This window comes from Camellia sinensis, chromosome 7 (assembly GCF_055761805.1).
Source record: "Camellia sinensis isolate YWXY chromosome 7, ASM5576180v1, whole genome shotgun sequence".
Taxonomy (NCBI): Eukaryota; Viridiplantae; Streptophyta; class Magnoliopsida; order Ericales; family Theaceae; genus Camellia; species Camellia sinensis.
Window position 1 is genome coordinate 109,738,439 of NC_138967.1, and position 72,089 is coordinate 109,810,527.

A 72,089-nucleotide genomic window follows, 5' to 3' on the forward strand; every position below is an offset into this window, starting at 1 on the left:
TTGTTTCAATAAAACACTTTTGATTATTATTTTCATACATTGTTTGATCTTGTTTAAACTTTTTTCTATTTGCAAATAATAACACAATAAGAAACAATAATGTTAATGATAATGATGAGTTTTTGTAGAATAGATTGGAGTTTTAGAGTGAGGGAAAAGATGAAGAAAAAATAATTAAAATTTGAAAAAAAAAGATGAAAATAGTTGAATATGAACTATATGTGGTTTGGGTGTATCTAGGACTGTAAATGAATAGAACTGTTCGTAAACAGGCTCGAGCTCAGCTCGATTCGGCTCGACTCAGTAGGAGCTTGTTCAAACTTGGCTTGTTAAATTTTTTTTTTTTTGCATTCGAACTCGAGTTTGAGCTCGTTAAATTTTAATAAACAAGTCAAACATTCTAAAACTCGGCTCGTTAGCTAACTTGTTTAAAATTTATTATTTATATATATTAAATAATATAAAAATATGTATAAAAAATAAGATAAATATGTGATTTATATATTTAAAAAATATAAATGTAAATAGTAACTAACTATAGATAGTACATTTATATAATAGTGATAGTAGATATTGTTATTTTGGTAAAATATTGACTTATATATATAATATATATATATATATATATAGTATATGTAATTGTATAATCAAAATTTTAATTGTAACTTAGTCTCATATGCAAGTATAAATTTATAAATTTCTTGGCTCGTTAAGGCTCGTGAACAAACTCGAGCTCGAGTCAAGCCTAAGCCAACTCAGCTCAAGCTCGGTTCGTTAAATTTTTATTGAATTCGAACTTGAACTCGAGTTTGTTAAAATCTTAATAAATAAGTTCAAACATACTAAAACTCGGCTCGCCTTGGCTTGTTTGCAGTCCTAGGTATATCATAACAAAATATATATATATATATACATTTTTTAAAATTTAATGTGTATTATCTTTATTAGTAGATTTACATTAAAATATAAGATGAGCTAAATTTTAAAATTTTAATTAAGCATACTGATTATTATTTAAGTATAAATAGAATCACCCCACACTTCCCAAGTTTTTTTTTTAATATTCTAAAAAAAAAATAGAGAATTGACCCACTTTTCAAATTATTTGAGAAACTAACTTATTTTTTGAAATAGCATTTTAAAAATGCGATTTTGAAATTGAAATTGCATTTTCAACATGCAATTTCACTTTGAAATCGCATGTTGAAAATGTAAATTCAAAAAGTGAAATCCATGTCATCATAAATTGCATTTTTAACAGCGATTTTACGGTGAAATTGTATGTTAAAAATGTAATTTCAATTTAAATTGACATTTTCAAAATGAGATTTTAAAAAGCAAGTTAGTTTCCCAAATAGTTTAAAAAGTTGGTCAATGCTCTATAAAAAAAAAAATTAGAATATTTTTTTAAAAAAAATTCCACACTACCTCCAACAAATTTTTAAAAATATAATTATTTTGGGCCTCAGCATGGGCCTGAAGTTGGTCCTAGGCCAGCGTAATTATCAGACTTTTCTGTAGGGGTGAACATGGTCTTAGACCCACCCAATTTGTTCAGATCAGTCCAATTTTTTGGAGTTTAAAATAAATATTTGGACCATGAATCTAGGTTGTGCTGAGGTTTTAATCTCTTTAATTTTTGGACTGGGCTTGGGTTGAGAAATTGTAGCTTGAATCCCACCCACTAAGGGTGTGTTTGGTAACATTTACGTTTTCAGTTTATATTTACAAAAATTTTATAAACTGATTTTTGTTTATTTTTAGAAAAACATAAACTACAAACGCGTTTGATAATTAACAAAATATTTTAAAAAATTTTAAAATATAAAAAAGAGTGAGAAATGGCAAGTGGTGGCAAGTGGCGGCGGAAGATGGTGGTGGAAAGTGGAGACGATAGGTGGTGGTGGGTGGTGGTGGTGGGTGGGTAGGTGGGTGACGGTGGCGGGTGGTGAGTGGTAGTGAGTGAGTGGTGGTGGTGGTAGCGGGTGGTGGATGGTGGCGGCAGGTGGGTGGCGGATGGTGGGTAGGTGGCGGGTGGTGGGTAGTAGCGAGTGGGTGGTGGTGGTGGTGGTGGTGGTGGTGGTGGTGGGGGGGGTGGTGGGCGGTGGTGGGTGGTGGTGGCCGGTGGGTGGCGGATGGCGGGTGGTGGTGAGTGGGTGGTGGTGGCAGGTAGGTGGCTAGTGGTGGTGGTAGGTGGGTGGGTGACGGTGGCGGGTGGTGGTGGCAAGTGGGTGGCATATGCGCAGGTGATGGTGGGTAGTGACAGGTGGGTGGTGGGTGGTGATGGTCGGTGGGTGGGTGACGATGGCGAGTGGGTGGTGGTAGTGGTGGCGGTGGGTAATGGGTAGTAGTGGCAGGTGGGTGGCGGATGGCGGGTGGTGGTGGTGGGTAGGTAGGTGACGGTGGCAGGTAGTAGGTGGTAGCGAGTGGGCGGTGGTGGTGGTGGCAAGTGGGTGGCGGGTGGGTGGTAGGTGATGGTGGTGGTGGGTGGTGGTGGCGGGTGGATGGCAGGTGGCTGGTAGTGATGGGTGGCTGATGGTGGCAGGTGGTGGATGGCAGGTGGCTGGTGGTGATGGGTGGCTGATGGTGGCAGGTGGTGGATGGTAGTGGCAGATGGTGGTGGGTGGTGGGTGGTGGTGGTGGTGGTGGTGGCGGAAGACGGTGGTAGAAAATAGTGGCGGGTGGTGGTTAGTGTTGGGTGGTTAAAAAAAAAAAAAACTCAAAACTCAAAACAGAAACACATTTTTTGTGTTTTCATTTTTTGGCCAAATTTATAAACTGAGACCACTGATTTATAAATCAAAAATTTTACCAAACAAGTTTTTATTTGAGTTTTTAAAATTTTTGTAAATATAAATAAAAAATTAAAAACGTAAGTGTTACCAAACAGCACCTTAATAATTTTAATTTTTATATTATCTAGTTACATAATAAATTAAATTAAAAATAATAAAAGATAATATATATGAGATTAACACGTTCTTGATCTTATCCATTTCATAGTTGTAATGAAAGATTTTTCATTACATATTCAATAGTTTAAAAATAAACATGTAAATTTATCATTATTTACACTAATTGAGATAGATTTTTACGACCGTTAGATGATATAATTGATGTTAATAATCGAAATCAAATAATTATAAGAAAGGGTCCAATTTATTTAATAATCCTTTTAAAAAATAGCACATATATATTAAATTAAATAGGTCGGCTTGAGATGACCACATTAGACTAGATGCCGGGATCACCATTACATCGAATTTTTACTGTAATTTTAGATGATTTTATATTTTGTATGTCAAACATATCTATAAGCAACCTACAATATGCAAACAATTTTTTGAAGTCAGTCCATACAGAGTAAATCCTTGGCTTTAATTAGGACACCTGCAAATGGACGGTAGAATTGGTCTTCTAAATTAATTGGTCCACTGAGCCGAATACAGAAGTATAAAAGCTATATCTTCATAAGAAAAAAAAAAAGGAAAAAAAAATTTATGCATCATTAGTTCAAGTAGTTAACGGTAAATAATGTCAATTCAAAGTGAATAAATCACAACTGATAAGAATGTCTCATGACCAAAAGGATAGTTTCATTTTTTTATTTTTACTCGTCGGAATTTCAAAATCTCTAAACAATTTCTTACCTTTTCTTTTATATAGTTACATACATTAAGGTTGTATTTGAATTGTAAATTTGCATAAAGATTTGAAAAAAATAAAAAATAAATATGTAAGTAAAATGTGAATGATATATAACTACATTTAACATTCCTTTTCATTTTATTTTTTCAAGTCTCTGTTTAAATTCATGATCCAAACGCAACCTAATTCTAGTCATTTTCGAAATTAATTATTTTTTTGACTAACTCTATACGTGTTGACAATCTTACTGAAAATATAAAAGATTTATATATCCAATGATGTTTGGACATGTATATTTTTAGTAAGAGTTTGTAGCATTATTCTAATTTTTTTTTTTAAATGCTATATATAATCTTATTTCTTATCTCATTTTCTTTTTCTTAAATACAAAGCAGTGGGACACATTCATAAATACATATGAGACTCGCTCACTTCTGTCTTAAAATGAGAAAAAAATGCTGTAGATACACGATTATACATAGTATTTTTTTTCTTTTTGTTTTTTCATGCGAAAGACTACATTGATTATCCACTCTCACATGAGAGCTTCTACACATTTTGTATGCAAATTTTTTATGCAAGTAGTATTGCTCCTGATGAATTGAGTAAAATTTAAATGTCACGATAATACTAATAATTACGTGGCATCACCAATTAATAATAAACTTATGTATGGTATGTGATCACCCTTTTAGATTGACTTTGCTAACTCAGAAGTTGATAGATCAACAATGATAACTTGAGCTCTGGCCTCTCCCAATTTCAATGAGTAACTAACTTGTCACGATACATAATAAGTTAAATCATAAGTAATTAAATGACAATAACATCACTCAACTTTTTCTCGGTAAATTAGCCTCGAATTAGAACTTTTTGGGCCTAGCCAACACACCTCGAGGGAATTCTATTTGCATTCAAAAAATCATTAAATACGTCAAATTTCTCAATACACTTTATTAAATTATCTAAGGTTATAATTTAGTTTCAATGCTTCCTAAGTTTTTTTCCCAAATTACCCTTCAAGATATACTTAAATAATAAATTAAAAATCTTAAATCACACCACTTTAAAAAATTCTTTAGAAATTTTTTGATAATTTCATATTTATTACTCTCTATTGTTTCAATTAGGATTTTCCCCAAAAAGAAAAAAAAAAAAAAGAAAGAAAAAGTGTTGCCTATTCAATATATACATAAAATCCTATGATAGGCTCATTGATGCTTTGAGAGGAGAGTAGTCTCAAAATTAAGAGAATCTATTTTCACACATCATATTATCCTTGTGTATATCATTTCTCACTCCACGCACTTACGTTGTGTTTGGTTGGGAGATTTGGGAGAGAGATTTGGAAAGAAAAAGGGAAAAGGTATGTAAAACTAGGTAAAATATAGGTATATTTTATTCACATTTCACCTACCTTTTCTATTTTTCTTTCCAAATCCCTCCTTAAATCCCCCAACCAAACACAGCATTAGTAATTTAATTCTTAAGTATTTATCTCAATCAACACACCCTACATTCTAAATATGGGTGATGCTATGGTACATTTAGGTGTACCATACATTTAGTTATGAACTTATATGATTTTATATCATAATCTATACTATATTAGTCATAACTATCACCATATTAACTCATAACTTAGTTATATTCAATTATTTACTTATACCATATTACTTCATAACCAGGTCATTAAAAGTGACCTGCTAAACATGTCACTTTTTATAGTTATGAGCTAAAATCATATTTCTTCATAACTATAATCAAATTGATCATAACTTAGCTATAACTACGTCTCATAACCAACACCATTTTGTTCATAACTAATATCACATATTTCATAACCACATCTCATAACCAACACCATTTTAGTCATAACTAACATCACATATTTCATAATCATAATCACATATCTCATAACCAACACCACTTTGATCATAACAAATATCACATATCTCATAACTATTGATCACATATCTCATAACCACATCTCATAACCAATCCCTTTGAGTCATAACCAACATCACATATCTCATAGCCACTAGTCACATATCTCATAACCAACACCTTTTTGTCATAACTAATATCACATATCTCATAACCACTAATCACACATTTCATAACTACTACCCACATACATCATAACCACATCTCATAACCAATCCCTTTGAGTCATAACCAACATCACATATCTCATAATCACTAGTTACATATCTCGTAACCAACACCTTTTTGTCATGACCAATATCACATATTTCATAACCACTAATCACATATCTTATAATTAATACCTTTTTGCTCATAACCACATCACTTTGATCATAACCAACATCACATATCTCATAACTACTAGTCACATATCTAATAACCAACATCACATATCTCACAACCACTAGTCACATAACCAATATCTCATAACTCATAACCATTAATACATATAGCATAACCACCACTACTACAAATATAGATAAAGATCACACTTTTTTGGTGTGATGTATGTTTTTTAATCACACCTTTTAAGTTTTATTAAAGTGTGGTCTTTAGGAGTGTGATTAAAAATGGTCATTTTTAATCACACCTTTTAAGTGTCATTAAAAAATGCTTTCATCACATCTTTTAAGTGTGATTAATAATATTTAGATCACACCTTTTAAGTGTGATTAAAAACATTTAGATCACACCTTTTAAGTGTGGTTAAAAACATTTAGATCACACCTTTTAAGTGTGATTAAAAACTTTAGTTCACACCTTTTAAGTGTGATTAAAGACTTTAGATCACACCTTTTAAGTGTGGTTAAAAACATTTAGATCACACCTTTTAAGTGTGATTAAAAACTTTAGTTCACACCTTTTAAGTGTGATTAAAGACTTTAGATCACACCTTTTAAGTGTGATTAAAAACATTTAGATCACACCTTTTAAGTGTGATTAATAACTAATAAAACCTGTGATAAAAAAAAATTGACATATTTAAAGAATAATCAATATTATTTTTGCACGCGCATTTGAATAATGTAATACACACTATATACTATATTTCGAATCACAATCATATATTGAATGAAATAATATCATATATTTCATAAATGAAAGTTAAATGTTTAAAAGTATATACAAAGAAATTAATAAAAAAAAAATTAACTGTGATTACATATATTAAAAAATAAAAAATAAAAAACTTGAAAAAAGTAAATTCTTGAATTCTTTGACCATATTTTGCATATCTCCAAGAAATTTTTGACCTGAAAAATAAAAAAACAAATTAATTTAAAAACCGCCAGAAGCATATGAATAAACTTACTAATTAATTTATAAACTTACATTTAGATCACACCAAAAATAATGTAATTTATCCAGTTGTTAAACTGCCCCCAATCCTTTCCCCACAGCCACCAAAAATGACATAATTATTTTGATTCTCCACATAAATATCAGTAAAACAGCACCACAAAAGAAGACAATATGCAACAAAGCAGAAAGGATCACATAAATGATAAAATGGAGTATTATATGGACAATCAAAATCATATGATATCAACATATAACTCACTAAAAACTATAAAACAAATAAGGATCAATAAAGCTTATTGGTCTTAAAAGCAGAAACCAATTTGTACACCCATCGATGGAAACATCACCGTGAAAGGTTTTCCTCAAGATCAATAGTACACCCATCAAATTTCCAAATATAACTGCATGCTTAAAAAATAATTCTATGTAGACAAGATATTTTAACAGAACTGGTAAAAATGCATACTTCTCTGTTAGTACCAAACTACCTATTCATATGGGTTCAACTCTGACACAAACTGAGATGCACATGAGATCCAGAACCAATATCATCTAATGCATACCTGGGGCAAACAAAAAAATGGAGATAACAGTTAAGAGACATAGCTTGAAGAAGAAAATTCTGCAGGTGAGGAAATGAGTGAAGTTTAACCAATATTAGATCCTTGTCAAGGATCTTCACCTCTCCCCCAAGATGTTCTAGCCAACACAGAACAGGGAACATATATGGTCTGGTTCCCTTAACAAACCTGAGTTAGATTAAAATTCACATCAAACGGATCAAGAAATACCTATAATTAAAATTCACATCAAAAGGATGAAGTAAACAAAAGTCAATTAAAATTCACATCAAATAGATCAAGAAATACCTATAATTAAAATTCACATCAAAAGGATGAAGTAAACAAAAGTCAAACAGAATCAGTTAAATTAATTTTATTAATTCAACATTAAAACTAATTTTTGGCTACAATCTGTATTAAAAACTCAATACTACTTGAAGGATAGAGAAATACCTTGATAGAGAGTGAATTAACCAATCGATGTCTTCAAAGTAGCAGAAATCTGCAAAAAATGAAGAAGAAGATGAAGAATCAACCTATAAAAAAACTGCATCCATGACAATGTGCAGGCCAATAGAACAAAAATGTGAACTACTTATTGTGTTATTTATAGATCTACAATATATATATATATATATATATATATGAACATATTTTCAAAATAAAAAACAAACATGTTCAAACAGAAAGAGTCATATGCACATATTTTCATTCGAATTTTAGGTTGGTAGATAAGATTAGATATATGATGCGTAATTAGTACATCAAATAATTTAAATGAAGTGAACATAAGAATATGCCTCTGTTTATTAATGGATTCCAAGTATCATTGTCAATAATAGCTCCATTGAATTGACTAATTGATAGATGAAACTTGTTTATTAAAAAGTCAAAGACGTCATCAAATATAAATCTGTGTAGGAAAAGAAAATCAGTACATGTAAATGTTAAAATGTAAAGAGAAGGGTTGATACCTGGTGGCCTTCTTTTACAAGAAGTCCCGACAAAAACACACCAATAAACTGAGTCCCTTCCATTATCAGGATTTTCATAAGATAATCATTAGATATTGAAATGCTAGAAACAACATATTCTGAATAATGATCATCATCCATCTAGAAAATACAATAAAGTCAATTAAAAAATAAGATGAAAGTTGTGATATCCAACGCTGATGAAAGTTCTCGAACAAGATTAAGGTCTATTCTCGATAAAACGAGCCCATAATTTATTCATCATTCTGAACAAATAGGATTTTGGAGTTAGTTAACTAAATCTCACATACTTACTTGGGGAAGGTAACAAATAAAAAAATGGGAATAAGCATCACAGAGTAAAACTAGACAAAACCCCTTATGCATAACAACAAATGTTAGCAGAGCCATGAATGATATGTATAATTCTAAAATTATTAAAAATTATAGGATGGCTAAAGAAGAACTTGACATAAACAAGGGGATTTATATTACAAATTGCTGAAGGTCACTAGAAACATTGACTACAAACTTGAGCATTATTTGTGTTCACTCATAAGTAATAACTGATCCTTCCTAGTTTATCCATTAAAATCATAGCAATAACTGATCCTACATAAGTAACCAAAAAAAAACTGATAAAGAAATAGTTAACTAGAGTTTTAAAATGCATGAGATACTTGAGAGTAAAGACACATTACCTGATAAATTTGCAATTCCGACACATATGTTTGCAATGTCTGAAGGTACTCCTACACTTCTAAAGACGGCAGAAGAGAAATAGAACACAGCATTTATACCGGATAATTGTTGCAAAGCAAAAAGGGTAGACCCAATAAAAACAACTGGAAAAGAAGTGATTAATATATCATTTAAAAAGGAAACAAATAAACATCATGCTGAACAAATGATAATTATAAAATAAAATAAAATAAATTTTTAAAAAAATGATAGTGTAATTAATGAGCATATGTACCTTTAAAGTGGCGGCCATAGAATAATTATGAAAATTTTACAGCATCTGCTTCATCCCCTCTGTCCGATTTTGACAACTCTGACACTGCAGATTTGAAATGTGATCCTCCTAAAAGCTTCTCAAATTCAATCTCAGCTTCAGCAATTCTTCCTCTCTGAGCTAAGCCAAGCAGCAATTTTAAGTGAAAATCAATGAAGAAAGGGACAATGAAATATTTTTGAGCTCTAAGAAAAAGTAATAATGCACCAAAGTGGAATCATGGTAATTGATTAGCAATTTGATTCAAAATTGTAACTGATTGGAGAAAGGAAAGAAGCATCTTCAAGGGGAAATGAACAATTGCACCGAGCAGATCAAAGGTCAAGAGTGGAAAGCAAGAAACTCACAGGGATTGAAAACATTAAAGACAGAAATTAATTAAGTTCTGGATCTATTCTGAATATTTCAATTGTGCTAAAGATTCAAAACCCAATTTTCATTTACCAAAATGGAACAAATTCAAAGGATTTAGTTACCTAAAACAAGTTCATAGGACTTAAAACAACAAAAAAAATAGTGGAATATGTTTACAATTGAATATCTCTAAACACTGCATTCTGCAGATATTTCAGCTCTTCATGGAATATTTGAGTCAAGTTATACATAGTTTGCAAGCACAAAAAATAATATTTCTATGGAAGGCAGTCTGAGGTAAAAAATAATTGTGCAATGTCTCAACATAGTGCTGTTTAAAGCCCACCTCAGAACCCAATCCTAATAGGATCCTAATCCGAGAATAGTTATATATTGAACAGACTACTAAACTAGTTATTCAAGTCCAGATACAGATCATGAAATTTAATCACTTGCAAATCAAATTCCATTCTACATGAAGATCAGATTAAATATATTATCTATAATAGATTTATGCACAGCAGTTGGTATCATGAATGTAAGGTATGGGCGCATAAGTCAGTAGGAACACATTATGTTGCTCACCTATAGCATAGATAACCAAATTTGGATTTGGAATGGATTTATGTCTAGATCAATACAAATCAAATTTGTCAAGAGCCTTATGCAATATGGAGTATCAATATTGCATTCAAGCACAAGAAACTAAATGTGGTGGACACACGAGAGCAACTAACCTTAAAAAGCCAATGAGGACTCTCTGCACAGAATTCCATTAAAACAGCAAGTACTGCAGCAGGAATGGCAGATACCCAAAAACACACTCGCCACCTGTGCACATGATCAAGATATTTATAGTTATTAGTCAATAATATAATCCAATCAAACAACCAACAGAACAACATGCCTTGAGCAGGTCTTGACAAATTATGTATATTCCAATATGGTTGTATGTCATGCCATGCATCTTACCAACCCACAATATCCTTCGCTGGGATACCTATGAATAGAGCCCCCATAAGTCCAAGACATGTTGCAATTTGAGTGAAGCTCCCATAAGTACCCCTTACAAAGGCTGGTGAAACCTGTTCATGAAGGCAAAGGATAATCGGGTAAATATGAGCACACCAACAATGGAACTAAGCAATGCCAACTTATGCCCACAATTAAAACAAACTAAACATCATTGCATTTACCTCTGATACATAGAGAGCTGCAACAGGTGGGCTGAGACCCATTCCAGTTCCAACAAAAAACCTCCCAAGAAGCATGCCCCCAAGAGTATTTGTGGTGGCACTGAAAGTATCAAGGTTGAATATCCTTTCGGTGAGTGTCATGCATAAAACTTTAAAAGAGCAAGGAAGCATGACTACAGACATGAATTCAGAAACTCTCCATTTTACAGGAGTTGGTTGTGCCGAGTTAACTGATAATGTATATCAGCCTTCATTTCTTAAGCATACAGCACAACATGAAGTGTGTGTATGTATAATATTTTCCAACCTTATTTTCAATAATGAAGAGGCAAAAATAATGTTGAAGTTTGAGTGAACACAAACAGGAGAAGCATCTGAAGTTACACAAAAGGTGCACCTCAAGCAAGCCAACTTGAGCAACTCAAGTTATAACTCTCACTATAGTATAACAAGTGTAACACCAACAATTAAAGCAACTATGTGAAGTGTAACACCAACAATTAAAGCAACTATGTGATTCATATCTATGGAACACACTCATTATTTTCATGGTATCATCATTAGGCATATTGTCAAACACATGGTGAGCAAAATATAAAATTGTAGTAGTCCAATCAAACACCAACAAGATAGAAATCTATCAAGAAAAAAGAAAGTAACAGATATACATATTATGAAGTTTATGATACAATCAGTCAATGAATGGGAAGTAAAAAAAAAAAATCATTCATCAAATCCATCAGGTCAAAAATTATAGAAAAATCCATATATAGAAACTCGAACAACAATCACAAAACACAAAAAGATATAAAAAAATTACAGAAATTAAGATCAGAAACTTCATATATAAAACTCTGATATAGAGTTTAGAAATCAGAGTTTACTTGGTCCCTATATATTTAGAAATCAAAGTTTCAGAGTTTTAAACTTCATATATATCAATAATTTTAACAGTTTAGAGAGTACTGACCTAGGTTTTCGATACCAGGTAAGAGAGAACTCGGAAGAGAAGTAAATCGACAACTGAGATTCTTCTTCAATGAATCGATGATGAAATCTTCCATTGATTGAAGATTGTGATGTAGAAAATGATGAAGAGAAAGAAAAAGAGATGATCGGATCAATATTGTAAATCATATATATGTGTGTATGCGGGGAGAGAAAGAGAGAGAGAGAGAGAGAGAGAGAGAGAGAGAGAAACGCACCAAAATTTGAAGAAGATTGAGCAAATCTGCCATGGATGCTTCCAATCTGTATTGGAGCTCTAGAGAGAGCAAACTCGTTCAAGAGAGAAAGAGTCGCAACTTTTTGATTGCTAGCAAACCCTGTTAGGGCTGAAGTGAGGTCCCGATTTTTTAATGGTTAAAATGATTAAAATATTTGGTCGCAAAATGTTTTTAATTGATGATGACAAAAATGAACATAATACAATCAATCAGGCTTTAGAGGATTTGACAAAAATGAACATAATTGATGATGACAAAAATGACAAAAATGGCACATTGGTCCCTCCCGAGGTGTTAGGGGTGTTCTCGGGCCTTCTCATGGATTTTTCACGATTTTAGCCCCCTATAGCCTATTTTCAAGCCTAAGTACTGGAAAAGTGCATTTTTGGACTTAGTTTGAAAAAGTGTATTTTTCTACATAGTTTTCAAACCGGGAGTCCTGTTCTATATCCTTGCATATATTATTATGACTTATGAAGATGTATTAGATATTTAATTGGTTATGTTTCTTTTTCTTTTTTCTTGATGTTGCATTTCCATTTAACATATATATATATAAGTTTTCAATAATGCTACAATAAATAAAACAATATACATAGGTTTTCAATAGGTTCACCCGCAGCCTCTACCAACAACCCATACAACAAATATAACATATCCGGATTTTCAGTAGGTTCACTCTCAACCTCTTAAGACCATTATGGATTTTCAGTAGGCTCACTCTTAACCTTATCCACGTGTGTGATTGTGCACATGCGTGTGTGTATATATATACATATCAATGTGCAAAAGATACATGCTCGTCAATTCCTGTCTAAGGCCTTTGCGAAGAGTCACCTTAAGATGAAATTTGATTACAAGATCCACAAAACCTAAGGCCAACACATTCAAAGAAAAACACAGCATAACTAATAAGTGTTCAAAGAAAAACATTCACCTAAACTTAATTATATTTAACATGAAGATTACACAAAATTTCATAATTTCACTACCTAAAGAATTATACAGTTAATTAAATTAAAAAAAATTATAGAAAAAAAATTGTATTTATCAATAATACTAATCTGATGCCACTAACAAGGAGTCTAGTACTTACCCAAAAAAAATAGGGAGTCTAGTGAGTGGTCCTTTAATTTGAAGGGACATTACAAGTGTTCATTGCTTGCATACTGATTTGGCTTTTTCTTTGGGAATAACCCAATTCATTACCTTTAAGTCATAATCATTGCCTTTATTAAAGTTAAAGAAGATAGGGAAAAAATAAAATAAATAAGAGCAATGCAAATCCCAAATCTTCCCAAAATGGTTTAGTTCACTGTTGAAAGAATTCAATTGAATCTTATAGTTTAAATGACTATTATACTAAATGCTAATGCTGAGGGAAATATGTAAATCTTTCCACATAAATATATGTATCCATGCATATGAAGTTAAATTTGTCCTTACAAATCCCTTTAAATGTGCCATTGGCATGAAATCTAAATTTGTTGTTAGATAGTGACCGCAGGTCATGCAATGCATTATGCATGTAATTAAATAAAGAATGTATCCTTCAATTATGTGTTAAGATGCAGCAAATCTATCATACTTATATCAATTTCATGTCTTATCAACAATCTTGTAGATCTTTTACTCTTTTCTTTTTTATTTATTTTTTTATATATTGTAGATCTTTGCATGTGAACATGTGATGCAATATTCAAAAGAAGTGAATGTTTTGAGGGAACAATAGTTCATCTATTTATAGACAATTTTCAGAAAGGATATCAGTTTCCAGACACTTTTCAGAAAGGATATCAGTTTAAATTGTTATTAAAATATTTTTAAAAATATTAACAGAAAAATAAAAATGATATATAAAGGTTAGTGTTTCTGATTTTGAGTGTACATGGTTAAATGGGGGGTGTAAAGAATTGCTTTTCGGGTGTAAATAGAAGCACCCCATCCATAATAAAAACAGAGCAGATAATAAAAACTCCAAAGAGATGAGAATAATAAGGTCCGGTCTCATAGTACCTGCACAATTTTGTTAGACTTGGCCTAGGCATTTAAGCAGGCCCATCTCTGCAAGAAACATTGAACTTAGTCATTGTATTGATTAGATTAAGTAGTTAATAAAGGTTTATTGAAAATCGGTTAAAATTTTGAACCAAAAGGGAAAGTCCAATGATATCATATTGTTGATTAAGAGTGGTAAGAAATATTGCAGACAAGGAAAACAAACTAATAAACAATAAGTTGTTTTTCCTAATCAATAACAGTAAACAATCAATGAAAGTATGTTATTATTGGTTTAGGCATATTATCAAATACATGGTGAGCAGAAGATAAAATTCTAGCAAAACAACAAAACAATGACAATACATAGGCTGAGCCAAATATTAAATAGAATTGGGGTAATAACAAGCATCAATCTAATACAAAAGCATAGAAATCAAGTATTGACATCTCCATAGAAGACAAAGAAACAGCAAACCAAAAAATTACATACCAGATTGTTTGGATTTGCAGCTGGTTTGTGAAAGAAAAAAGCATACAGAGTTCAGCCCAAATGCAAACTGCAGAATAAAAGAAGATACAACACTCAAACGAACATTCATTGTAAGAAATTGAACAATTTCTTTGATAAACTTGAGAGTAATTTGCAGAAAACAAATTAAACAATTTACACCTCTTAATATCTCACGACTTGAGAAACAAGCTTGGGTGAAAAGCACACCACCTAATCTGTAAGGGCACAGGTGCCTGGAATTGATGAAGAGCTTGCTGGAGAAGCACAGAATAGAGGTCAGCCAGTGTCATCATAGCTTCCCTAGCAATCTTCAATGAGGGTGATTTCGCAATTTCCTCTTTCTTAGATGAACTGTTGTTAGACTCAAGTTTTGCTTCTTTTATAGATAGTTATATATATATATATATATATATGCATACGTATATAAACACAACCAAAAGAAACCTAATTTAAAAAAAATAAAATAAAAATCAGATTGTGGTTCTTCTCAAAATAAAAACCAAATTTATAAAACAACCTTCAATTCATTGCCTTTTATTGGTAAATTTTTGTATGGGCATGATTTTTTTATTTTATTTTTTTGAACTAGTATGGGCATAAATTAACTCCCTATAATTAACAGCTCTTTCTCAACTTCTTTGCAAAACCTAATTAATTCCAAGGCAATGTTCTATCAACATTCCTTGAAAAGAAAAGAAGTGAGAATTATTGCCTTGTATCCCACAAGATTTCAAGCAATTCAAATTTGCCAACATAAGGAAGTAGATGATATATCCTTAGATTAAATTAAGTTAGGGTTAGGGTTTTGAAACTTTGAAGGGTTTTATTCCTTATTCTTCACTTTTCATTCTTTATTCTTCCATATTGAGAGAGTTTATAAACTAATTTTAGATATAGAATCAGAAATAAAAAAATCCATTGGATATGGAGATACAAAACCATAGTTGAAAATTTTGAATGGCTTTAAAATTATTTGGTAACACTAATTCAAAATCAGATTGTATACCTTGAATTATGGTGCAACAATTGAATATAGATTCCAGAAACCCTTGACAACAAAAAAAAAAAAAAAATGAAAATCGAAAAAAATACAAAGCAGATAGACAAACAGAGTTCAGTTAAGAAATTGGGACAGAGAAGCAGATGAGGAGTGAGATACAGAGAAAGAGCAGACAAACCTACTGAGCCAGAATGAAGCGACGATGGTCACAGCAATGGCAAACTGCAGAAACTCGACGGTTGACAAATGTTTGTGCAGACAAGCGATTGTGAGAGAGAGAAAGAGAGAACTACAAATCGTAAGAGAACAGCTATGCAAGGGTGAAAATCATGGAGAGAGATGAGGGGTTTTACCTACCAGCAAATAAAGAGGTGATTCTGAGTCTCCCGAAGATGGAAGATGTAGATGGAGAGAGAGAGAGAGAGAGTTGAGCGTGAAAATGAGATAGGGGGGAAAAGAAAAATCAGAGGGGGATTTGATGAAATTTGGGAATTTTGGGCACCAAGGGTTTCAGAAGGAGCCCCTTTTTTTTTTTAATGCCAAAAAAAAACAAAAAAACTATTTGTGACGGGAAGAAAAAGTTGTCGCAAAAAACGACGTCATTTTATATAATAAAATTATAGGAGACGGAATTATTTCCTTGCAAAAAATTTTGTACAATGGTGACGAAAATTTTCGTCTCTGAAATGACACCCAAATATTCCCCGAAATTTTACAAGGGCGGGAATTTTTTTGCCACGAAAAATAAAATATAGAGACGAATAAAATTTTCGTTACCTATTGTTTTATTGATTTTAAGTATTTGATAACGAAATTTAGTTTTTCTCTCTGAAAATATTATAATTGGAGACGAAATCTTACTTTTATCTCTAAAACATGTATATTTAGAGACGAAATTATTTTTCATCATGCGTTTTCGTCACTAAAGACCTTTTTTGTTGTAGTGGTAGATCGGCTGTGCGATGATGATCGGTGCGATGAGATGAACAACGAGAGGTGAGAGGGTGATTCTTCTTTTTTTGGGGGGTCACAAATAAAATTTAAACAATAAAATAATATCGTTTAATTCTTTTTATTTTTTTTTGGTGACGCGGGTTGCTGTCGTTAAAAAATTTTATTTTTTGTTAAAAAAAATTTTTTTTGTAGTTAATGAAAAAAATTTCATTTTTTTTTAGTTACTAAGATTGAAAATTTATTTGTTTCATTTTTATTTTAATTAAAAAAAATATTATTATTATTTTTTATTTGGTAGAAGTAGGGGTAATATTTTAATGAAAAATATTTTCCACTAAAATAAAAGTTTATTTTCTGTAGTCAATGAAACATATTTTTCTACGGCCTATTTTTTTTGGTTAGTAAAAATCTTGAACTATTTTTTTTGTGGTAGAGGAAAGGGAGCGACATTAGTGGTGGAGGTGGTGGATAAGAGATGATGGTGGTGGTGGTGGTGGTGATGGCAAAAAATATTAGTGGTGAAGTTGTGGTAGTGGTAGTGTAGATGGAGTGGCAGGGGTGAAGGAGAGGTAATGGCAGTAGTAGTGGCAGTAGTGGTAGTGGTGGTAGTGGAGTGGTGGCGATGGTAGTAGTAATGGTAGTCGTAGAGGTGAAGTGGCGACAGTAGAAGTAGTGGTGGCGGTGGAATGACGTTTGCAGTAGTGGTGAAGGTGGTAGAGGAGATGGGTGGTGAGAGAGAGAGAGATGAGTGAGAGACGGATAGAAGAGATAGAGAGAGAGAATAGAGCGGGAATGGAAAACAAAAACAGGCGGGAATAAAAAATATTTTTTTTTTGTCAGAAATGAAATTTAAATAACAAAATAATGTCGTTTAACTTTCTTTTTTTTTTTTTTTTTTTGCGACGGGAGTTGCCGTCGTCAAAAAAAAATAATTTTTGTTAAAATATAATTTTTTTGTAATTAATGATTTTTTTTTTTTTTGTAGAGGATAGAGAGTGGCAGTAGTGGTGAAGGTGGTGGATAAGAGATGATGGTGGTGGTGGTGGTAGCGGCGAAGGAGATTAATGGTGAAGTTGTGGTAGTGGTAGAGTAGATGAAGTGGCAAGGGTGAATGAGAGGTAATGGTAGTAGTAGTAGCAGTAGTGGTGATGGTGGTGGATAAGAGATGATGGTGGTGGTGGTGGTGGTGGTGGCGGCGAAGGAGATTAGTGGTGAAGTTGTAGTAATGGTAGAGCAGATGAAGTGGCACGGGTGAATGAGAGGTAATGGTAGTAATAGTGGCAGTAGTGGTAGTGGTGGCAATGGTAGTAGCAATGGTAGTTGTAGAGGTGAAGTGGCGACAGTGGTAGTAATGGTGGTAGTGGAATGACGTTTGCAGTAGTGGTGAATGTGGTAAAGGAGATGGGTGGTGAGAGAGAGAAAAATGAGTGAGAGACAGATAGAGGAGAGAAAGAGAGAGAGAGAGAGAGAGAGAGAGAGAGAGAGAGAGAGAGAGAAAGACAGAGTGATGAGCGAGAGAGAGACAAAGTGGTCGCTAAAAATGCATTTTCTTGTAGTGGATAGATAAATCGAGAGGGAGCTCAGTAAATAGAGAAGACAGAAGGGAGAGAGTGAGCAACGCGAACATAGTGGGAGAGAAAAAGAGAAAGAAAGAGAAGAGAGGGAGAGGGACAAAAAGATAGAGAGTGAGAGACAGAAAAAAGATAGAGAGAGAAGAGAGATGAACAAGAGAGAGAGATAAAGAGAAGAGAGATGAGCGAGAGAGACATAGAGAGAAGAGAGATTAACGAGAGAGAGAGAGGAGAGAGATAAGAGAGAGAGGAGAGAGATAAGCGAGAGAGATAGAGAAAGATGAGAGAGATAGAGAGAAGAGAGATAAGCGAAAGAGACAGAGAGAGAAAAGAGATGAGAGAGATAGAGAGAAGAGAGATGAGCGAAAGAGACAGAGAGAGAAAAGAGATGAGAGAAGAGATAGATGAGTGAGAGACACAGAGAGAAAGAGAGAGAGAGAGAGAGAGAGACAGATAGACAGAAAGAAAAGAGTGATGAGTGAGAGAGAGAATGAGAAGAGAGAGAGGAAGATGAAAAAATGGGTGAAAAGATATAGACAAAGAGAGAGGGAAAGAAAAAAAGAGCGAAAAGAGATAAACGAGAGAGAGACAGAGAGAGATGAGCGAGAGAGATAAAGAGAAGAGAGATAGAGAAGAGAGACAGAGAGAGATAGACAGAGAGAAAGAGAGAGAGAGAGAGACAGACAGACAGACAACAGACAGACAGAGAAGAGTGATGAGTGAGAGAGAGAGAGAGAGAGAAGAGAGACAGAGACAGAGAGATAGAAAGATGAAAAAATGGGTGAAAAAGTTCCGTGTCTAAAGCCTCATTTTCTAGTAGTGAGTCATCTCTATCATTCATGGGTAGAATAGAGGCGCGGATTTGGGAATTGCATATTTTATATAAAAATCAAATTGAAATATTTTATACAATCACACCTATTTAAGGAGTGTGATTAAAAAGTAGTAATATATATATAATCACACTTTAATTAAAATGTGTGATTAAAAAATATATATATAATCACACTTACTTAAAAAGTATGATTAAAAAGTAGTAGTGTATATATAATCACACTTTAATTAGAAGGTGTGATTAAAAAATATATAAATAATCACACTTTAATTAGAATGTGTGGTTAAAAAATATCTATATAATCACACTTATTTAAAAAGTGTGATTAAAAAGTAGTAGTGTATATATAATCACACTTTAATTAGAAGGTGTGATTAAAAAATATATAAATAATCACACTTTAATTAGAATGTGTGGTTAAAAAATATCTATATAATCACACCTATTTAAAAAGTGTGATTAAAAAGTAGTAGTGTATATATAATCACACTTTAATTAGAAGGTGTGATTAAAAAATATATAAATAATCACACTTTAATTAGAATGTGTGGTTAAAAAATATCTATATAATCACACCTATTTAAAAAGTGTGATTAAAAAGTAGTAGTGCATATATAATCACACTTTAATTAGAAGGTGTGATTAAAAAATATATAAATAATCACACTTTAATTAGAATGTGTGATTAAAAAATATATATATAATCACACTTGTTTAAAAAGTGTGATTAAAAAGTAGTAGTGTATATATAATCACACTTTAATTAGAAGGTGTGATTAAAAATATATATATATAATCACACTTAATTGAAAAGTGACATAAAAAATAAATATTATCACACTCAATCAAATTAAGTGTGATTAAAATATCAATCTAATTTTTTTTATCACACTTCCAATAAAAGTGAGATCTTTTTTTTTGTCAAAGTGTGATCTTTAACTATTTTTGTAGTAGTGCACACCCTTTGACACCACTTTGCTCATAACCATTACCCACATATCTCATAACCACTAATACACGTAGCATAACCAAATACCCTTTGACACCACTTTGCTCATAACCATTACCCACATATCTCATAACCACTCATAACCATTACCCACATATCTCATAACCACTAACACATATAGTACAACCAAACACCCTTTGACACCACTTTACTCATAACCATTACCCACATATCTCATAACCACTCATAACCATTACCCACATATCTCATAACCACTAACACATATAGCATAACCAAACACCCTTTGACACCACTTTGCTCATAACCATTACCCACATATCTCATAACCACTCATAACCATTATCCACATATCTCATAACGACTAACACATATACTATAACCAAACATCCTTTGGCACCACTTTACTCATAACCATTACCCACATATCTCATAACCACTAACACATATAACATAACCAAACACCTTTTGACACCACTTTGCTCATAACTATTACCCACATATCTCATAACCACTCATAACCATTACCCACATATTTCATAACCACTAACACATATAGCATAATCAAACACCTTTTGACACCACTTTGCTCATAACTATTACCCACATATCTCATAACCACTAACACGTATAGCATAACCAAATACCCTTTGACACCACTTTGCTCGTAACCATTAGCCACATATCTCATAACCACTAACACATATAGCATAACCAAACACCATTTGACACCACTTTGCTCATAACCATTACCCACATATCTCTATTGTATTCTTTGAGGGTGTTTGGGAAGTGAGTTTTTATGTAGGTTTTTTTAGTTGTAGGATATTATTGGATAAAAAATTTTTAGTGTTTGGGAAGATAGTTGAGTTTTTTTGTAGTTGAATGTGATGTTTGTGAGAGAAAAAGTAAAATAATTATGGGGTTGAATGTGATATTTTGTTTGTATTTGTTTTTTTTTTTTTTTTTTTTTGCAAAACTTTTGTCCTTTAGTGGAAAAAATGAGAAAAAAATTTGGGAACCATTTTCTCAAAAACTGGGAGTGTTTCTTGAGTTTGGATTTATCTATTCATGCTGTAGCATAAAGATTTTATACAGTGGGTTTCTCCTTTGTTTTTATTTTTCACCACTAATGCTTCACCAACTGGGTTTCTCTTTGATCTTTAAAGCTATTGGCTTCAGCAGTGTTCTACAAGGCGCAATTGTGTGGCTCAAACTGTTTGAGAGGAGTGGTTCAAAAACTGTTTGAGAGGAGGCGTGCGCCTGATACTGAGGCTCTAGGTGCCTGACTTACGGGCTTCGCTTAGATTTTTCTCCAGCTTATGTTCCCTTTAAGTAACAGGATTTTATTGCCTTCTTCCGAAAAGTATTTGAAGACTTAAATAGAACAGAAAATTAACGTAGGCAATGGATAGTGGATGTGCATAGAGAGTTTTTATAAGAAAAAGATGTGTACAGAGATCTTTATTTTCGATGTTTAAATGTGTGGATGGATGTCTATTTTGATTATTTTATTTAAGGATAAATTTGTAATAAAAATAAAATTCATTAAATATATACACAGAGACAATGTGTTGTGTGGAAATAGAATTATCCTATAAGTAATTGATAAATAGTATATTCAAATTGACCCTCTTACTTGATATTAATTATTTTTTGTATAAATCTATTCGATGATTGTCTAAATGAAAATTAAAGAATGAAAAATAATAGATTTTTATTAATTTTTTAATGATTATATCCACAATTTTATATCCTTTGTTGATGATTATGGCAGTTTATAAACGATCATCCCCTATTAGCTTGTAAATTTCACAACAAAGGGCTTTTCACCAAAACCCTCCGAAAACGAATCCAATCATGTCACTGTTTCTCCAAAACCCACCAGAGCGAAGCTTCATGTACCACATCCATCTTCAAGTTCTGTCTCAAGTATACTTTCTTGGAAAACAAACAAGGTGGAATTTATATACTAGTGAGACATAAAAAACAAAAAAAAAAATTTACACAAATATGAAAGGGTGTAAGTCACACTTGCATCCCACAGTTTTTCACTTGTATTCCATCATAGAATCACTTACACCTTGTATGTTTTTATAATTTTTTTTTTTTTTTTTTTTTTTTTGTCTATTGCACTGTGCTGCAATTCTCCTAACAAACGACCACCTTTACAAAATTAAGTTATTTTTCCATTCTCTTGCCCCATTTACATATTCAACAAAAAAATAAAAAATACAAGAATAAAAAATTGTACTTTAATATTTATAGGAATATTTACCTCCTCTTTGATGGATTGTTTCCAAAAAATACTTTTGATTAGTATTCTCATCCATTGTTTGATTTTGTTTAAATTTTATTCTATTTGTAAATAACAACACAATAAGAAATAATAATGTTAATGTGGGGATATATTTTCTGAGTACCAACACGTGGCAAGATGACGCCGACGTGTCAGCCGAGGTGCCACGTGTCTTGGTCGTTGTGCCGAGGTCATCTCGGCTAGGTCGAGGTTGCCTCCCAAGATATCGAAATCCGATATAGGCGAATAAGGGACAAGAGTCCTAGAATGAAGAGGGAATTCAACTTGGATATGGACAAAAGTCCTAGATTGGGAGAAGACTTCAGTTTGGGTAAAGATAAGACTCTTAGAGAGTTTATCCTAATCCCACTGGGAGTCCCAGATTAGCAGTAATCCTAAATCCATTAGGGTCAGACTCCTTTTGAGACTAGGATTGTATTGGCTATAAAAGAGAGACACCCCCATGCTTTTGACACTCAAGCTTGTGAGTTTAGTACTTGATTTATCTTTAAGAGATATACTGACTTGATCGTTGGAGTGCCCCGGGTGGTCGAAACCACCGCGGGATTCTTATATTTCTGTTGCAGGTCAGTCAAGTGCCATCTATTCTGCCAGTACTCTCCAGCTGGTTACTAAGCGGGCAGTGTGGTCGGAAAATCACCCACACAGTTAATGATAATGATAAGTTTTGATAGGGTGGCTTGGAGTTTTGGAGTGAGCAAAAAGATGAAGGGAAAATAATTGAAATTTGAAAAAGAATATGAAAATAGTTAAATATAAAAAATACATATGAGTGGTTGGGTGAATCATAACAAAAAAGAATATTTTATTTTAAAATTTAATGTGTATTATCTTTATTAATAAATTTATATTAAAATAGAAGAGGAATTAAAATTTTAAAATTTCAATTAAGCATACTCAATTATTATTTAAGTATAGAATCACCCCACACTTCCTCCAACAAACTTTTAAAAATACAATTGTTTTGGGCCTCAGCATGGGCCCAAACTTGGTCCTAGGCCAGCCCAATTATCAGGCTTTTCTGTAGGGGTGGACATGGGCCTAGAGCCACCCAATTTCTTCAGATCAGTCCAATTTTTTGGAGTTTAAAATAAATATTTGGACCATAAATCTGGGTTGTGCTGAGGTTTTAAATCTGTTTAATTTTTGGACTGGGTTTGGGTTGAGAAATTGCAGCTTGAATCAACCCATCCACTTATTAATTTTAATTTTTATATTATCTAGTTACATAATAAATTAAAAATAATAAAAGATAATATATATGTATGGGATTAACACGATCTTGATCTTATTCATTTCATAGTTTAATGGAAGATTTTTCATTACATATTCAATGGTTTTAAAATGAACACGTAAATTTATCATTATTTACATTAATTGAGATAGTATTTTTACAACCCTTAGATGATATAATTGAAATAAACATATGCTCCTTCTATGACTTAAATTCAAATATTTGTTAATACACTACAAGAATCTGCACTTTTCGCGACCACTTTTCGCGACCAATGTAAAAGTTGGTAGCTAAAAGTTATTTTTTGGCGACCAAATATTAATTAGTCGCAAATGATCATTATTTTTGGCGACCAAATATTATTGGTCGTAGAAGGTTATATTTTGGCGACCAAAAAATGACTTGGTTGCAGAAAGTGATATGTTTTTGCTGACCAACTACAAATTTGGTCGCGGAAGGTCACATATTTTTTGGCGACCAAAAATTTGGTCGCGAAAAACTTATTTTTAGCAACCAAAAAAAATTAGTGGCCAAATTAATACTTTTAGCGACTAATATTTTAGTCGCCATTGATTGAGATTTGGCGACTAAAATATTTTGGTCGGCGAAGGTACCTTTTCTGCGACTAATATGGTCTTTTGGTCGCCAAAAGTTTGGGAGAGAAATTTGATTTTTATTGGGACGGGAATTGAAATTTTTTTGCGACAAATAAATTTGGTCGCCAATTTTAAAACGACGTCGTTTTGTACCATGAAAGCAGAGAAAAAAAAAAAAAAAAACCTAATCACCATCGTCTCTATCTTGCTATGTCTCAGTCCGCCTCTCCCTCTCTGTGTTCTTTCTCTCAATCGGTGCCCACTCTCTCTAGCTCACCGAAGTCCCTCGCCATCGTTGCTCACATCCGTCGCACATCGCCACCGCCGCAAATCGCCATCGCCCTCTGTCTTTCTCTCACACAGAGGGAGCAATTGCTGGGTATTCGCTGCTGTGGTTGTTCACTACAACAAAAAGTGTCTTTGGAGACGAAAACTAATGACGAAAATAAATTTTGTCACGAAAGACGTACCTTTTAATGAAGAAAATAATTTTTCGTCTCCAAATGTACCAATTTTAGAGGCAAAAATAAAATTTCATCACCAATCTGCATATATAATAAAAAAATTAGGTGACGAAATTATTTTTCGTCATTATTTATATTTTTTTTGTCACTAAATATTTTTCTGCTAATTTTTCGGATGGTGCCAAAATTTTCAGACTTTTGGTGAAGAAAAAATTGATCACCAATAATAAAATTATTAATGACGAATATATTTTCGTTACCAATAATTTTTTATAATTTAATATTATTTAATGAAAAAATTATTTTCGTGACTAATAATTTTATTTTTAATGAGAAAATAATTTTATCACTAAATAAATGATTTAATTGCTAAAAATTTTTAGGGGGAAATGAATATATTGGCGCCTTTAGATATATCTGTTCCTCTCACACACAGATTCCAAACCTCACCCTACATGACCTCACCTCCCCCTTTCTCTTTTCTCACGCCTCACGCCTCACGCCTCTGTGTCTCTTCTCTCTCACGCCTCACGCTGCCCTCCTCTCTGTTACTAGAGCATCACCGCAAGGGTTAGATGAGCACAACGCAAGGGTTGGGTGAGCACACCGTAAGGGTTAGCACCACCGTCGCTTTGTCTCGGGTAGGTATGTCCTCTATTTCGCCCTCTCTCTCTTTCTCTCTCTGTGCGCGTGTGTGTGTCTCTCTGTCTTCCTCTCTTTGTCTCCTTCGATTTGGGGCTAATTATTTTCTTCATTTTGCTCACTATTTGACATTAAACAGGGGAATTTGGGGCTTTATTGGCATCAAACTGGAAAGGGTATGACCCTCTCCTAATTTCTTTTTCTCATGTTTTTTCTATTACTTAAGGGGATCGAAAAGGCATTGGTAGCATTATGTAATGGGTTTTTATTGGACTAGGATATGATTTTGAATATTGGTATATTAATTTGGGATTTGATTCCACAGTTTCTTTCTCTTTTGTTCTTTTGGTGCTACATCAAGTTTTTTTTTGACCTTTGATAATGATCCTTTTGATATGTTTCCTCATTCTCACATATATTGGGTTATCCACTGGTTCATTGGTCAAAATTTTGGTCAAATACTGTGGCAATTTGTTGAATTGATTAAGTTAATTTTTCTTTTTAGTTAATGAAATCTTAGTTTCAAATTCACACCAATTCAGGGTATTCGAATTCAAGGCTTGAGGGTTTTGATTAAGAATTGGATTGAAGGCTCGAACCAGGTTCTAAAATTAGAGCTAAAGCTCATTTACTGTGTCAACTTTTCCCCTTCCTCTTGTACCTTACCAAGAAGGGAAAAAAATCTAGAAAGAAGAGAGAATTGTTTTGTACTATGCCTTGTTACTCATGCCTTGTGTTTGTCTTTGTTTATATGTTTAGAAGAGAGAATTATTTCAAGATTTGGATCCACTGTTGTTGAACACTTTTGGTACTATCACTGCCCTCTTGCAGGTATGCTTTATATTGTTCATAATAATATTTTGTAATCAGTTTTTGGCCACACAATTGATGTTTGCTGCAGTGTTCTACATTAATCACTGGCTAATCTGCCTCTCAAAGAACCTACCTTAATTTTCTTTTCCATTCATAATTTATTTTACTAGAAAATGCTGTTCGTCTTAGCTTTTCTTTTGTCTATCAGACATAGATTATGTTCCTTTATACAGCACAGCAAACAAGGGGTATATGTTCCAGTCTGTCTTGTGGCAGCAAATCGATGGTTCGTGCTATCGCATCATTGATTATACTGGTGACCTGTGCATTTATTGTTTATATATCTACTGCTGTGCACACGTTTTTGCATTGATCGTGCAAATTCTAAGTTCTACTTGTGTGTTACTTGATTATAAAATATGACTAAGAGATTGAAGTAGTATGTGAACTTGGTGGTGTTGATTTGGTGAAAATTGACGGCCTGATTCCTATAAAAAAATTATTTTTTGGGGCTAATTATGATGATTTGGTAAGTATTTACTGTTGCAAATTATGCTTATTTGGATATGTTTAATTTACAATTGGATGAATTTGCTTATTGAGCTAACATAATTAAGTTGAAACATTTCTAACTTGGATGCACTATATGCACATTGTTATGTATTTTTTTTAGTTGTGGAAATTATTAAATCATATTTTGTTTATAATCAATCATTGAATTTTTAAAGGAAAACAAAATCCTACAGAACAGGATGTTGTTTTGTTAGAGAATGCACTGAAGTAATGGAAAAGAAACATTGACTTGACTTCAAACTGCTTTTTTCATAGATGACAACACACCACACAATGATAGGAGAATCCATGCCGATGCCCCCACAATATCTTGGTCCTCTTGGTTTCTCTTTGTAGCAAATAGGCAAGTTGACACTCTATTTTGTTGAAAAAAATTTGCTCGGAAAAAGTTACTTTTAACTATGAAGATAATTTATTTTAGCAATCCCCTCAAACCTAATTAAAGAAACATACTAATTTTTTTCTTCAAGGTGCAAGGAAATTTACTTGTATATATGAATGAAGTAGTGTTGTTAATTATGGCTTCATTTTTTGTAGGCTTCTTCAGAGATTATGGAGTAGATGGTTCTTGGACGGTTGAAAACTTATGGAGTTGGGTTGGTTTTGTTGCGTGTTAGGGTGATATTTCTTTGATAACCAGCATCTCTAATTTGTGCTTTTCGACTTTGCTTGGATTGCTTTTCAATAGAATGCTATTTATATACATATTGACTGTCTTAATCTTGTTTTGCTGATGGGAGGAAAGAAAAAGTGAGCTTTGTTGATATCATCCCTTGCTTCATATTGCATTTTAGACTCCATTGACAACTTGATTTTGTGTAAAATATTTTTTGCGCCTAAAGAAGCTGTTAAGCTTTCCCGTCTCTCAAGAAGCTTTTGATTTTATCTTTGCAGCCTTATTCTAGTTTAATCGTGTTTATGATTAGTTGCATGTTACTTTATTAAAACTGAAGTTCTTTTATTTCTATATATATTTATGAATAGAATAGGATTTTTTATTTTTATTTTTATGATGCTATCTTTAGAAACACCTAACCCTTGTGGGGGCATATAATCTGTTAGTACACTTCTCCATATCTAATTTTCTTGCAGCTCACATCTCACTTATCCCTTTTACAATCTTGTTGACATCAAATAAGAACATATCTATTTAGCTATACAGAGAAAAGATAGAAACACAGGATCACATAAACATGATGTGCACAACATCAAACTAGTTAGATCTTTTCTTCAAGAAATGTGTCTGTTTTTATAGAATGAATGTTTTTGGAGAGATTTGAAAGGGCAGGTACAATCTCACAGTTTTTTCATAGACACACATATCTCACCTCATCTGTCTTGTTGTCCCGAAATATTCATAGCAATTAGATCATGGCTTCAGGTCATCAAATGATCAAACGGTTGGGATTGTTTTGAGGTAGAACGACAAAGGGGTTCTTCGTCCATCAAAGGAGGGATATGATATGTGTGAAAAGGACTACAATTCAAGCAATGATGTATTTGTCTATCAATATGTAGGAAACAATAGAAAGAACCACAGGAAGAAGATACATCAACTTGTGGTTATGCACTAGGTCAAACTTGTTGGATCCTTCTTCAACAATGGTCTCCAATTTAGGAACATTGGATGAAGGTTTTTGGGGAGAGAAGAGAGGAGATGGAAACTCAGGAATGACTGTGTATTTAATAATGGGCAGCCTTCTTGTGTTGAGTTGGGTGAAGTAGTGAAGGTTAGGGTGGCTGTGTGATCTCATTAAAGTGAGAATGGCTAATTGGTATCCTTGTGTGTGATACAGATCAGCCACAGCTGCGAGCCATAGCCAAGGCCACAGCAGTCAAGGCAGTGAAAACTAGATAGCTGCAGCCAAGGCCACAGTGATAAGGCAGAGCAGTTAAGGCCACACCTTAGCAGCTAGCAGCCATAGCGAAGGCTGCAGCTCAGAACAGACAGAGCTGCTAATGCTACAGTAGCTGCAGCCTCAGCTGCAGCCCTCTCTCATCAGCTGAAGTCTCTCTCTCATTTCAAGAACGTGTGAATTGCAAAGCAAGTGGCAAATTAGCTGTTAGTTTGTTAAAGGTTAACTATATGGTTTAGTTAGACAGTTATAGTCAAGTTAGGTAGTTATGGTTATGGTTCATTGTTTTTCCCTCAACAATTTTAGCTTCTTTTTTCTATTGATAAATTCGCAGCTGGGGTTCTTCTCTCTCTTTGCCCTATAAATTGCAATTTATGTGCCCTAATTGATTTTTCCTTGCCAAATGCATTTTTGTTCTTTCCAGATTTCTATTTTAGTGTTAATTCCTTTATTAGTTTCATCCACTAGATCTGTCAATTCAGTTCTGGATTGAAAATCTGGAAAATATTTCAGAAATGAAATGACATTTTAAAAACTGCATTTTTTCACTTAAATTAATGAAACTAATAGAAGCCACTTTAGTTATGATTTTGTTAGCTTTCTGCAACAAATTAAGCAATCAATGATCATATTGAGAATTCTTAGCAATAAGAATTAGTCCCTTGAGGTAATGGACATTGCTTGTACCTGTCATCGTATTCTTGTTCCAAAAACCTTTACTGGTTTTTCTTTTGTGTCTCAAAAGGAAGAAGGAAAGAGAAAACTTTCACTACTCTTATCTATTTTTTGATGTTGAGCTTCTTGAGTTCTGAATCCTTGTATTTGTTTTGTTGCTACTAGTTTCATTGATGTCTTTTAATCTTGTACCTCTGTTGTGGTGTTGATGGAAGCAACAGACCTGGAGATGGTGAATTTTGTTAGAATTTTTGTGTTCTTGACTGACCTTTTTGCCCTTGTATTGCCAGCTAGTTTTTGTAGACTTAGTTTCAGCACTTCTAATAAAACATAAATTCTTCTTGATATGGATTGACTGAATTAAGGCCCTAAAATTTCATTTCATCGTGTAATATTTTTTAGCCGATCTTTCAAAGGTATCCACGGCCTGAGAAGGAGTACCAGTCCTCTCTTATATAGAATGACAGGTCACTAGATTTGGTAAGCATCTCATTTGACATATCCATTTCCTTATTAATTTTCAGTTGCTGCAATGATCTTCCTAAAATACCAATTCTGTTCTACTATTTTAGAGTAGTTTCCAAATAGATATATATTTTACTCTATTTGTAATTTGGTAAATGACTTTCATTCCAGATTTGTAAAGATAAAGATGAAGCTGAGCAATGGTTTATTTGTTTAAAAGCATTAATTTTGCGTGGTCATCAACGGAAGTGGAGAATAGAATCAAGGAGTGATGGTATTCCATCTGAAGCTAATAGTCCCCGAACATACACTCGAAGAAGTTCTCCTTTGAACTCCTCATTTGGTAGCGGTGATAGCTTGTAGAAGGTATAATTTCTAGTTTTGCACACATGCAGAAAGTTCACCTTCAGACACACGTAGGCACCTTTATGTAAAAACAAATGCACATGGACATAGTTCTCCTTAAGAATGCTTAAACTGGTCTGCATTTTCCTATAAGTTTTACTTACTATTTTCCTTTTTGGTTTCATTGGTTAAAGCCATATGTTATTAAAGCTTGTGATTTCATTCAATTCAATTGAAAGATTGCTGGCTGTTGCTTTACACTTGGTCCTCATGTTAAAATTAAAGAAAATCAGAGAAGAACTTGAATGTATTTGCAATCTGATGTAATTGCTCTGTTGGACTGAGCTGTGGCTGCAACTGCTGCAACTGTTCTGTTGTTCTGAGCTGTGGCCATGGCTGCAGCTCTACCTTGACTTGTAATGCTTTAGCCAATTGCCCATGCTGTGGATATGTCTGCAGCCATGTAGCCCTTGTGTCCTTCAATTGTCTTGCTGATCTGACCTCCTAAACCTGCTGGTAGTTACATAAATATGGTTGACATTCAGATTTGGAATACCTTATCCTACCCTTAGGACCCATTTTTATTTAGCATTCAAGTTTGTATTTTGTCAGAATTCAAGTAATAACAATTTTATCATAATTAGTAAAAATTACCAAGAAAAAGGGTTAATCACATCCATTGATTTCTTGATGAATAAAAACTATGGAAAAACAATAACTTCACAAAGAGGGTAAAAAAAAGAGAGATTGAAATGGAAAAAGATAAGTAGATGTTGAGCTTAAAAATCACACACAACACCTTTTTCATTATTTGACGAGATTACATGCTCCTCGTAATTATAATTTCAAGGATGATATGAAAGTGTTTTCCCCACTTGTGGAAGTCCAACCTATTACACCATCGCTTGATAAACTTTGGGATCAGCATGAGCGTGCAAAAAAAGATCATCTTTGAGTTGATAAGAAACCTTCTTTGCTCTTTCCTTCATCGAATAGGAGATTTCCTCTTTCAGAGGAAGGAGGTGGCAGTGATCATCCAATTTTTGACTGGAAACCTAGTTCAACTTCCAAACAGGTTTACTTTTTGCCCCTCTCTAATTCCCTTTCAATTTTATTGAATCACTTGTTTGCTGCCTGACATTTACTAATTTAGATTGAGAGCATTAATTACTCATCATTTAAATAATTCTGTATATCTTTCCAATTTATCAAAAAAAAAAAAAAATTCTGTATACCTTTCCACTTGAGGATCAAAATTGACCTTTCAGTCCATGATGCCCCTAACATCATATTGAGATGGGAAGTGAACTGTTTGGCTATAATTATTTCATTTTCTTTTTGTATTGTTTTGGTTTTCCCTCTGTCCCTCTGGCTATAAGTATTTCATTTTCTGCAACTAGCCAGACAAGTATGTGTTACCTAACAAGTTCAAACCTGATCTCGGCAAATTTACGCAACAGAGACAACTCCTCCAATCAAGAGTCTTCACTGGGATTTCCAGAGCATATCCCCTTCAGTTCTATGTCCCTTTCTCTAGGAACAAAAAGTACTACTTTAGGGCAGTCTAACCTTGATTCTCTGGGGTCAGCATTAAACCACCCTCAAAAATTTACCACTTATGCTGAAAGGATGAGTACTAATCTGGCCTTTAGTGATGGAACATCCCTCTCGGTGGGTTCACCAAAAACAAAGAAAACAGGAGCTGAAACGAGAGAAGAACTGTTGAATAGCTTGTTATCAAGGACGAACACATTATCTGCTACAGAACAAAGGACTCTTCCATATGTGAATGTAAGATCACCATCATGGATTTATCTAATTTCTTGTTTGTACAATTTTCCTGTGCCTCCATCTATTAAATTTAGGTGTGAACTTGACTTACATTTTGTGAGCTTAAATTTAGGTTTATTCCTGGAACTGTGAGGTAGACTTACACTTTGTGATAATTCAACATCTTAACCTTTCACCCAGATTTCTTAAAGCTAGCGTCATTTTTTGTTAAAATAGAATGGTCATTGACCTGTAGTATTGTAATAGGGAGGAGTTTCACAACCCCCGAGAATCCCATCTCAACCTCACACACAGCAGGGGTCCTTTTTTACACTTCAGCTGTTTCAACGCACTCTTGAAGAAACTCTTGGTGCCTTCCAGAAATCCATTCATGAAGATATGAGGAACCTCCATATTGAAATTTTAAGGCAGTTTCATATGCAGGAGGTATATATATATATATATAGTATTCAAGTTCATTCCTTTGCTTTTGTTGTTCTTTATCTAGCTTCCACTCACTGTATCACTCTACAGATGGAAATGTCTGGTGTGATGAGCTCAATCCTGGAAAATCAAGCTGAGATTATGAAAGAAGTTCAGTCACTTCGTAAAGAAACTCAGTAGCTTCGGCAATTACTTTAACCATTGGCAGAGACTTCACTTTTCAATTCAAATATGTCTCTGATACATGTGTGAGTTCCTTTGAACCAGCAATTTATTCACGAGTCTCTGGTATGCACTTGAATGACAGAACAACAGGTTATGCATTTATGCAGTTTGCTTACCCGTATGGCAAGTATAAGCAACAAGCTTTCATGGTGACAAAGAGAACAACATTTGTTACGAGAATAATATTTTAAATATGCGTTTGAATGAATTCATATATAATGACAAGTCCCACTCAATTTTGCCTTTTAACTGTTGACAGAATGGGTGTTCTCTTCTTTTTTTAATTTTATAATATGATGAGGAACGTTGGACTGAATTTCTGGGCAGCCCCGTTTCTCTCAATCTGAGCCCTAATTTCAATGTCATCTTGTGAATTAATTTGAGCAGGGTTTTTAATAACAATGAACTCAGTGGCAAGATTCCTTCAACGCTAGGACTACTGCAGACTTTGGAGATATTGTGAGTATCTCTATCACATACCCAATTAAAATCATAATAAGATGCTAGCTGTGAATACCCATTAAATTTTTTGAATTGAGTATACAGTGTTGGCAATGGATTTTCCTGGATATGGACTCATTGGTGGCCCTATCCTAATTTCAATCTCATTGTTTTTCGTTCTTGTAGTGACATGACTGTTAACAAAACACATACTTTTATGTACCATTGAGTGTAGTTAATCCTAATATGATCTATGTTTGTGCATTTATATCATTGATCTATAGACCTTATTCTAGTACCCAATAAAATAAGAAAGTCTAAATACATAGAGAATCAAACACATAATAAACACAAAAATATCTCACAAATTTACAAATGTCTCACAAAAGCAGAAAGTCTATGTTTAGTTTTCTACATTTCTAACATTGCTCTAATTAAATTACTGCGCTGGACTTTGGCAAAACAGTTGACATCACATGAAGAATGTGTTCCTATAATTCTTTTTCTCTTACATGAGCATTCACTTAGAATATTTTTCTTCTAGTGACTTTTTTTCAGTTTGAAGTTTCCTATAATTCATGTTCCTATAATTCTTATAATCTTTTCCTATAATTCTTTTTCTCTTACATGAGCATTCATTTTTCAGTTTGAAGTTTCTTTTCCCATTGTGCTAGCAAGTTCAGTCATGTTTACTCTTAAGGGAAAGGATAATGGTCTAAGTAATACCGTGGATCCCCTATTTATTTTCATACAATGGGATGTTGGAGAGATTTATATATATTATGAAATTACAGTACTATGTTTAGTAAGAGTTGGGATGGAGGAAAGTTAATCCGACGAGGACTCATGCGAAATTAATTATGCCAAGGCACTGAGAAATTTAACCCATGGTTTTGAGGGAGTATTAATCTGTCCGCACAACTAATCCCCTTATTGGTGAATCAAATGTGAGACATTACAAAATTAGGAGACAAATCCTAAACATATGGGGTCTTATGTTTTTTAGTTTAATACCCTAATCCTGACACAATCATGTCGGAAAGGGTAGAATATATATATGTTTATCTTTCATCTTCAATGTTGATATGTACAAGATGTTTTGAAGCTTTAAGTTTTCAGCCCTTGAACTACTTATCAAGTTTTTATATTGTTCATCCTATATGTATCAAAATATGTAAAAAGTGCTTAGTATTCTAACTATTTTGGTATTACCTCCCCTTAAAGACAGACCATAAGTTGTCATTAGCATGATCCGTTGAAAAATAATAGTGGATCTTATTATTTTATAGATATGATAGGTCCTATATTTATACATATGGTTCGTACGTAGGAGGTAAAAAGAAAGGGGGGTAAATATTCATGTATCATTTTCTTAGTCATCAAACCAAGACATACTCTCTGAGGATGAACTGTCTAGTACAAAATCTGACTCCATTTTCATTTGGCAGACTTAACTCGAACAGCATTACACTCTGGTAGGGGCCTCCCCATCAACCATAACTCAGTTGTACCAAATTTGCAGTCATGTGTGAAGAAATTGTTTCTCTAGTCGATGATAAACGTACCTAATTGCCTTAAAATAGCAAGAACATCAAGTACCCAAGACAAAATAGAAACTTGGTTGCAAGGCGGTAGGGGCCGCCCCATCGATCACTCTTGGTGAAGAAAGACTATTGACTAGTTATATACCAAAACACAGAAAAAAAATCTAGACTACACATTAATTTTTTTTCTGCCTCATTATCTAATTACATTGAAATCTATTAATTGGGCAGTTTTTGCAGTCTTGGCTTCTTTTACCTTTGGGTAATTTTGCATACTAGGTATTTTACAGTGTTCCACATGCATGCTTAAGCTTCTCACACGTGGTTATGTAATGCATTCTATTTTTAAAATGTTGACTTACATATGATCGAAAGTCTGGATATCTCTTCTTTTCCCTTTTGTAGGTGCTCTTTCATACCACTTCTTATGAACATTCTGCCTCTGTGAGAACATTCACGGACATGTTGTAACTAAATCTATCACGGGGGATGGATAAGTAGAAAGTGCTTGAAAATATCGATTTTATACAAGTTCTTTCCTGAGAAGTTGAAAATTTCTATATTTACCTTTGATGTTTTGGACATGTTAGATGAAAACTATCAGTTTCATCAATAAGGATGCAAAGTGCTTAGTCACATAACATAACAGTTGTTAGCAATGATATTGGCTAAGAGGAAACTGGTTATGGTTCCCAACACTGACAAGTCTGACAATACTTGCTACACCGATTTCTCTGGGGCTCTTTACATATTGAGCATTATTTATCTCTCGAGATTTTTCATCCAGCTGGGGGTTGGATAATGTGAGATTTCTTTGGGTAGATCTACAGTGTTCAAATATAGAGGTTATGTTATAGACTTAGCAAAAAAATATAGAGGTTGTAGAAGTTTTATAGTTCCTCCAATACTTCTTATGCTGTGAGCCTTGAACTTATTCCTGCTGCTGATACTTGCTGCACAACCCAGCTACCCCTGCAGGATGCCAGTGTGCGAGGCAGGGGCATGTGGGAAGTCATTGGTTGATTTGTCCTCTCATTTTTTGTAGGCTCACTTGAAAGGGATTAATTACACCTTAATTATTTATGTTTCTTGTTCTTCAGACAAGGCAAGCCTTTACACCAGAGCAAATAAATGAAGCATGTTATGTTGACATTAATTCCAACAAGGCTGTCTTTGACAGTTTGAGGAATAACCCAAAAGTGAACTATGATGGGAGGTGCTTCGCTTACAAGGTAAATCCTAATCTTTTCACCTGGAACCCTGGCAGACAATTGAACTTCTCTGTCTTCTCCAAGAGTTCATAGATTGTTACAGGTGCCTGCCCAAAAAGTTTCGAAAAAAAGTTGTCTTTGTGCTGAGAATTTACTTGGTCTTTATTTGATTACAGTCCAAACATGCTCTGGAGGACAAGAATCAACTACTCATCCTAATACGTAAAATTCCAGAGGGCATTACTGTTATTGATCTCAAGGATGCATACCCAACTGTCATGGAGGATCTACAGGTTTGTGTTACCGCCTAAAATAATAGCCAAATACTTGCATGGACTTTGCATTATAACTTTTAATTTTCGTTTTTCTTGGAGTTTTAGAGCAAAATTTGTATTTTCTTCATAGGCTTTGAAAGCTGCTGGTCAAATCTGGCTGTTGTCGAACTTCGACTCGCAAGAGGACATAGCCTATCCAAATGACCCTCGAGTGCCAATCAAGGTTGATGACGACCTGAAACTGCTATTCCAGGGAATTGAACTACCACGTGATATGATTGACATTGAGAAGAATCTTCAAAAGAACGGGATGAAGCCCGCCACAAACACTGCAAAAATCTAGACTACACATTAATTTGTCATTAGCATGATCCGTTGAAAAATAATGGTGGATCTTATTATTTTATAGATATGATAGGTCCTATATTTATACATATGGTTCGTACGTAGGAGGTAAAAAGAAAGGGGGTAAATATTCATGTATCATTTTCTTAGTCATCAAGCCAAGACATACTCTCTGAGGATGAACTGTCTAGTACAAAATTTGACTCCATTTTCATTTGGCAGACTTAGCTCGAACAGCATTACACTCTGGTAGGGGCCTCCCCATCAACCATAACTCAGTTGTATCCAATTTGCAGTCATGTGTGAAGAAATTGTTTCTCTAGTCGATGATAAACGTATAATTTTTATGCTAAATGAAATATGTAGTTTCGAATTATTTGCGGATGTAAACTTATAATAGTTGCTGACTTTAATTAAACAGGTTCAGAAATGGTTGATATATGTATTTTGTTGAATGTTGATGATTCAATTTATTTGTTGGTTTGAATGATTTCTTCTTTTTACAAATTATATTGAATAAATTGGATGAATTATTATAAATTACAGGTTTATTTTGTTGGGTATTGGCGACCAAAATTTGGTTTGGTTTTTATAGTTTTGGCGACCAATTGATTAGTCGCGAAATGTCATAATTGGCGACTAAAAAAATTTTGGTCGCAGAATGTCACAATTGGCGACCATAATTTTTGGTCGCGAAATGTCCCAATTGACGACCAAAACAAATTTTGGTCGCAGAATGTCACAATTGGCGACCAATTGATTAGTCGCGAAATGTCACAATTGGCGACCAAAAAAAATATTGGTCGCAGAATGTCACAATTGGCGACCAAATTTTTTGGTCGTGAAATGTCACAATTGGCGACCAAACAAATTTTGGTTGCAGAATGTCACAATTGGCGACCAAATTTTTTGGTCGCGGAATGTCACAATTGGCGACCAAACTTTTTGGTCGTTGAATGTGATAATTGGCGACCAAATTTTTTGGTCACGAAAATATCACTTTTCGCGACCAAAGTGTTTTGGCGACAAAATAAATTAGTCGCGGTAATTAAACATTTAGCGACGAAAAATTTAGTCGCGAAATCTAACTTTTGCCGACCAACCACAATTTTGGTCGCGAATTACTTTTGCCGACCCTCAATTGGCGACCAAAGTAGCGACCAAAAAAATTGGTCGCGGATAACTTTTGCCGACCAAAAATTGATTTTTAGCGACTAATTTTTTTGTTGCCAAAAGTGTTAATTCTTGTAGTGATAATCAAAATCAAATAATTATTAAAAGGGTCCAATTTATTTAATAATCCTTTTAAAAAATAGCACATATATATTAAATTAAAGGAAAATTTACTAGTAAATCCCATGTGAGAGACAGTTGAACCATTTGGTCCCAAGAGTTTTCTTTTGAACCAATTAGTCTTATGCTTTTGGTAAGTGTCATTTATTGTTTTTTGGTTATTTTTTAGTTTACATTAATACCCTTGAAGTGACTCATTTTCCTATTGGGGGTGATTCAGGTGTTTGTCTGGGAATGGAAATGTATGTTTGTAAGGATTTTGATTATTTAACATTGAATGGTGAGAGCTAACGTCGGCAACATTTGTGAGTGTTGTGTTGTTAATTGTGTTCTGTTTCTTTCTCTGTGGGCGTGGTATGCTTGTCGATTCGTGTTGGGTTTGCATTTGGTACGAGATGCAGCCAAAGTGTAACAGGTGCGTTTGGAGGTGAGTGGGTGTTTACATTAAATTCTTAGGCCTCATTTGGGGGACTAGCCGGTTTAATCAAAAAGTCAAAAAGTTACTAAAAAAGTCAAAAAGTCAATAATTCATATCAAAAAAGTCAAATATTCTCTTTTCTCTCTACTTTTTGCACATCTTTTCATAAAAAGCTAAAAAGTCATCCCAAGCATACTAGTTTTTTTTAACTCATATTTTAACCAAATAGCCAAAAAGTTACTAAATTAGCATGTTCCCAAACGAGGCCTTAGTGTACTTTTCTTAAACATAACACTCCAATATAACATCAAAAAAAGAAAAGATGTGAGATTTTTCAAACCAATCTAAATGAGTACAAATATTTCTTAGTAAGTTTGAGGCAAATGTATAATTTTAAACTGTGAGTGTTACGTTTGAAAAAAGTAAACTAAGAATTTTTTTTATTATTTTTGTGTGTTATGTTAGAGTATGTTACATTGAAGTGTTACGTTTGGGATTATACTGATTGGAGTATTATGTTTGGAAAAAGTATACTAAGAATTTTTTTTTTAATTTTTTTTTTTTGTGTTACATTTGAGCGTTATGTTTAGAAAAAGTACACCAAAGTATACTTCAATATAACACTCAAAAAAAATTTCTTAGTGTAACACTTTAATTTAACACAAAAAAAAAAAAAAAAAAAAACTTTTTGGTATACTTTTCCCAAATGTAATGCTCCAATGCAACACACACACAAAAAAAATTAAATTCTTAGTGTACTTTTCCTAAACGTAACACTCCAATGTAACATTAAAAAAAAAAGATCTGAGATTTTTCAAACCATTCCAAAATGAGAACAAATATTCCTTAGTAAATTTTAGGCAAATGTATAATTTCAAACTGTAAGTGTTACGTTTGGAAAAAGTAACTAACAAATTTTTTTTAGTATTTTTGTGTGTTATATTGAAACATATTACATTGAAGTGTTACGTTTGGGATTACACTAATTGAAGTGTTACATTTGGAAAAAGTACATTAATGATTTTTTTTTTTTTTTGGTGTATTACATTGGAGCGTTACGTTTGAAAAAAAAATACACCAAATATATATATATTTTTTTAGTGTTACGTTGTTACGTTTGGAAAATATACAGTAATGAGTTCTTTAATGTGTTATATTGAAGTGTTACGTTATTAGAGTGTTACATTAGAGTATTAGGTTTTTGTTCATAATGTGGGATTTGTTCTAGAATGAGGAAAAATCCAAAACTTCTATAATACAAATTGCCTAAATGTGTAATTTTATATCTTGAGAAACCCATTTTTTATCCTTAAAAAATTAAACCTAAACATGTCAGTAACTATCATTTTATGTAATCTCCACTTTAATGGGACTTTTGAGTTCATAAGAAAAAAAAGTACTAAATAGTTCACAAGATCATATTTTAGAACTTATTAGTGATTCACCCTAAATTAAATGGGGAGGCTTGAGATAACCACATTAGACTAGATGCCGGGCTCACTATTACATCGAATTTTTATTGTAATTTTAGGTGGTGTTACATTTTTGTATGCCAAACATATCTATAAGCAACCTCCTAGGTGCAAACAATTTTTTTGAATCAGTCCATACAGAATAAATCCTTGGCTTTAATTGGGACACCTGCAAATGGATGGTAAGATTGGTCCTCTAGATTAATTGGTCTACTAAGTCGGATACGGAGTTATAAAATTGTACGGGGAGGAAATGTTCGTCGCTGTCCGTACTCCTTTCGTCCAAGTTTCGAATCTATCCAATCAACCTGAGAACACAACGGCGGTGAGCTACCCGGCGGTGTGTTGCTGGAAAACCCCTCCGACAGTTAAGTTAGCACACACTCAAGGAGAGAGAGAGAGAGAGAGAGAAGCTGAATGAGCGTAAGTTTATCTCACCAAATGATGTTTCATGCTCAGCATGGAGGGCGCAGTCATGCTTATATACTTTATGCGCTCAACTCTGCACCCATTAGTCTCTTGACACGTGGAGCTGCTCTCCCATCTGTCAGCACAAATCCAGCAAACACCACCTAACCAAACCGCTAGACAACACTACTGGGAACTCGGCAGCCCGGCGGCATCACCTCGGCTTCACACGACCGGGCTGCATAACGAGTCCTAGTGTCCACTTGCCGAGCTCCATAACAACCGAGCTCAGTAGCATTCCGATAGAGCTGAGTTCCAGACAGGTCGAGCCGGCAAACAAAAAGCCTTCCCGCCGAGCTAAACGTGCGAACCATGGAACCCGGGTTAGCAGGTGACCAACTCGGCCAAGTAAGCTCAGCCCATACATGGGGCTTGACCCTCGGCCGAGCAAGATCGATTCTGGACATAGACAAGCCCAAGTAGCTCGGCCCCAACTTGGTCCTAGACCTTGACCGAGCAAAACCACCTCTAAATAAGCCCAAGTTAGCTTAGCCCAAACGTGCTTAGCCATCTTCTGTCCGGCTTCTACCACGGACGAAAGCCAGATTATAAATCTCTCTCTCAATTGGCCCTTAATTCCGTCCAAGCAAGCGTGACTGGGATTACACGATCTGACCGAGGTAGATTCTCCCTTGGTCCTTAGTTCGTAAGGCGTCAGCCGCGCTAATCCCCACGCTCAGTTTCTAGACTTGCTTGGTCGACGCCTCAACCTGCCATCTTGTCTCTTCAGTACTGACGCCGCCGCCATTATGGACACGCGTCAATCATTGATTAGCCTCGAGCAGCCAACCCAGCCGTCCCTTTATATTCAAATTTTGGCGGTTCTTCTCCTTTAAATACACCACCTGTCCCTTAACATGTTCTTCTTACTGTCTTTCTCTCGTTCCAAACGACCCAAAGTTGTAGTGCTCTCCCCACTATCAAGCACCCTTCTTGCTCTTCGAAGATTCAAACTTAGCCTCCTTCTGGTAAGTTCTACGAGTCTTTTTACTGCTTTTTGATTTCGTATTTCACATTCTAGGGCACAAAAACCATTGGTTTTAGGATATAACCCCCCAAAAACCCTCTTCTGCCCCTGCTCTCTCTGCTGTTTTTCAACTCCAGTGATGAACACATGAAAATTTGGAGCGGATTGGGCTCTAGGTCTTCTTTTGATCCCAAAAAACACCTAAACCGAGCAAGTTGCGAGTTTGTAAAAACTCCTGTAGGAACCGAGGTAGGCAGAGGACTTGATCGCTCGACCGGGCTAACATCTGGTCCGCTTGAGCGGCCGAGCTTCTGGATTTACCTTCGTGACTGAAGTGGTCTGGCACTCCATCTGACCGAGCTAAAGTCAAGCTCGTTTTGTGCGACCGCGCTCCCACTTACACTTGCCCTCATTTTCCTGCAGAGTCCAAGGGGACCACGCACCAACACTAAGGCTCTCAAAGACCGAGCAGCCATCAAACGAGAGTTTTTGACAAACCAACACAGCCGTGCTAAAAACAGCCGACTACACATGAGGCGCTACCGCTTCCTAGTTGATACGCCGGTTGCATTAGCCGCGTTCCGGGAAGAATATGGCATCCCTGCTAACGTGCACCTCGAGCTCGGTGAGGAGGACACAGCCCCTTGGGGCAGACTTGATTAGTGCCCTTTTACCGTTCTTTCCATTATCGAAGGCGGCCTTCGCTTCCCAGTCAATCCCCTCATGTGCGAGTTCTTGAGATGCACCGGGCTAGCACCGACGCAAGTCTCAACCAACACCTATAGGATAATTAACGGGATAGCCGAGCTAAATAACCGGCTAGGAACTAACCTAGGATTAGCCGAGATACTTCGCCAGTATACCCTCGGGCATACAGGCGACGGCCTTGCCTATTATTTAAAGATCAGATTGGACAAAGAGAAGATAGTGACCGGCACCCCAGACAAAGACATGCATGACGACGACTTTTTCTGGGTGTCCGGTACTTATGAAATAGCTGATGTGTCGGGCTACTATATCAGCAAGGACTTCGGTTCAACATGTAAGCCGTGCTAACTGCTTGGTCAAATTACTTTCTTTCAATATTCTGTACTTAATATCTTTTCTTCTTCTCCTCTTTGCAGCAATCGAAGCTTTGCAAGCCAACTACCATTATCCCAACGAAGCAGCCATCAGAACCGTGCTGTGGTACCGTAACCGAGATTGCCACGAACTTCTCAGCTACGTACCGACCTACAGATACTCCGCTCCCCACCGGAGTAGAGTGACAGACTTCCTCCGAGTGCCGTCTTTACCTCTCGATCCAACACTATCGGATGTGCCCCTTATCCAGTTAACCGAAGCAGAGGAGATGGCGAAACAAAGCCGTATCAAAAATCTTATCACCGCCACATTCACCGAGCTACTGAGCATCCCCTCCCGTACAGCCGTTGCCGGTCAATCAAGCGGGGTCGTGGTCGTGGTCGCGTTGGCGTCAACTGCCGCGGTGCAGACAAGCAAGGAAAACCGCCGCACTGGTAAAAGGCCTTGCACCGCCGATCCCTCGGCTGAGCTCGTAGCGGAGCTGAACACTAAGCAACCAGCGGTCACAACTGACCCAACACCTCCATGGAAGCCCTAATTGAAGCACCGGGGAAAAGAGATCCCGGTCAATGCTTCGGTCAAAGGGGACAATGAGCACTTCTTGCAGGTCATCCAGAAACAACATCTGGTGATGGAGCCGATTCATAGACTCCAGCAGAAGGCGACGGATGCTGCCAGCCAGGTTGAGCACCTTCAGACTGAGCTGGGGCGGTCAAAAGCTTCTTTGGAGATTGCGAACTTAGACAACTCCAAATTGCTCAGCCAACTTGGAACCACCAAGCAAGAAAGATACGCTCTCCGGGCCGAGCTGGAAACGTTGAAACAAGCAAGGAAGGATGAGGTGGAGGAAACGAACAACTTAGGTTTCAAGGAGGCTGAGGAAAACTATACCAAGCAAGTTCATGCCACCCAGGACATTTTCTTCAAGGCTGGCTGGAAGGCTGCTTACGAACAGCTCGGCCAAGGATTTGGAACTGACGTGTTTGTCTCTCCCCAGCTGCCTTCCTACCGACGTACATGGTGCCGTATGCCAACGATGTCTTCAGCACATTGCAGGCTGAGGCCGAGGAAGAAGGCGCGGAGGAAGCCGAGGAAAATGTCGAGGGAGATAATCGCCCAAAGCAGGCCAGCCAAGTTGAGACCAGCGTCCAAGAAACCACAACCACGGTCGACCTGGAGGTAACTGCAACCGGGGATGACTTCGCCGACCTATCTCCCTTAGTTTAGTTTTCTTTTTCTTCTTTTTTGCTTTTAAGAATGTAACCGGGCTGCCAGTCCCACCGTATGTAATTCTGTTTCACATCAATGAAAAGTTCTGATTTCGTTAACTGTTGTACTGCATGTTGCACTGTGTTTCATCATCTCGGCAAAAACCTTTAACAAAATCTCGATTGAAACCATAGTTGAGTAAACCATCTCGGTTGAAATCACAGAGTTGAGCAAACTATCAACTCATTCAACCGGAGTAAAACATCTCGGTTGAAATCACAGAGTTAAGCAAATCATCAACTTAGTTAACCGGAGTGAAACATCTTGGTTGAAATCACAGAGTTGAGCAAATCATCAACTCATTTAACCGGAGTAAAACATCTCGGTTGAAATCACAAAGTTGAGCAAATCATCAACTCATTCAACCAGAGTAAAACATCTTAGTTGAAATCATAGAGTTGAGCAAATCATCAACTCATTCAACCGGAGTAAAATATCTCGGTTGAAATCACAGAGTAGAGCAAATTTTCAACTCATTCAACCGGAGTAAAACATCTCGGTTATCACCTCAGAGTGAGCATCGAAAACAACAGAATGCTTCAGCGAAGATAAGTCACTTCTATTATATTGACAAAAAGAGTGTTACATTCAGAAGTATAGGGAGAGCAAGTCTTTCCACAAAAAATTACATAAGAACGTAAAATGCTAAAAATAGTACAGTTTGAGGTTAGTCGCATTCCATGGTCGGGGTATGCCTTTTCCTTCCAAATCTTCCAAGTGGTATGCCCTCTTGCCCGCCAGACCGGTTATCTTGTAAGGCCCTTCCCAGTTTGCCCCTAGCTTGCCTTCGCCCGGCACCAATGTGTTGCCCATAACCTTCCTTAGAACCCAGTCGCCCACTTTAAACAGTCTGGGGTACACGGTTTTGTTGTATTTCCTGGACAATTCTTGTTGGTATGCGGCCACGTAGACCAAACCTTTTTCTCGGCACTCTTCAGCTAGGTCCAATTCTAGGGCGACTACTTCAGAATTCAACTCGGGCTCAAAATTTTCACTACGGATGGTGGGCATGCCGATTTCCAATGGGATAACCGTCTCCATGCCGTATGCCAGGGCAAAAGGAGTTTCCCCAGTAGATCACCTCGTGGTCGTTCGATATGCCCAAAGGACACTTGGGAGTTCCTCGTCCCATTTTCCTTTAACTTTCTCAAGTCTTTTCTTTAACCCATCAAGAATGGTCTTGTTTGATGCTTCGGCTTGGCCGTTGGACTGCGGGTAAGCCAGGGTGGAGTTGTAGAAATCAATTTTCAATTCCTCACAAAAGCCTCTGAATAAGCGCCCGTCAAATTGGGTGTCATTATTAGAAATCAGAATCTTGGGGACGCCAAATCGCGTTACCACATTCTGCCAGACAAACCGTTTGACGTCTTTCTCCTTGATAGTTGCCAAGGGCTCAGCTTCAACCCATTTAGTGAAGTAGTCCGTAGCCGCGATGAAGAACTTCCGGTTGCCTGGTGCCGTTGGGGGTGGTCCCACTATGTCTAGCTCCCACATCGCAAAAGGCCAAGGGCTTGTAAGGGGAAGAAGTTTTCTGGCCGGTTGGTGAATTTGGTGGGCGAACTTCTGGCACTTTTCACATTGGCGAACATATTTCTGAGCATCCGCTTGCATGCACGACCACCAATATCTTTGCGAGATAGCACGGTAGGCCAAAAATCTTCCCCCGATGTGACTGCCACATATGCCTTCATGAATCTCATACAGGAAAGCTTCTACGCTGTTTGGGTATACACACTTGAGGTAAGGATCGGTGAAAGACTTCTTATATAAAGTGCCAGATGGAAAGAGCTGAAACCGCTCTGACTTCACCCGGGCTTTATGCGCTTCTTTTTTATCAGCCGGAAGGGTCCGCTCTTTTAGGAAGAGGATAATAGGGTCCATCCAAGAAGGGCCAAGCTCGGTATAGAGTACTTCTGTCTGCTCGGGTTTCTCAATACTAGGCCTTGGAAGAAACTCAACCAAGAGAGGACTGGGAGATGTTCTATCGACCATGGAAGCCAGACCGGCTAACTCATCCGTGCGGCCGTTTTCTTCCCGTCCAATTTGTTGGACCCTTATCGCCTGAAATCGCTTGATATGGTCTCTTACCAGAGCTTGGTACTTTGCTATTCTGTCATCTTTAGCTCCGTAGACCCCAAACACTTGGTTAACAACAAGTTGGGAATCGCTGTAAACCATCAGCTCGGATGTGCGCAACTAGAGGGCGCTCTTAAGCCCGGCCAGCAGCGCCTCGTACTCAGCCTCATTGTTTGATGCAGGGAATCCGAGTGTGATAGAGTGTTCGATGGTCAGACCATCTGGAGAGATCAAAACTACGCCCAGTCCGGCACCATGACGATTTGAGGCACCATCTACAAAAAGTTTCCACATTTCACCGACGAAGAGCTTCCAACACTCTGAGAGGTCTTGGGAGGCTTGAAGGTCGATGGGATCACAGTCGCTCGGCTGTTCAGTTTTTGGTTTGCTGCTGTTCGGTTCTATTTCCTCCTCCCTCGGGGATGTAGCACTGGACCCAACAGGTTGATCTACTATGCCCAAGTCCGGCGTCACATCGCCGGGCTACAGTACTATGCCGACTGGAGGTCCTATGGCGGGGCACGCAAGTTCCGCGTCGCCAACATCGCCCTGCTGTGTAATTTCTAACGAGCCTGCATTCACCTCCTCGGCTGCCATGGCAAGATCCACCGGGCATACTGGATGAATTCCAGGTGAGAATTCAGCAACGAAATCAGCCAATGTCTGTGTTTTTATGACAGTTCGGGGTTGGAACTTGACGTCGAATTGTCCCAATTCGACCGCCCACTTGAAGATTCGACCGGAAAAATCTGCCCGCTCGAACAAGGCTTTGAGTAGGAACTCGATCAAAACGAAGATCGTATGAGCATGAAAATAGTGCGCCAATTTTCTGGAGGCCATCATCAACGCTAAGGCAAGTTTTTCTAGCGACAAGTATCTCGACTCTGCCGGTAACAAGGTTTTGCACACGTAGAAGATGGGGAGATGCTGGATTCCTTCTGACCGGACAAGCATTGCACTAACTGCATGCTGAGAAACGCCAGATAAAGGTAGAGTTCTTCGCCGGGCTTTGGTGTCACCAATAATGCAGCAAAAGACAGATACGCCTTTAGCTCGGCCAAAGCCCTGTCACATTCCTCATCCCATGAAAACTTGGATTTCAGGGCTCGAAAGAAAGGGCGGCAGTGATCTGATGACCGACTTATGAATCGATTAAGCGCAGCGGCCATTCTGGCCAGATGCTGCACGTCCTTCGCCGAGTTGGGCTGCTTTAATTCTTGTATGGCTTTGATTTGTGTGGGGTCTGTCTCGATGCCTCGGTTTGTGACTAGGAAGCCTAGGAATTTCCCGGATCCCACGCCGAAGGCACACTTGGACGCATTCAGGCGTAGCTTGTGTTGTTTGAGAATGACAAACATCTCGGCTAGGTCGGACAAGTGATTTGCCTGATGCCTGCTTTTGACCACCATGTCATCGATGTAAGCCTCCATCGTCTGGCCTAGCAGAGGGGCGAACATTTTGGTTACCATCCTTTGAAAAGTTGCCCCGGCGTTCTTCAAACCAAAAGGCATGACTCGATAGCAGAAGAGTCCCCTTGGAGTGGTGAAAGAGGTTATCTCACGGTCGGGGCCATGCATGGCAATCTCATGATAACCGCGGTAGGCATCCAAGAAACTGAGCCTTTTATGTTCGGCCGTTAAATTCACCAGCTGGTCTATTTTGGGCAAAGAAAAGCTGTCTTTAGGGCAAGCGCGGTTAACGGTTTTGTAGTCAACACAAACTCGCCACTTCCCATTCTTCTTGGGTACCACGACCGTGTTTGAAATCCACCAAGGGCAGTGCACTTCCTGAATTGCCCATGCTTCAAGCAAGTTCTTTACCTCCTCCGCGACTACCTCTGAATGATGAAGAGTCGATCTCCTTGTTCTCTGAATGACGGGCCGTGCATCAGGGAAAACATTGAGTTGGTGGCAAATAAAACTTGGATCGATGCCAGGCATGTTGTAGGGCGACCATGCAAAGACTTCGATATTTGCCATCAAGAACTCTACCATTTTGGTCCTTTCGTGAGCGATCGGGCTTGATCCGAGCAAAAAAAACTTGTTTGGACTTTCAGTGTCGATCCGTACTTCTACCAATTCTTCAACAACTTTGTCCTCGGCCCTGGTGCCCACGTCATCAAGGACACTCTAGTCTTCTGGGCCTTCAATCATTTGCACGAAGCCTTTGGCAGCTCGGCTCCCGTTCACTGCCACGAAGCATTGCTTTGACATGACTTGATCGCCCCAAATTTCCTCAATTTTCCCCATAGCCGAGGGGAATCTCATAACCTAGTGGTAGGTCGACGCTACAACCTGCAGAACGTGAAGCCAGCCCCTTCCGAGGATCAGATTATATGTAGACGGCACCTGCAATACCAAGAACTCCACCTGCTTGACCACGGATTCGGCTTTAACCGGTAAAATTATTTTTTCCAAAGGCCACTCTGTTTGCGAGTTGAAACCTACCAGTGGCGAAGTTGTCGGAGCTAAGTCTGTATCTCGAGGTTTGAGTTGTTTAAATGCGTCGTAGTACATAATTTCAACCGAGCTTCCCTGGTCAATCAAGATGCGCTTGACATCGAACTCTTTGACGCGGAGGGTGACCACTAGGGCGTCATTGTGTGGCGTTTGAATGCGCTTGAGGTCCCTTGTGGAGAAACTAATCACGTCTTTTTCCTCGGTCTTTCCCCTTTTGATCGCAGGTTAGACTGACAAAACTTCCCTCATGTGTTCTGCCTTTTTGATCATTCCTCGGAGCTCGCACACACGCGCCGGCTCCACTATGCCGTGGATCACATTAACTACTCCTTGAGAGGGTGCCTCCAAGTCCTCCGGTCCATGCGGATCAGCCGGGGCGGGATGTGCGACCTTAACACCCCCATCAATGTAAAGATCTAAGTGTCCGGCTGCGATTAACTCCTCCAAGTGTTGCTTCAGAGGCAAACAGTCCTCTGTCTGGTGTCCTCGCTCCCGGTGAAATGTGCAGCGGTGCCGTGGATTGAAGCCCTTTTGCGCATCGCCTAACTTAGCAGGAAACCGGACGTAATCCTCGTTATGGATTTCACTAAGTATGCGATAGATTGGAATCTTAAAGACTGTGGTGATGCCCGTCTGAGCTTTCAACCTTCTGTTAGCATCAGCTACGTCATCGCGGGGGTATTCAGCTTGGTCATTCCGACGACCCCTTCCTCGGTTTCGATGATTTGTCCCACGGTTAGATTCCTCGGCGCGATCACTTGGACGGTTAGTCCCCTGTCCGACCGCGTGTACCTTGCCAGCCGACCTCTTGTCTGTTACCACCGGAGTTGTCTTCACAGTGGACGCCGCCGCATCATCCTCTACTCGGATGTTCTCATTGATGCGCTGCATTGGTTGGCCCATGGATGTCGGCTGGTTCATGATAAGCGAGTCCCGCAGCCTATGTCCGACCGGGAGACCGCACTTATATTGGGTGATTGCCAAGTTGATTGGGCAATCTAAAATCTCATTGAAGGTTTTCCAGTATCTGGAGTTGTACGCCTTGAGTGTGTCGCTCGACTCCATTTTGACACTAAAAAGGTGGTCCACCCCCTTTGACGTTTTAGTGTTGGTCTTGAAACGAGTCACAAAGGCTTCCGCCAACTGCTGCCACCTTTCGATGCTTCGCTCCGGCAGCCTCTCAAACCATTTCAAGCCCAGCTCACCCAAACTCAACAGGAAGATAAGACACATAAGAGCGTCATTGCGCCTATGTCCGACCATGACCTGTTGGAAGTGGCTTACATGCATGTATGGACCGGTTTTTTCGTCGTAGAGCGTAAACTTGAGCTGGTGAAAGCCCGCGGGGAGCGGTGTGGTTTCTATCTCAAGGGGGAAATGGGTGGCGTTCAACCTCGCCAAATCTGTGTCTAGAAGGAGAGGCACGGCTGGGCGGGGTGGTGGAATTATGACCTCTTCACTGGCGTGACCCCCGTAAGATAGCCACTAGAGCACCGGCAACCTTTGAGTCTCTCGCCGGCGAGCCCGCTCCTTCAAGACTACCCGCAAGTCCTTTGAGCGAGCGGAGTAGGAATATCTCGACGTCGTCGCCGGACGTGAGGATTGATAGGTACTATCTTGCGCGCTAGACTTCTCTACAGGCGCGTCAGAATCTCCAACCCTGTAACTTCTGGTGATAGACAGTGAGGGAGTGTGCCGCTGGCTCTGACTGCCTGAACGGAGTGGTTGGGTGCGCTCACTGTGGTCTCCCACTCCAGCAACACCCATCCCTTTGACATGCCGTTTGAGAGCTTCCATCTCCGCCTCCATTCTCCGGATGACGGCGTCTTGGTCCCTTAACTTGTGCTCCAGACGTCTAGCGTGCGATTCTCTTCGCCGCCGGTGTCCGTTTGGGCTCCGTAAGTGACCAAAACTTCTAGCGCGCTTATCATGCGCGTCTCTTGAATGTCCTCCTGGGGAAGTCTCCAAGTCCACCATGTTTGGAACGACGAGGAGTCTGTCTCTCCGTCTGGCTGACTCAGGGGTGACACCATCAATGGCGGACAACGGTATTTCGTCGTTGTTCGCCATGGAAGACAATCAGACGAGCTTGGAAGACAAGGTTTTGTCTGTTGAACCTGTTCCCACAGACGGCGCCAATTGTACGGGGAGGAAATGTTCGTCGCTGTCCATACTCCTTTCATCCAAGCTCCGAATCTATCCGATCAACCTGAGAACACAACGGCGGTGAGCTACCTGGCGGTGTGTTGCCGGAAAACCCCTCCGACGGTTAAGTTAGCACACACTCAGGGAGAGAAAGAGAGAGAAGCTGAATGAGCGTAAGTTTATCTCACCAAATGATGTTCCATGCTCAGCATGGGGGGCGCAGTCATGCTTATATACTTTTTGCGCTCAACTCTGTACCCATTAGTCTCTTGACACGAGGAGCTACTCTCCCATCTGTCAGCACAAATCCAGCGAACACCACCTAACTAAACCGCCAGACAACACTACTGGGAACTCGGCAGCCCAGCGACATCACCTCTGCTTCACACGACCGGGCTGCATAACGAGTCCCAGTGTCCACTTGCCGCGCTCCATAACAACCGAGCTCAGTAGCATTCCAGTAGAGCTGAGTTCCAGACAGGTCGAGCTAGCAAACAAAAAGCCTTCCTGCCGAGCTAAACGTGCGAACCATGGAACCCGGGTTAACAGGTGACCAACTCGGCCAGGTAAGCTCGGCCCATACACGGGGCTTGACCCTCGGCCGAGCAAGACCGATTCTGGACGCAGACAAGCCCAAGTAGCTCGGTCCTAACTTGGTTCTGGACCTTGACCGAGCAAAACCACCTCTAAATAGGCCCAAGTTAGCTCGGCCCAAACGTGCTCGACCATCTTCTGTCTAGCTTCTACCACGGCCCAAAGCCAGATTATAAATCTCCCTCTCAAATATATATTCATAAGAAAAAAAAATTAAGAAAAAAAGAACTATGCATCATTAGTTCACGTACTTAATGGCAAATAATGTCAATTCAAAGTGAATAAATCACAACTGATAAAAATGTCTCTTGTCCAAAAGGATAGTTTCATTTTTTTATTTTTGCTTATCGGAATTTCAAAATTTACCTTCTCTTTTATATAGGCGCATACATTAAGGTTATATTTGAATTATAAATTTGAAAAAAGATTTGAAAAAGAAAGAAAATATGTAAAAAAAGTGTGAATGAAATATAACTACATTTTTTTTTCATTTTATTTTTTCAAATCTCTGTCCAAATTCATGATCCAAACACACCTAATTCTAGTCATTTCGAAAGTAATTATTATTTTTTGAATAACTCTATACGTATTGATAATCTTACTAAAAATACAAAAGGTTCCAATGATGTTTTGGACATGTATATTTTTAGTAAGAGTTTGTAGCGTTGTTCTATTTTTTTTTTTTAAATGTTATATATAATCGCATTACTTATCTCATTTTCCTTTTGTTAAATACAAAGCAGTGGGACACACATTCATAAATGTATATGAGACTCACTCAGTTGTGTTTTAATATGAGAAAAAAAAAATTGTAGTAGTTACGATTATACATAGTATTTTTTTTCTTTTTTCTTTTTTATACGAAAGACTACATTGATTATATATCTGTACAATAAAAAAAAGATTATGTATTTATATGTTAAAAAAATAAGAATAAAGCATACATTACAAAACGTCATTGGTTGAGCTCGCAATCATCCAATATTTTAAAATGCGACAATGCTAGGTATCTCAAATTTTTGTGGCTCAAATGGCTCAAATCTGTCAAAACGACGTCGTTTTGACAGATTTTGAGTGTAAAACGACGTCGTTTTAACAGATTTGAGCCATTTGAGCCACAAAAATTTGAGCTACCAAACATTTTCCTTTAAAATGTATGATAATTTCTACAGGTTGAGAAAAAAAAAATAATAGTAATAATAATTTTGGTGGGATGTGGATGTGGATGTGGATGTGGATGGGGATGGGGGAGGGGGTGTGCGAGACTGGGACACCATAAAATAAACTGGTTATCAACAAAATAAACTCTTGCTTAGTGCATCATAAAATTTTCAATAACAATCTTACCACAATTATCCCATTTAATTTTCATCTGTAAGAAAAAAAAAAAAATTGAAAATAATATCTACAACCAAATTGTTTTATCTATAAATATTCATATATATTAGAATAGAACAATTGCATACTTTAAATTTCTACCTTAAATTTCAAAAACTGAATCTCATTTGTTTAATCTCAAACTAGGAAAAATAAAATCCAAACACTAAAAATATTATACAAATATTAAAAAATTGCTACCATTTCAAAGGTAGCTAGCTCTCATTTCCTTCATCTATCTTCCTCTAGATAGAGCCTTCTCTGCAGTGTCCATCTCTTCAAGTATTCTAGCCTTCCTCTTGGCCGGAATCGGTGCCGTTGGTCCAAAACTAATATAATGGCCTGAAACTGCATTGAGTGCCGAGTAGATATCCCGGAACGAAGGCCGGCCAAGCAGAGCTTTCTCTTTCCTGTACTTAGATACCCATGTGTTTGAGGTCTCTCTTAGCTCAGCCACTGCAGCAGCCACGTTTGGATCAGTTTTGTCCATGTTGATGGTGCTTCTGACCTTGTTGATCACCTCTTCTGTCTCCTTCACGTACTCGTCGTCCGAAGCGGCCCATGCGGTGGTGACTGGGAGGAGCAATGCGGTGGAGAGGATTCCGGCAGTGGTGAGGGAGATGAACTGGCGGCGGAGGGGTTGTGATGGGGTGGTGGTTGTGGCATTTGAGGTGGAGGTGGTGGTGGTGAGTTTTGACTTGATGGGTAGTGGGAGAAGTTTTGGTTTGGTGGCTGTGGGAGTGATTAGGGTTGGAGAAGCCATTGTTGTGGGAGGAGGGGAGGGGAGGAAAGAGAGAGTGTTTTTTAGTAATAGGGTTTGGTTTTTGCCACGTGGGCTTATCACCTTATCACCATTTTCTAGTTTATGGATGAGAAAAGGTCCAATGAGATTTTGGTGTGATATTGTTCACATGAGGTCCTTCAACTTTAATTTGACATGAATATTTTTTCTGTGGATAAATTATAAATACAATTAAAATTCTACTCAGTTTTCATTTATACTGGATGGGTTCAGTCTAGCCATATGAGCCCATGGCATGGCTCATTTTAATAATAGAATCTTTTAATTTTCAAGATTTTGTTTGTTAATTATTAATTAAAAAAAATTAAATTGATTTAATAAATTCAGTTACATGATTTTGTTATATTTGTGTTTAAAAATAAATAATAAATATAATTTTAAAAATATACTGTTAATTTCTTTAAAAAATTATGATAAGGACGATGAATAATATTCTCAAATCAATCTAATTTTTTTTTTCTTATATAATATATGTACGGAGAATTAAAGCAAGAACATATTGGACAATTAAAATGAGCCTTGTGATCGGTCCGTGAGTTTGGTGTGATTATAATTATCGCTTATATTTATTTTTAGATTTCATAATTATATATTTATTTCGTTATTATACCGACATGGCCCATGATTTTTTTTTTTTTTTTTTTTCATTTAGTGGATGTATCCCTCTGTTAGGAGAGTAGCCAATGAATCGAGGCATGCCATGCTTTGTCCCAAATCCATTTGTTCTCCAGCTCCCAAACCCTGGCCCAGGCCAAGGCCCATTTAAAAAATATGAACAGGACAATATTGGAGAAATTGTATTTTAGTAGAGTAATGAAAAAATAATTACATTTTTATGATAATTCAAATTTTCTGTACACATGGTGTAAGTCCATTTATATGCTTAGTGCAAGTCATTTTTATATATCAGAGTTGCATCAAAAAAGATTATCATCTATACTGCAATTAATGTGTTACTATTAGGGCTAGCTTGGGGTGAGGCAAGCAAGGCTGGTGTATTGGGCCTTCAGAATTTGGCCGAATAGGGCCCAAAAAATTTCTTGCTATATTTAAAATTCAAATATAGACATTGAGGCGGACTTTCTTGGAGGAATTATTGGCCAGTCCCATTAACCAGACTTATTTACCTGTAAGTCCTGCTCATTTTTTCACCTATTAATATTTCCAAAAATACCTTTCCTACACCTCTTTCGACAACTCAGTCATTAGATCACTAACATGACCCACCACTGCACACTTCTTGCCATCGGCAATCATTTTCGACCCGCGGATGATAACCTCCAACGATCTTTGGCAATCACCTCTGGCGACCTCTTCTAGTGACAGTTCCCGACACCATTTTTTAGCAAAAATAACATCATCTCCACCATATTACTACCATCACTACCTCTTTAGATTTGATAGCGACAAAAAAAAATAATAGAAGAATAGGCTAAAATGTTGGCTCAATCCGGCCCAATAGGTTAAAATGTTGGCTCAGTCCGTCCCAATATGGACCAAAAATGTTGGCTCAGTCCGGCCGAATAGGCTAAAATAATCTTCCCAAGCCCTAAAGGAATAGGATCAAATTAGGCGGGTTAGGCAGGCCAACAAGCCAATAACCACCCCAATTTGATCTAATACCTTCTATCCTCCTTAATTTGGACCTTTCAACAATTATCTCATAAATTTGTACCAGATGTAAACAACGTACAACTCAAATTTTAAATTTTATTTATTTGTATATTTATTTTATGTAAGTATTGTTGGACCAAATTGAACAAATATATATATATATATATATATATTGATCAAATCTTAAGTTTGTCCATAATATCACCCCAAAAAAAAAAAATTGATTGGATTAATTATATTATCTATTGAAAAGACTTTGGTAGATAAATTAGATTATGCAAACTTTATTTTGTTGCTAAAAATACAAAAAGAGTAATGTTTCAGTGATAATTAATTCAAATTACTTTTTGAATTTTTATAAAAAAAATTTATAAAAAAGTAGAGAGGAGATATTAATTGATGTAATCCAAAAAAGATAAAAAGATGGACTTATTTAGGGGATAACAAACAAGGCGTATATATGGCTAAACTATAAAACAACAAAATCAGATTTTTATTCTTTTAATAATTTTTTCTTATCTTAATTTATAAAAATAAATTTTAGTTTATAATAATTAAATGTTTAAGTGATTTTTTTTTACTACTAGCAAATAAATTTTTTTTGTTACTCATCATTTTATCCAAATTTTTTTATAAATATATATATATATATATACATACATATGTAAGAGGACCTCATTTTTGGAATTTGCCTAAGACCCCATAAATGTCAAGGCTGACCGTGGTTATTATCCTATTTATTTGCAATTTGTCAAAGAATATTTATATAAAAAATTAAGTTAATTAGACATGAGTGTAATTGCATGATCCAATCATATCTATACTATATATTAAGTAAAATGAGGTTTTTAACCCCGAAGGCCTGTGGGAGCTCCAATATCCTAATCTGAATTTTCTAAATTTTTTATTTTTTTTCAAAAAACTGAGCATTTATTGATTTGGTCAAAATCTCCTGATCAGCATTTATTAACTTTTTTCAATCCACATGTCTTTCCACATGCCTGTATTTATTGATTTGGTCAAAATCTCCTGATCAGTATTTAAAATCTCTACATACAAATAATTGTAGATACAACTCATGCAGAGTTATTGCAGTACTATTTTTAACTTCTCTCATACACTATGGTTAGTGATAAAATTGTTAAATTATTTTTATAAAAAATCTTAAAAAACATAATTTATATATTAAAAAAATCTAAAACAAAAATAAATATTTATAATTATCCCGTTCATAACACAGGCTAGTATGTCTTAAATAAAATTGACAATTTATTCCGAGAGTCATACATGTCATCTAATTTTTTGTAAAGGCAAACATTATGCAACTACTGATATTTAATTTATTTCTTTTATGATTTATTATTTGCTCTATAAATTTTATAAAATAAACGTTTTAAATAATAAAAGTAGGCCTAAGATCGACCCCACAAAAAGCATAGCACTCTAACAGGACCTCACTTCTTATGAGATTCTTCCAAAAAAATTATGTAAAATTATCCTAATGTATAGTAAGGTTTATGCGGGTATGAGGAGAAATTAAGTCGTTTGTAAAACTCTCAAAAGTTTGACTCAAAATTTTCTATTTGTTTTTAAATCTCTTTATTCAGATTTTTAACATATAGTAGAATTAAGAAATTGGAGGAATAGACTCAGAAGTTAGATAATAAAAAACAAAAATAAAAATAAAAATAAAAATAAAAATAAAATAAAATAAAAAAGTGTTAGAAGAGAGTAAATATCCCTATCCAATTATTTATTGTTATAAAGCTGACCAAAAGGAGTTTGATGAAATGAAAAAAGCTTGTATTCCCTTCAATTGTAAGCAAGCTAGGCACTGAGCACGCTTCGTTTAATTTAACAAGTCAATTGAAGATTAATCTTATGTTTCAAGTTTCTTGCCAATCATGAAAAGCTTTGTTTTTTTTTGTTTTTTTTTTATTTTTCAGCTGGGAACATAGTGTTTAAAAGATATCTACAAGAGAGTTTATGTTGTGTTGGATTAAGAAATTTGGTGAGCAAAGAAATATAATTGAAGAAAATGAGATTTTTCATCACTTGTTTGGATAATAAATGAAGTTAGAAATGATGGAAAAATATGAGAAATTGTGAGAATGTCAAATTTGTGAGAAAAGAAAAAAAAAAAAAAAAAAAACCACCTTTAGTTTAGTTTCTCACTAAAAATGGTAAAATTAATGGGAAACCAAAATTATTCTTTACAAGAAATTTATAATATTTAAACTACTCCTTTAAATACAAAATAAATAAAATAAAAAGAAATGTCTATTTTTTTAAATCACTGTTTATTAAAATAAGTAGGTGAAAAACCTTAAGTAAATATTTCTTTTCTTTTCTCACCACACAATACAAACAAATTACTTACGCCAGAGTAGTGGTCGAAATATTCCTGACAATGATTGGTATATTATAAATATATTTCTTGAAGTTTGATTAAAATGTAATTTATCCTTTATAATTTTAAAAATTCGATCTCCTTTTTTAAAATTTGTAATTTCATAACAAATAGTCTATTTTATTAATAAATTAGCAAATTAATTAATATTTTTTAATAATATCAAAAAATTATTTCAATTAATAATTCAAGTAATTTTATCATTGTATAAGAGAGTAATTAAGAATTTTATTTTTTTAATTAATTCTATTAAATAAAAAATTTAAACATAAAAGTATTTATAATTTTCAAACTACAACAGCTAATTCGTATTTTAAACAAATATCAAGAAGCGCATTTATAATTTACCTAATATTTTCATTTTCCACACTCATAAAAAGCATTAAAAATTAAAAATATCATTCGATAGTCAATAATACTATACACTCAGACTTTTTTTTGAACGAAGCAGAAATTTCATTAAGAAACAGCAAATAAAGCCCTCTGCAAGGCTACAGGAAGGTTAACCGCGCAATTGACTAGTAAGAGGTCCCTGAGAGCATCCATACAAAACTCTTCAATTTTTTAGTTAAATTAAAGTTATTTCATTATTTTTGCTAATCATCTTTTAGCATTTACTGTATCAAACTCTTTATTCTAACTTATTCTTATTAAATATTATTTTCTTATTGTGTTTGTTAGTCTTTTTTTTTTATTATTAAATTGATAACTTACCAGCTAAACAATTTTTTTTTTTAAAAAAAAATTGCCGTTAACCGGTTGACGGCCGGACTTCCGGCTAGACATTCGGTAACACACAAGAAGCGATAAATAATGTCTCACTTATTGTAACGAGTTATTATAGCTATCATAAATTTTGACGAGTTATAAGCGAGTTTGATGAAATTAATTTTTTAAAATTTTTAACTAAAAAATGATTTTAAAAAGGTTGATGCAGATGCTCGAGCCGCTCTTGCCGGCCAATGAGCTTCCCAATTAACTTGTCTAGGATACCAGCAGAAAGACAACACAAATTCAATCTCAACTTTAAATTCAAGATAGTTTGGTTCATAAACTTATTGTGTGCGTGACTTTTCTTCAATGCCATTGAAGAGGTGGATTCAAGGATTATTACTTCTCAGTTCAAAGAAAAGGATTATTACTTCGATTCTTAACCAAGCAGTGTCATTCAAATAAATCAAATCTAGGTAAATTATAAATACACTTCTTGAGATTTGTTTAAAGTATAAATTATCTTTTGTGATTTAAAAAATAACAAATACTTCATTGTTAGAATTTTTTATTTAACAGAATTAACTAAAAAAAAATGAAATTTATAATTATTCTCCTATGAAATAATAAAATTATCTAAATTATTAATTAAAATATATTGTTAACATCATTAAAAACTGTTAATTGATTTTAAGATTTATTAATAAAACGGGCGAATTGTTATCAAATTTAAAACCTCAGGGGATGTAATGTAATTTCTAGAACCACAAGGGTAATTCGTATTTTAATCAAACATCAGGGGGTGTATTTGTAATTTACCTATAAAATTTAGAGAGACTTATATATAGGTCATAATAGGTAGACTTATTGTTTAATAGATTCTATGATAATTAATGGTAATTTTCATCAAACACTACTAAAAAAACATTACTAATTATTAAATTTCAGTCACGGTTTGAAAATTGTCACAAAAAATGTTACTAATTATAAATTTTAGCGACAATTTTAAAAATTTATCATGGAAAAACGTCACTAATTTTCAACTTTCAGCGACAATTTTAAAAATTTATCATAGAAAAACGTCACTAATTGTAAGTTGTAGTGACAATTTATAAAAATCGTGACAAAAAAAGTCATTAATTGTCAATTTTAGTGATATACAAAAAAACATCACAAAAAATTATTTTTAACAACGATTTTATTAAAACTTATTTTCAATAGGACTTTATTGGAATTAAATCCAATTGAAAATAAGTGCTAATAATATCGTCGCTAAAAATAATTTTTTTACATGTTGCTAAAAATTGACAATTAGTGACTTTTTTGTTCACGATTTTTATAAATTGTTGCTAAAATTTATAATTAGTGATTTTTTTTGTAACAAAATTTTCAAATTGTCACTGAAAGTTAAAAATTAGTGATCTTTTTTGTGACGAATTTTTTAAATTGTCACTAAAACTTATAATTAGTGACATTTTTTGTACCAAATTTTTCAAATTATCTCTAAAAATTAACAATTAGTGACGATTTTAATAGTGTTTGATGAAAAACGTCATTAATTATTATAGGATTTATTGAAAAATAAGTCTACCAATTAGGACGTAAATGTAAGTCCCTAATTTTATTTTTTTAATAAGTTGATGTGATTGGCACTAATAGAAGTTTAGAATTTAAAATTAGGGTAAAGTTCATTTTATCTCTCGTAGTCTGAGATTGGAATACTTTATCCCCATATAGTTCAAATATAGTTAGAAAGTTTTCATGTGATTTTGCACTAAAATATCACCGTTAGTTTTTCCATGTAAACAAACTAATGAAAGGTGTATCACACACGCCATTTTTTTGGGTGAATTTAATTTTCTAAAAAAATTAAGTTAAATTAACATAGTAAAAAGACAACTTTACCTCATCTTCTCTAAACCTTAAATTAGATTAAGATGTTAATTAAAATAAAATATAATTAAAGATTTATCTAAAATATAAAATATAATTAAGAAGTGATTTAAAACATAATTAAATTAAATTATAAAATGGATATTATTTAAGGATTGATCTAAAATATAATTAAATTAAAATTAGATTAAGATGTTAAGAATTGCAATAATAATTAATGATTTATGATTAATTGTTATCTAAAATATAATTAACTTAAAATTAGATTAAAAATTTAAGAATTACAATAAATTATTAAGGGTTTAGGATTAATTTTAATTTAAAATATAATTAAATTAAAATTAGATAACAAAAAAGTTAGACATTACAATAAGTAATTAAGAATTTATGATTAATTGCAATTTAATTGAATTAATGTTAAAAATTATAAATCATCTGTATGAGAGAAAAGAAAGAAAGAAAATAACAAAAAAAAAAAAAAAAAACATAAGATTTGATGATATTATAGTCATTTTACATATGTAGTCACGGAGTTAACTTTTATCCAAAACTCAAATGGGAGCTTTTTGACTCTATTTAAACTATAGGGATAAAATGTCCTAATCTCAAACCACAATGACATAAAATGAATTTGTCGTTGAAATTATTACATAGAATTTAAAAAAAAAAAAAATTCATAAACAAGCTATCGGTATTAGAAGAGGTACACTTTTATTATCTTATAAAATCTTTTTAATTAAGACTACAGACAAACCAAATTATTCATTAATAACTCAAACTCAACTTATTTAAAATTTGTATGAACTAGACTAATTTGTTAAATGAATAAGTTCAAATAAAATACTTATGACTCATTTAATAATAAATTAATTAAAGTGTGAGATAAAGTTTCATTGTTTGTGTAAATGGGTTGAGTATTAGGAATGGTAACGGAGCAGGGTGGGAGTGGGGACTATACTCTCCGTCGCCGGTCCCTGAAAGTGATAAATTTTTCATCCTCGCCCCTAATCTCCAGCGGGGAGCCCGCCCCCCCCCCCCCGGCCCCCTAACAGGGATCGAGTATCCCTGATCCCAAAAAATCCCCGAATAACAGTAGCTTATCAAATTTTTTTTTTTTACTCAAAGAAAAGATTAACAGTGATCTGTAAATATCTTCAAATTCAAATTCAAATTCAAAAATAGCAAATCTTCAAATTCATAGTGATCTATAAATAAGATATCATCAAATTAAAAAATAGCATATCTGTCAATATATCCTATTCAAACTCCACACAAAGGATATTTAAATAGCATATTCAAGCTCAACTCAATATATCTATCAACATATCTTCACATAACATATTCCATCCAGCAGCCCTATATTCTATCCGTTTAGAAACCGTAACCTATTCAAGCTCCACACAAAGGAGAATTGAGCAAGTTGCAAAGAGAATAATTAGTCCAAGCACAGCCCGCAAGGGATAGGCTACCCAAAAAATAAAATAAAAAAAAACAAATCCATTACAATATAAACAATTGAACTGTTAAATAGTAGCCATAATAAAAAATAAAAAATAAAAAACCAAATCCATTATGAAAAAAAAAAAATAAAAATTTGTTGCTCCAATATTTTGATATAACCACACTACAACTTTCATCATCTCCTTCAACTTGAATTCCTGTTAAATAACAAAAGGAAAAAAACAAATAATCAATATTAATAATAAGGTGTAAAAAATGTTAACAATTAAAACAAAAAAGATGACAACTAATACAAAAGTGGCACACTAGTCATCTGAGTCGATCTCATCATCATCATATATAGTCGCATAGCCCACCAATTCCAATGTTGAATTTCCTAAAAAGTAAAGAATATAAATTCAGTGTTAAAATTTTTCCATGGTAATATAAAATTAAAATAATAATATGTAGATTGGATGAAATAATAATATGATTACCTCTCATCTCTACACTCCACAACTAACTTTGTGCACACATTAATGCTTTTAATGTGTTTGGATGAAATCTACTATGTTGTGGACTCACCAACCTTCCACTAGTACTAAATGCTGACTCAGAAGCAATAATGGATACATGAATAGCTAAAATATCCCTAACTATTGCCTATAAGGTCGGATACTTTGGTCTATTGGCTTTCTACCAATTCAAAACATCAAAACCTGATGTTCTTGGCAAAACATCATCTTCTAGATAATGGTCCGACTATGATCTTACATTCTTCATTTTTTTTACTTCCCTTTCTACTAATAAACAAATCATACTCTGAAAGAGTCTCTGTAACAATTTCTGAATAAATAGAAAATTCGCCAACAATATCGGTCTTCTTACCAACTCGGTGCTGATACTCTTGCAGCAAATCATAACAAATCTGACGAACTCTATTAATTTCATCTTTAGCTTGCCTCCATAAAGTTTTTCAAAATAAAACTCTAATACACTTACTTTATACCTAGGATCAAGTACAACAGCAACTCCAATAACACTATGTATCACTAACCAATATTTATCAAATTTTTTCACCATTTTTGATGCCATTGTTCTAATCACTTCAATTTCACAAGAGAGCCATTGAGCAGGGTAATTCTAATCTCACATAAAGCTGGGAAATAAACATTGGATGTGAGATACTTAATACCATAAAATAGCTCTGTGATAGAAAAAAAAATATCTTAAACCTCCTACTAATCTCTCTAACAAACTCTCATTCTTCCTCACTTGGCACAGTCTTATATTGGGGCTCTCTATTTTTCAACCGAGAAAATACATCCTTATACAATAAGGCAGTCTGAAGCATCAAGTAGGTTGAATTCCATCTAGTTACACAATCAAGTCTTAATTTCTTAGTATGTGGATTACGCAATTGATTGACTGTTTCTTCAAATTTTTCTTGTCTTTTAGATGTTGTTGTCCAATAAGCTATACTCTCTTGAATTTTCTTTACACCCACTCGTATGACATCCAGTCCATCTTTCACAATTAAATTCAAAATATGCGCATAACAACGCATATGAAACAAAGTACCACCCAACAAAAGCAATGTATTACTCAATTTATCCATCAACATGGTAATCAGGGCATCATTTGTGTAGCAATTATCAACAGTAACAGTAGAGATTTTTCTATCAATATTCCAATCTATCTCTAGCAAAGTATCACAAAGAACTTCTTTTGTGTGGAGATGGAACATAAATAAACCTAAAATATAATATTCATGAACAAGTATTAATAACATGCAAATTGAATTGAATAAGATAGAACTTTTAAATGATTTGCAAATTCACAAATATGTACCTCAAAATGCGACTTTGCAATGTCCATGAATCATCAATAAAGTATGTTGTGACAGCCATGAATCCTTTCTTTTGATTGCTAGCAATCCACATATCAGTTGTGATTGTCACCCTACTTTTATTATGCTCCACCAAACTCAATGTCTTCACCCTCTCATAATCATAAATCTTTAAAATATCACTCTTTATCGTATTTCGAGAAGGTGCTTTAAACAATGGTTGACGTGCTGCTGAATATCGTTTAAAACCAACATGATCTACGATAGAGAAGGGATATTCATGCAATATTATGGCATGTGACAACTCTTTCCTAGAAAAATCTTGATCAAAGATATAAGAATTTATTTTTGGACTATCTCTATTAAAGTTAGTTAAAACTTTTTTGCCTCATGTCCATCACTTTTTTCCTAGTACAACTCTTATAGCGATCATGTAAATACCTAGTTCCATTTTTTGAATCATCTCCAAGATGCTTATTACAATAATTACATATTGTCTTCCAAACCTCATTGACTTGTTGTTTCTTAAAGTGTTCCCACACAACACTAGGTTTTCTTTTAGTGCCTCCACAAGTATTAGACTCTTCTTCTAAATCAATAACATTTTGATCAGAGAGGGGAGATAGTGAGTTGATAGGTGAGTTTGTAACTGGCAATGATTGTTTTGAGGCCTCGCTCTCAACTGGTACTTGAGAGTTAACATCTGATATTTTTTACCTTTATAAAAATAACATGAAATAAATAAACAAAGGCAGAATTGTGTAATTCCAGAATTATGTAGTAGTACTAAAATGATAAGTAAATAGAGGCAGCATTGTGTAATTCCAGAATTATTAATCCCAAGCCTAATAATCTCTTGATATCACGAAGGTGAAGATAGAACTCCCATAAGAGTTCTTGCAATCAACAGTCTTATTTAGAAATTCATGAAATTTGAGCAACATAATATGGAAAACACAAAATTATAGGTAAAATAGGAAGCATAATTTATATTCTTCATCACTAACAAAAAGGATCTTTCCTCTATGGCATCCTTGGATAACTGGCAGCATGGACCATACCCAGAGAAGCTTAAATTAAACCCCAAATTGAAGCTTAAATTTTATATTCCTAAATCTTCTGGAATATCCACCAATCAACTCCAGTTCCTTCATGAGAAAATTTTAAAACTAAAATAAAATTCAGAACTGAGAAGTTAAACAAGCTAGTTTGCAAAATAATAAATTCCAGATTCAAAATAAATAATAGATTCAAGATTCTCGTAACATCCATGACAAAATCAACACACATCCATGCCCTAGATTATCAACACACATTTTGGGACTCAGTTTATGTGTATCCATGACCCCCCCAAAAAAAAAGACACAGAGGTCAAAATCCCTAGATCGAAAAAACAAATATATACACTCAGATCGAAAACCCTAGATCTAGCTTAACGAACGAGAGAGAGAGAGAGAGAGAGAGAGAGAGATATCCATTGAAAATCAGCGATGAGGGATGAGCGACAGTGAGCAGCAGCCGTCGTGTGTGTGAGAGAGAGAGAGGGGGAGATGAAAGCCTATATAGCAGCAGCGGTAAGGGAGAAGCGGCTGAGGGAGAGAGAGAGAGAAAGCAGCGAAGCCTTGTGTTTGTGTTATGTGTGTCATTATGTCAACCAAACCCTAAAAACATACATATATATAAATAGGGGCATAATCGTAATTTTTTATCAGGCTGAAAGGGCCAGGGCTTAGAAATGTATCCTCGTCCCCGACCCAAATATCATCAGGGATTGATTTTTGAATGCCATCCCCAGCCCGTCGGGGATAATTTTCGAGGAAAACCCGCTCAATTCGGGGTCGGGTCCTCGTCGGGTTGGGTTCAAATTGCCATCCCTATTGAGTACAACTTGAGTTTCTCAAATAGTACACAAGCTGAAGCCAAGCTCGACCTCAACTAATTTTAAGTGAATCAAACTAAAACAATCTAATAATTTTGTTTTTATAATTAAGTACTACATCAATTAGTAGTAGTAATAATAATAAATAAATAAATAAATAAAATTCATGTATGTGGTATTTTATCTCGGTATAAACCATGTCATCGATGACAAACATGATCTAACCTAAAAAGTGGAAAGGACCACTTCATGTTATATCATTGTAATACTTTTTGTAACAATTCCGTCACGTATTATGCATTTAATCCTTAAATTTTGTATGTGTTGATGTGCTTAGTGTGAATTTGAATGCTAATTATATGTTAATGCGATTTTTGGATTCATATCTCTTAATCGTATGAATATCTGTTGTCATTTATGATATAATCTAAAATTGAAGGCCTTAATGGTGTCAGAAACTGAAATTGATTAGTCCATTGTGAATGGCATAATTTTTAGAGCCTAATGAGAAGTTTGATTAAAATTTGATTCAGTTTAAATTAATTAAATTAAATCAATTAAATAAAGCCCTGGATTAATTAACTTAAGTTTTAATTACCTAGCATAATCCTTGATTAATTAATTAAGCTAATCTAGCCTCTTATATATGTTAAGAATGAGATTAGCTCATTATTTTTGTACTAAAAAATCTGAGAAAGAGAGCTCTAGAGAGAGAGAACTTGAGTTTAGAGATGAGAAGAGCTCAGAAGCTAGGAATGGCATGTAAAATTGAAGAATTGTGAAAGGGAACTCAAGTTCTTAAAGAATTTGCTTGATTGAAGACCTTAGGTAAGTGATTAGCTCACAATTAATGAATTAGAGTCATCAAATGTATGAATTCAAGGAGATAATGAGTTTAAATACAAGAATTGAACTTAGAATGAAGAATTTGAGGTTAATTCATACATGCATGCATAATTTAGTAAAGTTTCATAATTTTGAGTATGATTCATATCATCCATGTTGAAATTAGAAGTTATATCATACATGCACTCCTGTTTCATAAGAGTTAAGTTGGGTTTCATGTCCTTGTAAACTTTGGAAAGGAATTTGAAGTTAAATGTTACATGCATGATCATTTGGGTTTGAATTCATGACGTATGACCATGGGGTTTGAGAATTAGTCTTATATCCATGTTTATGGAAGAGTTTTAAGTGTTTAAGAAGTTGTGTATGCAAGTTCAAGATTTGAAACTATGAGTTTTAAAGTTCAACTCTATTCTAGAAATTCTAAAATTCTACCTCATTGCTTAAGCAAACAATCTGTCACTCGAGCGCATATTTCATGCATCCAGTAGTTTTACAGATCTTTGTAGTTGGCTCGAGCGACTACCTTTTATTTTGTACCTTGGCTCGAGCAAACATCGAGCCTAGATTCGAACCATCCAACACTTTTGTAGACCTAGTGGTCCACTCAAGCAACCAATGTTGCGCTTAAGGGAACTGTCCTATTTCAGCATATTTAGAAAAGTCATGTTTTACCCACTTTGGTATCCTTATTCCCTTCTGAGCATTCTTAGGCATGAATTGAACATCCTAAATGAATCAAAGACTTAGAAATAGCCTAAGAGAATTGAATAAGTTAAGCAACAATCTGGTTAAGCAATGTGATTCAATGTGTGTATGTTTATGAATTGTGTAGGACCATCCGCGAGGACGTGTCAACAACCAAATCACTGTGAGTAATATCTTAGTAAAGATATTTTTTTATTTATCTTATTTTCTAAATGATACCAGTGTGATAAGTTTTCTAAACTTATGATTTTGTGTTATGAATGAGCCTTCTATATGTCCAATCCGTAAAAGATCTATAAATGTGATTAACAAGCATGAAAACAGATGCTGGACCCAAGGTTGTTTTGAATATTTGATAAGTCTAATTATATGTTATGAGTTGACCGAATGATCATTATACACCTGTAAATGATTGAACCCAAGGTCGTTCCATTAAGATATGATCAATTGCGTTCTATATATCTGCCATACATTGGACCCGAGGTTGTTCCGCCATTGTTGGATCCAAGGTCGTTCCGTTGTGAATTGTTTACGATATGGAAATGCTTATGCTACTTAATAAAATTCATATAACCCCTTTACTTTGATAATATTCATTAAACTTTCGCTCACTCTGTTATATATATGTATGTAGGTGAGGAACGGGATGTCCAACCTTAGTGAACCTATGAAAGAATTACCGAATTTTGTGGAATTAGCAAAGAATGCCTCAGGCACGTGACTTTTGTCTTTTGTTTTGTTTTTATTGATCATGCTTGACCATCTTTTGTTTATAAGAAGTTTAAGTTTTGTAAGATCATGAATAATGTTTTTGTGTTTAGGTCTTTGTACCTCTAGTCTGAAATGAATGTGTAAACAAGATCTGTTGTGTGATTGTGAGTTATTAACGTATAAGATGTTTCTATATATGCCATATATACACAGCTCATTGGACAAAATTTTATTATTTAGCTTCTGCTTCTGGCCTCATATAATTAAATCTAATTAGATTTCTGTCTAAGACCGTAAGTAATCTCATGATTACCGGCCAGTTATGATCCAAACCTTTAGGAGCGGGTACGGGTCATGACACTTTTCACATGTAACTTAACTAGTCTTGTTGGGCAAGGCAATAGTAGTACCCACCCATTAGACGTTGTTGCAGATCTTACTTGGGTTAATACAGATTTAGCTTTTAAAATCATATCTATGAGAAGATCAGTGGTTTTCTTTGGATTTTAACTAATTTTTTGCCAAATTTATTTTTGTTGTTTATTGTTTGGTTGTTTGTTTGGCCATTTTAGGTATTGTTGTTTTTATTTTACTCTGTATGTTGTTTGTTTTATCTTAATCTAACTATTTTTCATCTTTCTCAACAAATAAACAAAATTGTAATACTTTTCAAAAGGTAATGCTGGTGATATCAAATTTTCTATTAAACAAATGACCAAATGTCTCACATGGGTGTGGGGTTTGCAATTTTGTGAACCCCACACCCATGTAAAACATTTAGTCATTTATTTGGTAGAAAATTTGGAGCCTACAACATTTTTCCTTTTCAAATTCATCTACTTTTGTCATTCTAATCAAGTAGTTTATTTGTACAAAAATTCAGATGATTCACATTCACTATCATATAATAGAATCACATGTATTTAACAGATCGATAATTAATATGATTTTAAGAATAGATTGTTTATGCTTAAAATGTGATTATCGATATCTTATGAACTTAATTTTTTTATATAAATAAATAGTCATTAAAAGATAAACGATTCAAATAAACAAGCTAAGTCCAAAATAAATTCAGTTGCTAATGTTTTTGTGTATGCTAGCAAAGTTATTTCTTAAGAAACATGATCATAATCTCTATATATATGTTGGTACCATAATTCTGCAACTTTATTATTTATTATTGCAAGACATGTGGCACCTTCCTACTCATTTGGAAGTTATGAGAAGTTATGAGATGTGGAAAGATGATGGAGAACAAAGTAGAGAACATGGAGCATGAAGTGGAGGTTGAAGGAAGTTATAGAAGATCATGGAGTATGAAATGGACGAGGTGGAAGAATGAGTAGTTTTAGGTAGTTTTTTTTCTACAAATGTTTGCCTATAAATAGCCATTCATGGTTGCATTGTAAAATATCCAGAACTCAAATCAAAGACAATTGATTTCTATTTTTCTTGTCATTTATAGTTCTTGCATTTTATTTTACACACTTCCTTTTCAAAACGTTTATTTTCAGCACTTTCTTTTCGAAGCATTTTATGCACTTCCTTTTCAAAGCATAGTAGTAGAGGTAAGTAATTGTTACTTTGATTGTTCACTCAATCAGCCCGATTGTTTACTCAATTACCTTTCTCCGTCTTCCTCATTTTTTTGTTAATTTTTCTTTTCTCTACATTTGGCAATTTTGAAATCCTCTTCATTGAGGCAAAAGAATCATTAACACAATCGCTTGATAATTGGCTTGAATTTAATTTGTAAGGATTTTTCAATCCTTGCTGACACGTTCGTATTTATGATAGTTTCTTTCGTATAAAAAATAAGCCAACAATTTTTGGCACGTCCGATGGGACGTCAAGTGTAAGAAATAAAAAATGAATTGGATTCGTCCATTCCAAATAGCCTAGATGAAATATTTTGGCGTAAATAATTTTTTTGGATATTCAAGAAGAGATCCATCTGCTTGATGAAATAAACTTTCATCTCTTACAATATTATTTAGTGGAAGAAAAAAGACACTATTTAATTGAAAAAATTTATCAACTTGATATGAAAATTCGCCGATGGAATGATAAGTTGTCAACTCTCACTACCAAGTCTTTAACTAAGGCTTTAATGGCCGGAATTTGTGAATTTTTTTCAAAATTTTTCTATGGTTGAAAATAGCAAAAACAAAGAGTTGATTTCATCAATGGCTGGGGGAGTCAAAAAACTCATTTTAAAAAGCCAATTTATGAAAATAACATGGCTAAAAAGTATGTTGTTAAGCCAAGCAAGGTCAAAAATAATGTTCCATATAAGATGGAGGGGGGGATTGAAAAACCCATTCTTAGAGAGTCAAACCATGGACATAAGATGTCTATGAAGAATTTTCATAAGCCATTAATGGCTAAAATGGAACAGCCCATTAAGCCAAAAAATGATGAAACTCATATGGAGGATTTTCTTAATCCATTAATGGCTAAAATGGAATAACCCATTAGACCAAGAAATGATGAAACTCACATGAAGGATTTCCATAATCCGTTAATGGATAAAATAGAAAAACAACCTCATTTGTCAATGAATAATGAAACTTATTTGGTCAAAGAACATGTTCTCAAGCCAAACATGGCTAAGAATGATGAACAATTTAATGTTCATGAATCTGAATTTTTTAAAAGTATTCAAAATGTCAAGTTATTTGAATTTTTAAGGCTATCTTGTACTATGATTTTTTGTGTTCAAAGTCCTTTTTGAATTTTTGGTTCACATCAAAATTTAATTTTGATGAAATGGCTAATAAAACAACCATCTTTAAGCATTGTTTTGATGAGTTTGATGAGAACAACTTAGCCATTTGAAATGTTGAACTTGGCTAGGAAAAGCCTATGCATTTAAATCAGTAGTTGAAAATGGCTTATCTTTTCAAATTGATGGCCAATTTTTTTTTTTTTTTTTTTTTGGAGGGGGGGCACGAAAGGCACAAAATAATGACAGTATGTGTGCTTCAGTTGTGGTCAAACAATGGCTCTTGTGTTCAACCAACAAAATTGTGAACATTTGGTGCTATTATATCATTCGAAACACTTTGTTGATATTATTCGAAGCACTTTATTGCTTAGATTAGTCATGTGCTTTGTTCGACCCTTCAAAAATTCAAGTAAACATCATTTTTAATTGCCGTGGGAGGTAATGATGACACCATAAATCTACAATTTTATTATTTATTATTACATGACATGTGGCACCCTCCTACTCATTTGAAAGTTATGAAAAGTTATGAAATTTGGAAAGATGATGGAAAACAAAGTGGAGAACATGGAGCATAAAGTGGAGGTTGAGGAAGTTATAGAAGATCATGGAGTATGAAATAGATGAGGTGGAAGAATGGATAGTTTTAGGTATTTTTTCTTACAAATGTTTGCCTTTAAATAGCCATTCATGGCTACATTGTAAAAGATCTATAACTCAAAGCAAAGACAATTGATTTCTATTTTTTTTTTTTGTCATTTATATTTCCTGCATTTTATTTCACGCACTTGTTTTTTGAAGCATTTATTTTCAGCACTTCCTTTTCGAAGCATAAGAGTAGAGGTAAGTAATTGTTACTTTGATTGATCACTCAATCACCCCGATTGTTCACTCAATCATCTTTCTCCGTCTCCCTTCTTCTTATATTAATTCTTTTTTTTCCGTACACTTGGCAATTTTGTATTCCTTTTCATTGAGGAAAAAGAACCGTCAACACAAACGCTTAATAATTAGCTTGAATTTAATCTATAAGGATTTTTTAATCCTTACTGACTTGCTCACATTTATGATATTTTCCTTCGTAAGAAAAATAAGCCAACAATATATGCTATAATAAAATGACATTTTATCATGAAATTTGTAAGAGCTTTAAATTATTAATTTAAATTTCTCAGACTTTTAGCATTTGAAAGTACAAGTGCCATAAATATATAATTATTTAATTTATTGTAGACTTTGTTAACTAATTTTTTTAGGACATTCATTAATTAGGTATGTGCGGTTTGCTAAAGTTTATAGTTTGCTGTTTTTTTATTTACACAACACAATAATTATGTTTATGTTTAATTTTAATAAAAATAAAAATAAAATATGTATTTGATACACACATATGTTTTAACAACAATAGAACTGTGGGGAGTCAATAATTTCTTTTTGGTACATCAAAGGAAATGATGAGAGTAATGCTATACAAAATAAATATTTTATAATTTTTTTTACTCACTTATATGACACTTATCATATTATTAAAGTAAATCATGTTTTAAAAATTGTTATTTTTATTATATGACACATCAATATGTATAAAAAAATTATAATATTTATCAAATGTTTTTAGCATTTTCCCAATTATAAATATGTACATCTCTTAAAGTGTGGAATAAATATGTAAAATAAATGTTTTGAAGAAAATTACAGCCGAAGTCTTAGCTAGGATCTATAGCCCGATTAATTATGGGCTCAACAATCAATCATGCACGTGGAGTGGGCCTCAAGACAATGAACTTATTATGACTCAATAGTGCATATTAATTTATTTCGACAATTCTTACATCCACTCGTCAATTTATGTTCTTAGGACACATTAAAAAAAAATTGTACATTGTGCATGGAAGCATGTGCAATAAAGATGTAAACTTTTTAATAAAGCAAGATTTGCACAAAAAAATAAAATAAAAATAAAAACAACGTCGGGAAGGCTTTTCCTCACATTTTCATGACTTTTATCAGGATTTTTTAAACGTCGGGAAAGCCGTTTTTCCTTATAGTGTTTTTAATGTGTGCCCTTAACATATGCTCCAACGGCATACATTAACAAGACCTTTTTATAAATACCCTTTTAAATTTATCTTTCATGATCAAAATTACACAAACCTAAGTTGAGTCAAGCTAGCAGTAAATTTTTCAAGTTTGGTTTGAAAATTTAAATAAGTTTAAAAAATGTGTTTAAATTTGACTTGTTTACCTTTTTAGCCAATAACAACTCAAACTTGAGCAATTTGATTTTTTGTAGTACATAAAACCAAGTAATGTAACGTGTCCAAATAAATGGCATAAAGATAAATTTGATTAATCCATTCAATTACACTAATCTCAAATCAAGTGGTAAAATGTCTATATTTGTATTCCATTCATGCAAGAGATTTACAAAAGGAATCCACATGCAATACAGATTCAGACTTCAAAAAAGTGAATCTATAGCATATGCGACAATGAAAATAAAAGAAAATAAAGCAACAAAAGAAATGTC

General features: G+C 34.8%; 3 protein-coding genes and 1 long non-coding RNA gene across 12 annotated transcripts; 2 read left to right on the plus strand and 2 right to left on the minus strand.

The window, feature by feature from the left end:
• Positions 1–6,704: 6,704 nt before the first annotated feature.
• LOC145796026 (uncharacterized) lies at positions 6,705–24,549 on the minus strand. The gene is made up of 12 exons (XM_082880999.1): positions 24,534–24,549; positions 16,137–16,302; positions 15,958–16,068; positions 15,786–15,827; positions 14,939–15,033; positions 14,759–14,825; positions 11,042–11,141; positions 10,818–10,930; positions 10,583–10,676; positions 7,956–9,611; positions 7,428–7,688; positions 6,705–6,890 (listed from the first exon to the last, which is right to left on the minus strand). The coding sequence occupies exons 1-10, from the start codon at positions 24,547–24,549 to the stop codon at positions 9,561–9,563; spliced, it is 855 nt and encodes a 284-aa protein (XP_082737125.1). The 3' UTR covers positions 6,705–6,890; positions 7,428–7,688; positions 7,956–9,560.
• Positions 24,550–24,969: 420 nt separating this feature from the next.
• Positions 24,970–27,324, plus strand: LOC145795251 (uncharacterized). 2 transcript variants are annotated; one of them, XR_014335855.1, is made up of 4 exons: positions 25,160–25,361; positions 25,502–25,538; positions 26,122–26,193; positions 27,004–27,324. It is a non-coding gene; the product is annotated as an uncharacterized LOC145795251 (long non-coding RNA). The 2 variants fall into 2 exon arrangements; XR_014335856.1 differs by lacking the exons at positions 26,122–26,193; positions 27,004–27,324 and adding an exon at positions 25,905–26,052 and having other exon boundaries at positions 24,970–25,365.
• On the plus strand, positions 26,446–36,785 carry LOC114301964 (uncharacterized). 8 transcript variants are annotated; one of them, XM_082879061.1, is made up of 9 exons: positions 27,035–27,091; positions 27,286–27,366; positions 29,682–29,759; positions 29,916–30,110; positions 30,940–31,164; positions 31,550–31,880; positions 35,614–35,745; positions 35,901–36,017; positions 36,130–36,785. In XM_082879061.1, exons 5-9 carry the CDS (start codon positions 31,016–31,018, stop codon positions 36,340–36,342), a joined length of 942 nt encoding a protein of 313 aa, XP_082735187.1. In that variant the 5' UTR covers positions 27,035–27,091; positions 27,286–27,366; positions 29,682–29,759; positions 29,916–30,110; positions 30,940–31,015; the 3' UTR covers positions 36,343–36,785. The 8 variants fall into 8 exon arrangements, 7 of the variants coding, with proteins under 7 accessions (XP_082735192.1, XP_082735191.1, XP_082735187.1 ...); XM_082879062.1 differs by lacking the exon at positions 27,035–27,091 and having other exon boundaries at positions 27,231–27,366; XR_014335854.1 differs by lacking the exons at positions 27,035–27,091; positions 27,286–27,366; positions 29,682–29,759; positions 29,916–30,110 and adding exons at positions 32,127–32,306; positions 32,394–32,551; positions 32,916–32,987 and having other exon boundaries at positions 30,760–31,164; positions 31,490–31,880.
• Positions 36,786–51,994: 15,209 nt separating this feature from the next.
• On the minus strand, positions 51,995–52,792 carry PSB27 (photosystem II family protein). The gene has a single exon (XM_028252631.2). It carries the CDS (start codon positions 52,726–52,728, stop codon positions 52,201–52,203), a length of 528 nt encoding a protein of 175 aa, XP_028108432.2. The 5' UTR covers positions 52,729–52,792; the 3' UTR covers positions 51,995–52,200.
• Positions 52,793–72,089: the final 19,297 nt, after the last annotated feature.

Coding starts and splice junctions, on each gene's coding strand:
- LOC145796026 (XM_082880999.1), bottom strand. Junction 15,828..15,957: donor GCTTCATTCTGGCTCAGTAG/GTTTGTCTGCTC, acceptor TTTGTTGTCAAG/GGTTTCTGGAATCTATATTC. Junction 11,142..14,758: donor CTGCAAATCCAAACAATCTG/GTATGTAATTTT, acceptor TGATACTTTCAG/TGCCACCACAAATACTCTTG.
- LOC114301964 (XM_082879060.1), top strand. CDS start 31,016: ATGAGCGTGCAAAAAAAGATCATCTTTGAGTTGATAAGAAACCTTCTT. Junction 31,165..31,489: donor CTAGTTCAACTTCCAAACAG/GTTTACTTTTTG, acceptor TTCTGCAACTAG/CCAGACAAGTATGTGTTACC. Junction 31,881..35,613: donor GGACTCTTCCATATGTGAAT/GTAAGATCACCA, acceptor CTTGTTCTTCAG/ACAAGGCAAGCCTTTACACC.
- PSB27 (XM_028252631.2), bottom strand. CDS start 52,728: ATGGCTTCTCCAACCCTAATCACTCCCACAGCCACCAAACCAAAACTT.